The following is a 72,089-nucleotide window of genomic DNA, read 5'->3' as shown; positions in this document are numbered from 1 at the left end:
CACGGTCAAAAAAGTCTATTTCAAAAATGACAATTGCTAAATATAAAACGATATATATGTTTCAATTAATCTATTTTGAGATTGACAACTTTTTTTAAAACAGTTTAATGAAAAAGTATTATAAAAAATTAATTATTTATATATCCATAATAATCAAATATTTTGAAACTAAAAAAACTGACATAATGATACTGTTGAGTTTATACGTCCAGAAACGATTTATCTAACACAATAATTTTTGTTCAATTCTTTTTGTATAAATTTTTTTGGATGAAGAACAAAATTTGGTTCTTGTTTTTTTTTTTTTGCTAGCCATACGCTTAATATTCTGAACCTATTCTTACACCTAAACCTCTTAGCAGGTAGTGTGGGGCGTTCAATATTATTTGGCTGTGTGGTGCAAGTTTATCAAAGAAATAATTAATATTCAAAACAATCTAGTTACACTAAGGTTGGATTTCAACTCTTTGTTAAGCCTAGCTAGCTAGCTAGCTAGCTATATACTATATTTCTTCACTACTATCCCCCCAACAACAAGGGAGGGAGAGGTTAGACTATTTTCGTTAACCTAATTTCGCGTTGAATAATGACGTACGTTTCTCCACTATATATATGGTCCTCCCACCTTGCTAATTAGCTACCACATAGCTAGTGCCAATATTATTGATAGTACTGCCATGGTTGCAAATTGCAATGCTCACTCACACATGCAGCGCAGAAGGGCACAGGATCAGGACCACGCTAGCTACCATTACCATGCCGTTACCCATATGCAAACTTTGGCACACAACCCTATAACGCTAGCTATAAGAGGCCAATATCACGCTTGACGCTAACTTGTTTATATATGCGCCAATAATATATATGTATGGTGGAACTGAAACCAAGCTGACTATGTCTCATTACACTACACTATAGCATTTTAATTCATTATAACTCTAAATAGTGAATCCGTAGCAGTATTCATTGTTTTTTTCTGCCCCAAAACTAGGGTGCATTAGTTGCTCAATATGATGATACACCTATGTGGGGTTCCCCATATTGGATTGTTCTATATACCTACACACAACATGCACATCAACATATACGGTCACTCTTCAACCATGGAGTTACTGCTTTCAGTCAAATTCACTGTTGCATTGCAGGGTGTTCCATGTAAATTTGTGCTTTAGCTTCTCTAATACATAACATTATTACCTAAAGCTTTGTGCATCCAGGGTGTTGAACCCCCCTAAAATCGGGGATTTTGGTTTGGTCATACAAAGTTACAAAATCTCCAACTCACAACAATGCGGATGGTCCATTGTTAATATAGCTAGGTGTAGTTGATCGAAAATTTAATTAGCTAAGCAGTTTTTTATTTTGTTAACGTGTGAGAAAAAAAAGATAACTATTAAATGACATTTGCCTAGTATAAAAAATTAACTTGTTCCAAAAATAAAAAGTACTAAGAAATTTACATCTAGTCTTTAAACAAAAAAGAAATTTACATCTTATAATTTCTAGAACTTTAAAGAGGCGAATGTTTCTTTTATCATTTTAGGAACAAGTGTAAATACTCAGTTTTGTTTGAGTATGTAAAGATATTCGAATTAAAGAATGGAGATAAAATGGAAAACTTTTGAAAAAAAAATGAAGTTAATGAGCTTATTTTCCTTTTATGTTAGGACAACATGAAGAGATAATGTCTTATCTTGAACTATATTTATTGAAACGAGATACTATTAATATTGTTGGAAAGCTAAGAAAAAGATTGATCGACAACTCATAATTCAAATATTTAACAAAAATTGGCCGCTATCTTTATAAAAAAATTGGCTCAAAAGTAGACTATATGGACATGGTAGAAGTTCCTTAAACCTCATTGAGAAATACCATATTGGGCAAAATGAGTTCCTTGCACTCACTCTCTTGCTCCAGTTAATAAGGGGGAAGTATTTTTTATCATAAGCACAAGGTTTATAGTTTATACTCATTTTTTTATTCTTTAAGCTTGAACTTAAATATATTATTTTAACTAAAAAGGTTAATTAGATGTGATATCTTAATCTTTAATTTTTTTAGAGAAGAAGTTGTGACAATTTGATCTCCTAGGACTCTTAAGATTAAAATTAAAATATTTTATAACTAATGATATACTTAATAGAGAATGTTAATTAGATATGAGATCTTCTTAATCCTAGAGTTTAGAGATGAAAGTTGTGATAATTTCATTAATTTGTTCTCTTAAACTTGTCTATAAAAAATATAAACAAAAATTAAATTGCTCCAAATGATAGACATGAACCACAACAACTCAGAGATCCTAACAAACTTACTAATAATGACCAAGAATGAAATATAAATATAAGTATTTGAATAAATGAAACTCTCATATTATATATTTTGTAATAGTTTTTCAATTATTTTGGAGTGAGATAAAAAATTTAAAAATCATTAGTGATTTGTTTAATTAGTCAAGGATAACCGTTTTTTAACAAATATTATAAGGTGCTAATACTTTCTTTAAACTTTTGAATCTAAATTTGGTTGTGAAAAAACCTTTTTTAATGAGTTTTTCAATGTTTTTCTAATAAAAAAATAGTGACAGTTTAACCTTTTTGTTTCAAAAGTCATTATTTTAATTTTTTAATATTTATCATTCCATTGTGATCCGACTTGGACAATTAGCTACCAAGACAATAAATTTAAGAATTAAGGGGAGAGAGGGGGTCTAAAATCTAAACCCGTTTTCTAATACTCATAAATTTTATCTTTATATACTATAATTATTATTGAAGAATTTAGAAAGGATAATTTCTAATTGATAGATATCTTATTATCGTGTGCAAATTAAACTCTTTTTTTTCATTTTTAATGTTAATTAAAAAAAGTTTTATCTGTATCTTGAATACATTTTTTTATGCATGTTTGAAAATTGGATCCATGTATGCATAGAGAGGTGTCAAATTTGACGAGAAAATTTATAAATTAGTTAATAATAATATGATTTAATTTTATAAAATTATTATTTATTTATTTATTGTTTTTTATTTATAAAATAACTTAAGACGATAATTGTTTTGGGAGGGAAAGAGTAATAAAGAATGAATCAACTAGTTTTTAAATTATATAAAATTTTGTAAATTAAAATTTGTTTTATTTGATCCATTTCATAAGATTTTTTAAAATAATAGTTGGATTGATAAAATTTATAAAAGTACTAAAGGCATATTCTTTAACAAGTTAATTAGAGTATCTTCAATGCAATTACTTATGCAAGTTACTAAAAAATAAAATGCATTGCTTAAACAAAAATTGTCATTAAATCATTTTGAAGTGGCATTTCTTATAATATAAGTATTGTTGCTTATATAAATAACATTACTTAACTATTTTCTATAAATAAATAAAAATACTTTCCAAGTCAAGAATCAACAATAATTAAAGAAAAATCAGTTAAGCACTTACTTTTACTATAGTAACTTCAGTAGTAAATTTTTCTGTAGAGTTCTTTTATATATATATATATATATATATATATATATATATATATATATATATATATATATATGGGATAATAGCACTCACAAATTTAAGATAAAACAATCCATTTAAACATTCATGAATTATAGATGATGATCTTAGATGGATTATAGATACTTTGGATGAGCACACAAATTTAAGATAAATAATTTGTTTAAAAATCTTTGATTTTTTAAAATTGAAATAATTAAGTATATTTGAAATATAAAGTATTTTTATTGTTGTAACCAAACAAATGGACAAGAAACCAACAACGGTTGACATGAGCGGTAGTGACTCATATCTTTTAATCAAATGATTCGGGAATCGAATATTGGTTTACCTTTGGGTACTTAATAAATTGAGTTGGAAGAAGAATATCCACTTTGTGTGTAATCATTGTCTACAACGAAAATTAATGACCGTTTTTTAATATAACAATTTCATACCAATACGATGATGAGAAAAAAAATAAACAAAAAGCTTATAATTAAGACTTCTCTTAGAATAGTAAACATATTAAGTCTGTTAAAAGTATTTTTTGATCTTGTAAGTTTTTCTTACTTTAGACTCAAGCACCTAGGAATGATAATGAGTAAGATCGGGCATGGATAAGGGTTATTCTCTACCTATTTAGTAGAAAAAATCTATGTATGTTACCTATGTATTACCCACTAGATATTTATTTAAAAAATACTCGTAAATATTTTTAATACCCGTAAATATCCATGGATACATATTTTAAAAAAATGTAATTTTCAACATCAAGTAAAACTAGGGAATTAAAAACTAAGAATAAAAAAAAAAATTAATACAATAGAATTAAACATGAAATAAGTATCTCTTAAAAATAAATAAACATAAATCCAAATTACAATATCTCAAAGTATAAGTTCAACAAATATATTGAAAATACATATTATATATATATATATATATATATATATATATATATATATATATATGGATGAGCGTGTGAGCATGAGGGTATAATAATATCAAAATAAGATTTAGAAACTATGATTATTTCCTTTGATAAAATGATATTTTTATAACTTCACGGGTAGAATACTATCATACTTGTATCTTATAACGGGTAAAAAAATATTTTCGTACTCTTCCATAACATATTTCCATTTAAAGTATCCATTATTTATGACAAATTTTATCCACTAATGTCTATAGGTACAGATTTTTTTATCATCCCTAGGAGCACCATTCTCTTTTCATGAATTTCTTTTTTCACACAAAAAAAAAATCTACTTCTTTATATAAATTTTCTAAAAGAATATTTACTGTTTGGTTATTGATATTTTTAGTTATTGATGATTTTCTAAAATTTGTTTTTTTCCCCAACTTTAATCAATAATATTCGTCACTATATTTTTTTAAATGCTCCAACTTTAGTCTCTGAAGCTAATATTTTTTTCTTATACAATAATGAAAATCTAGCTATTAAAAAAATATAGGAATTAAAGTCGATGTTTTAAAATTGGGAACAAAAATATTTTTTTTTCAAGAACTAAAACACCGATAATCCTTTTTTTTTTTTTATATATAAAGTTCTAACAAACTTATCCAATATTTAATATCATCGTTTAAACATAAAGTTATTGCCTTCATTATTAATATGAGAATCCATACATGATTTAAGGTTAAGAATACTCTATATATACATTTCGTACAGTAATAGACAATTCATATGTTACTGTATGATAATGGCAAAACAACTTTTTGTTCTCCATGCAATTATTATGGTCGACCGCGCCAATGTTATTTCTTGTAAAAAAAAAAAAAACAAACAGTAGTGGTGATGTCTTATGATAGAGTTACAATTACTTTTAATTTACTAAAGTGAGTGAAAAATAAAGGAGAGGAGAATTATAATTAAATAATACATATCTCAAAACTTTATACACGCATCTTAATCAACTGATCCCACCCATAAGGAAAAGAAATCAAATCCTTAGATCCTCAATTTGTGGCAGCAACTTCACAAAGTGCAATAATACTAAAGAATGAGAAGAAATTGAGGAAATGGGTTTGAATTTGGAGACAGGTCAAGGGCTTTTGGGGCCCAAATGCATGGCCTACCCACAGTCAATCTCTCCTCCAAAGCATACAACTTTTGATGTAAAAATGATATCGTTTTAATTGAGATTATAGTCTAATTGCTCCACAAGAGATTTTGAGACTAGTCTAATTAATTTTGGCACAAGATATAATGCACAGAACTTTCATCCTACAAAGTAATTATTATAGAAAGGATGCTGTACGATTTTTTTTCTTACTAAAAAAAAATCATTTATTTAACTTACTTTTATGATTTTCCCCTTATTTCTTGAAAGAAACATCTAGTCTATTTTTCTTTTGTCAGCTTATGTCTTCTATATAAAGTTTGTGTAGTCCAAGAGGGAGACATTTGAACTACACATTTCATATTTGAAGACAATCTGTACACTCTTAATGTCAAAAAATTCTTCATCCTCAACCTTGGACCCATCCTTGTGTACAATTTCAATTCAATGTCATTTCATTATAATTTTGAATTACATGCACCTCTATAATTTAAGGAAAGGCTACCGTAAAACCACACATGCTCTAGCTTCTAGAACAGATATTGTTCCAGACTTTTCAGTTTTTATTGATTTTTTTCTAACAATATTGATATTTAAATATCACATTGAATATTCAATTAATTTAGGTGGGTGACAAAAATTTTCCTCTAAATTTTTTTTATTGCTGTACAGGTTTATTAATGAAGGTCATGTTTAACATTTTCTACTATTTTGTTGTTTTTTTAGAAGTATCAAATGAGAAATGGGATTATCTGTTATCACAAAAAGTGATCGTACGAAATATTAACCATTCAAAATAAATTTTATATATATATATATATATATATATATATATGTTTTAATACACTCTTAATTAACATATTTTCTTATTAGTTAAAATTCATTCAAAACTACAAAATCATGAAAGAAATTCATTAAATAAAATATGAAACCTATAAAATTTTATCATTTCTAATAAATTTTTTTAAAAAATATACTAGACTATATTATTAGTCAGCATTTCTCTATATCAAATGGCTTGTTGCTAGTACCTACTAGTGTGCATGTCTTATTTGTGAGGTACTAACATTAATTTAATCATTTTTTTTGCTACATATTAAACATTTATCATTGGTTACAGGTTTTATCATATATTTTTTTTCTTCATTAAATTATTATAACAATTGAGGGGAGAAATTAAAATGGGCATCAAAGTATAATGTAATTGTCAACTTCTTTAATTACGTATGGTATATTGAATGTAATTTATGCTTCACTTGCTTACGGACTTTGTGGAAACAAAAATAAACTGTTACAGTAATTGTAATAGCCAAATACAGAAAATTTTGTTTTCCTTGAAAATTTCCATTGTTTGAACTTATACCAGTTGGTGGAAGGCTATCAATAGCCATAGGCCATGATTAATTAATAGAAAGAGAGGAAACCAAGCATTTTTTTTATACATACCAAGGAAACATTTTGAAACCACATTAAAGGTTCTACTCAACTTTATTAATGATGACATTTCAATGTTTGCTAAGGAGATGGTTCCTCTTTGTAGCATATGCGCGTGCTTGTATTAGTTTACTTTGAAAAAAAAAATATTTTAAAAAAAAATGAAAATGATCTTTTTAGCATATGCATTAAGCTGAACTGAAAAAATATAACAACTTCTTTTTTTATAACATTTTTAGCTTAGAAATAAATCATATAAAGGTGCTGATACAGCTGCATCGATCTAAGTTCAAGGAGACCCCACTTAAGCCTCTTTTTTTATTTTTTTCAATCAAACCCAATATGTTTACATCAGCAATTGAGCTCATTTTGGGTCATATAAATTCTGTAAATAACATTTCATAGTAAAAATAAGAAGAAATAAATGCACTGAGTGACAAACGATAGTGTAAATGACTTTTATATTAATATTATAATTTAATATCAAATTATCATATATAACAACTTTATTAACTTTTACTATAACTACTTTCAAAATCCTTTTTAACAATACCTTCTTATTATTTAAAAATATAATGTAAATTTTTTCATACCTATATAAAAATTAAACTCTAAAAATAAGTTAAATATATGAGATGATGGTTCATGATGTAGCAAGTGGGAGTGGGAAAGCCCTTCATTGTTGCCTTTCCCTACATTAATATATTAGTCTAAAAATCTTTTGCCATTTTGAGGAAGCTGATAGAGATTTAACGATTCATTTTTTTACAGAAATGAAGAAAAAAAGTATATAATAAAAGGACGAAGAAGAGATATAAAGAGAGTCAGGAAGGTTGGAGCCATGTGATTAAAGGGATAATGAAGAATATATATAGGTGGGTTTATCCTAGCAAGAACGTTGGGTTCATGTGCCAACATACAATAAGGAGAAAGAAAAATACTCCCTTTTATTTGAAAAACAATTACAACATTTGTAATTAAGACTTTTTAATTTTTAATTCTTAAGCTCTCAGCACATGTATCAGTGACGGTTTGAACTTTGACCACACGATGTGAGGCCCAAATTAAAGTTACAAAGTGTAATTGACTTCTAATGCCTTGGATCCTAATTAAAGTCCATAAAAGCAAGAGATTTTAGAGTATAATTGACTCAGGGCCACCACTACGCTGTGCCACTGCGTGACCATGAAGACTATTAATTCCAACATTAATTTACATCTAGCAATGAGAAGAATATATATCATCTCAACACAAAACAACTCAAGTGTGTGACCAGAAAACCATAAGTTAACTGTTATATATACCCAAAAGATTTGTTTTCAATGAAAACCAAATAAATAAATAAAAAAAGACACTTTATCAAAAGGTGAAATCAAGTTGTTGGACATAAGCAATGATCAAAAGCTTCCAAAAGGGGGTAGATATGATTTTTACCAAGCAAAAATGCATAGAATCATTTCCTTCTCATCAATCATTTGGTACTACTGTTTTATTCGTAGTACTAATTGCTAACTAGCTTGCTCCCACTTTGTTATTGTACTTAATCATGATTTCTATTTTGGCAACAGTGGCACCCTCTAATTGTAAAAGCCAGAATATGCGCATCTGTAGCACTTGCAGGAGATTATAATTTTCTTTCTCCCATTCTAATTAATAATATAATTACCCGTAAAAGATACGGTGCTGATTGATTAAAAATATCAAGCAAGTAAAATAATACTTGCAATGGATGAAGAAGGGTTATTTATTCTTCTTTAAGATATTTTCCCAAAAGTTATTTTTCAATCCATATATACCGCACTACTCAAAGGTGCATACAGAAACATCCAATGGTTCCTAAATCTTAACGCATAAACTGCAATAGGGTATCCCGATATGTACTTCACCTAGTAAAAAGCTGGCATGTATAACTTGTAATTTTAAGCGTATATATTATATTTCAGAGAGTGACCTCACTCTGAAATATATCTTACTAACTATATACATATGACAATCACAAACACACTGAGCCACTGACACATAACTAACATTCTTGGAAAACTATATACATCGGTAAGATTAATATACAGCATAACAGCGACTACTAGATGAAGGAAAAAAAGAAAAGAGAGAGAGAGAGAGAGACAAACGAACCCGAGAATGAGAAAAAAAAAATTCTTCCAAAAATAACTTCCCTCTACCTCAAGGGTCGGATCTAGTGCCTCCCTGGCTATGTGAAGTGAGTCTATGGGAATTTCATAAAAGGGATATGAATTCAACAAAGCCTATGAACGCGAAATAATGCAAGACCTGTTTTTACGAATAATATACTTTTTTTTATCAATTAATAATCTTTTTATTCTTTTTTAACTACCTAACTAATTTTATATCTCTTTTATGATCGAATAATATACTTAATACTCCTGGATAGATTCTTATCATAGAAAAACTATTTGCTTCTGTGAAATTGTTAATTTCTAAGATTGAGAAAGAACATAAGATATATAGAGCTAAGGAAATAGCCAAGGCAAGTGTGTAAGAGCTAAAAGGGTTTCAATTAAAAGGAAAAGAATATGGACTTACAGAAATGAGTTATGTGATTCTCCTTCAGCCACATAATGCATGAGTAGTATAGTAGTGTTAATTGAGAGGCGTATATGGAAGTGTTTGTGTTGTGGTGCAGCTAGCAAGCAGAATCCATGAGAGCCATCATTATAGAAGCCACTAAAGGAGAAATCCAAAGGGATAGCATGATCCCAAATAAAATTAATATTTTGAGTGGGAAAGAGAGAAAAATATTGAAGCTTGGATTTGGGATCAATGCGATCCCTTTGGATGCCTCCTCCAGTTGCAGTGGAATAACCAAAACCTCTCCTTCTTCTGATGAAGGAATTGGTTCAGAACCCTCTCTCTCTCTCTCTCTGTTGAGGGTGTTGAATATTTGTTGATATGTGAGGGAAAGTGGGTAGGTTTGAGTTTGAGGCCTTTTAGTGTAAAGAGAAACAAACTAGTAGTGCTTATATTAATAAAGACTACTGTTTCCATTATCATTTTGTTTGTATAAATTAATTTATTTATACTTGTCAATGTAGATTTGCTAAATGAATCATCCGAGAAGACTAAGATATTTTTTATTGAATGTAGACCCCATTCCCTATCAATTCAAACACACGGAAATAAATTTTACCCTGTAGTGGGCCAGCTATCCATTATTGGAAATTCCCAACTAGTTGCCTAGCAATTACTATGTGCTATTGAAATTATATTCTTCGCATTGTTTATCATTAAACGTGGAGATGAATCTCCCGAGGAGGAATTTTATATATTTTTTCTATATTTTATAAAAAAATTATATATATTTGATGTCTTGTAAAAATTTATACTATTTAATACTAGTACTTATTATACTAGTAAATAGGAAACTCAATAAGTGGACATTATAGGAAGATTTGAGTTTTTTTTTTTAAAAAAAAAAAACAGAATTGCTCTAGCTTGTCTAAAAGTTTTAAGTTCGAATGAATACAATTGCGTTAAAAATTTAGAACAATTTTATTTATAGAACTTGTTTCAAACTAATTAAAGGTCCAATATAATGTTCACATGTTGGTAGGGTGAAGGGTCGTATTTAGAAATTTAGAAACATTATGGATTGCAATTTTGTTAATTAGGTTTAATAATAAAGTAATTTCAATATATGTCACACTCTACATTAATTTATTCTATCTTACAATATATTTATCTCAAATTTAATATGAAAAATTTTAATTTTGTAAAACATTTATTGACAATGAAAATAATTATAATTAAGTACTATTAATAATATTATATAAACATATTAAAAAGGATTTTTTAAAAAAAATTTAGTTTAGTATTTTTAATAGAACATTATAATTTCTTTTGTTACTAGTACTTCCTGTACTTTTGCTTTAGGAAGAAAGAAAGTCAAGACCACTATTATTATTAGATCAATTCTCACTAAAACTTCAATTTGTTTCAAGATTAATACAATATTTTCTATGCATTCTCTTTTAAATTTTTAACTATTGGAATTCAAATAAAAAGTAAAATGTAATTTCAAATTTTAAAATTTCTTCAAATAAGTAGTGAATAAAAGAAAATAACTTGACTTGATTTGTGTACTAAATAATCAAAACTAAAATAATTAATTTACTCCCTTTACCCAAAAACTCAAACGTTGTTAGAATAAATACTTTGAAAGAAAACAAAAACACAAGTGTTCGGATGTTTAATAATAAAAAAGTAAATATAAAATGGGTTGTCATATAAACAACTCGTAATCTATTAGTGACATAGCAAAGCCTCTAACGGTGTTTGAGTAAAATGTCTAAAATAAACTTTTTTTTTTAATTTGAGTGACTAAAAAAATTAAAAAATATTTAAGTTTAAATAGTATTTAGAATACCAAAATAAACTTATCCAAATTTAAATTTAGAATACCAAAATAAACTTATCCAAAATTTTAAAAATTAAAAACATATTTAAGCTTAAATAGCATTTAAAAATACTATAATTATCCTTTGTCACACATTAAATACATGTGCATTGCTTAGGTCAACATTATACAATAATAATGAAACAAATAGGCAGTTCCGGTCTGGTCCTGCGAGCCAAAATGTATAAAGCAAGTTGGTCAATCCGAATTTCTTAGTACTATATTTTGTTGGCTCGACCTGGCCAATACAATGTCAAGTCAAATTGACTCATTTTTTAGTCTTAATTTATATGAATTTTAAAATTAATATTTAAAAAAAAAATACCAGACGAAATTAAACAAGCTCATTTGTTTTTGAGCTTCTAATTTGATAGCTTTGCCTGGTCCAATATATCAAGCCATTATACCGACCTATGGAGCCAAGCCAATTTTGATAGTTCTAAAAACATGAAACAAAATGAATTAAATTTAATTAAAAATTATCTATTAACCTTTTTTGTTCTAGAGGTAATCTTATTAGCTAATCAAGTTGAGACAAATGCAAAATAATATTAATAAAACTCATTATGTGTTTGATATATATCTTCTTTTTACTTATGGCAGTAGTAGGGTTTAAATCTAAAACTTTATATAAACTATCAAGCCTCTCTCACTAGCTAGTCCGATCTTATTGAGTATGTGACTGAATTAAACATTATTTTCTTTTATTCTTTAAAATCGAATTTCTTATTTTAAAAAGGTAAAATCCTACAAAGATTTATAAAATTGTACATTTTTTTCCCTTTAGCATGCATTTTTTCCATTCTCATGTTTACATGATCATTTACATAACAAAAATTTCCACATAAAAAAAAATAAAATATATATATATATATATAACCTCCCTCAAACTAACAGGCTATGTGAAATATTGCATGTGAGTTCTCTTACTTAATTAGAAGTGTTTCCAATCCTTTTGAAAATTAGGATTTATTTTGTATTTAAAAATATATAACAATAATAAAAAGAGATAAATAGATTCATACACCTGGATGCGCATTCTTGAGACAATAAAAATTTTCTTCAATAGTATGAAGACTTTATGTGTATCTTCGATGAGTAAAACTCTAAAGACCAAACTCTCTTACTATTTCTTAGTATGATTGAACTTGTACACACTACTCTCTAGGTTAAATGCTTCTATATGTAACGTTAAAGACATATGAATTTGGATCCTTTTCAAAAAGAAGAGATTTTATTTCAAATAATTTCATATCTCTTTATCTTTATATTTAAAAATAAAAAAATTATCTCATATCTTTTTATCGTAAGAAGCATCATAGTAAGAGACAAAGATAATTCTCTCAAATAATCACATGACTAATTACGATATAACTAATAACATGACCTGATCCTGATATGTAGTAATAGAATCGGGCAATTTACACATTTATAAAATAATACTCTTTTTTATATTAATTATATCCTTGGTGCTGGCAAAGAATATAATAATATTTCACTAAAATATTTATTTGATTGAATTAAATATTATAATTTAATTATCAAATTATTTTCTTTTGCAAAGATGAAATACTCGTTTATGTATAACCCCATAGGTTCAATACTAAATTGATAATAAATGAATTAATTATAATTAATTTACTAATTAAGATAGACATCTTGCAACACTCTTAACATCTTGATAACATGTAGTAACATCTTTTACCTTGAAGAATTAATAGAAGAATAATACAATATTTCCTTCTATCATTTAGAGCTCAAGGTTAACTATAGAGTATAGTATTACAGTCAAACTCTAATAGATTAACACATTATAGTTAATCAATGAATGACTTAAAGAAACTTTTTTCTTATTTATTCAATTGTTCTGATAAATTTTTTTATTATAGAGCTCAAACTCATTATCTAGAATTGATGGATTTCTTCTTGATTAATTATTAATTCTACAAGTATTTAATTATATCTAATATTAATTCAACTAGTGCACTAAGACATTAGGTATCCGAAATTAAAATATAATAAATAGCTTTGTAATTACTATGATAATATCAGGTCAAAAGAAACTATTATATTTCTTCATGAAAATTTCTTATTGATATATCAAGGTAATATTAATTAGTAAGAATTCTCAATTAAATCAGTTAAATAATGACATTTACATATATATATATATATATATATATAATTTAATAAATGAGATATATTAATCTTTATCCAATAAAGACTCATACATATATATTGATCTATCTGTATTATTGATGTTTTATTCACAATAATCCTATAATTAAAAACAATTTAGATTAAAATCATAAAAAACTCGTTATTTATTATTATAATCTCTATCATGATAATAAGTCTCTCATTTTAATCAAAAACTTGTTAAATTAATAATTTAATGAAATAATAAATATGATAATAAAAAATAATTCTTTACTAAAATTAATACCATAATAAATTAGATCTTATACATACACATTTATTTCCAACAATTTTTACACCTATAATGATCAATTTACATCGAAGGCAACAAGAATCATCAGTACCGGGGAATGAGAGAAGGTGTATAGTAGTGCTGGAATACGAGAGGAAAACAGTAGTCTCCAAAAGCTAATAGATGTTCCATGCGTAAAGACTTCTCGTAGTCGTCATAAGTGATCTTATGCTTCCATTAATCTGCAGTTGACGGCTCCAGATTATGATAGATGGTGCTAGATCTTGTCCACACTAATGACCAAAAAATGACTATTGACCAATTACCACATTGAATTGGGTCAAATAAAAACATTACGATGCTTTGTTAGACCCTACCACTATATGAACATTTTATAATGCTCTATGCGATCTCACGTATACACACACACAAAATTAGGACGATACTGTCTCATGTGATTTGAAAGTGGAAGAGTTTTTAGCTCATCTGCGTGACCTCTGAGGGAGAATACATTATGTATATGTGTCTGTTATTTGAAGGACACAAATGTTTGTTCCACCTATATGCCTTTGTGAATTGTGTGCTATCGAGTGGTACACATTTCGCTTTCATACATGCACCCATATTTCATTGTTGCCCCTCATTTTTCTCTCTTAAATTTTTTTTGTGTCCATCTTCCACTAACATACAATTTTCGCTCAGTGCCAACTTCCATTCACAGTTCAATCTTTTTCTTTGTATGTCTTCCACTTTGAGGGTTCAATTAGGATTGGGGTATGACAAAGTTTTATGGTACGTACCCATCACTTCCGGTAACAGACGATGTTTTTCCATTATATTTAAAAAGAGGACAGCAAAAAATAGCACAAATTAATGACATCTAGAATTGGGAATTGGCTTTCAATTATCACTGAATTGAATTTCAGGTTTTCCACCTTCCTCTTTTTTCTGTACCAGCTCCTGATAGTGAACCTCCTTTTGTAAATAAAAATAAATCAATAGATGAAAGTAAGTTAAAATCTGGCTTCATCAAGTTGTAAATTAAAATCCGCTTTTCTTTATGCCTTACATTATTGCCGTTTAACAACACCTCAATGAATAGTTGCTGTAATATATTTGTCTTCCCATCAGTCTCAGATGGTAAAAAGAAAATGATGACTAATTAATTGTGTATCATGAAATAATGCTAACAATTTGACATGACATGATAAGTTTGAAAACTTTAGTACCTATATTACAAAAATACGTGGCCACATATAATTTATGGTCCGTTTGGGTGGTTTTAATTGTAATTTTTGAAAATTATAATCAGATTTTAGTTTATTGTTTTAGTTTTAATTTTTTTAAAAAAAATTGTTATTAATTTTATAATTTTTAAAACATATATTATTGATAATAATACTATTAATTTCACAAATAATGTATTTTTTATTTCTACATCAACAGTGATTTTTGGTATTGTGGGTGATAATTTGTGTTTGTATTGAAGGAGTCATGTAATGGTCTATAGTGAGAATTAGCTCAGAATAATTGTTTTTTAGGATATATATAGAGAGAGGTGTTGGATTTACAGCAAAAAGAGGAACTGTCTATAAAGTTAGGTGTTTCCACGCGGGAGAGGGAGTTGTAAGTGGTGTGGTAAAAGCAAGTGGCAAGGGTAGAGTTGCAAGATGGTGAAATCGCCAGTAGAAGGAGGAGATTTAGGGGTGAAGTCAAAGATTGAATTGAGACAGGTAAAATCGAATAAGAAGCAAAAAACAACAGACAAAGAGGTGGAGGAAAGTATTAAAAAGGACCGTATAACTTCTAAAAATTTAAAATTAAAAGTAGAAAACTTTTTTCTTCTTCCAAAAATGAGTTTAAAATTTAAAGACTATTAACTTCAATCCCTTTTTATTCAAACAAGTTTTTCTTTTAAATTTAATTATGAAAATATCACTACCACAAAAATGATATTCTACGACGCAAGTTTTACGACGGTTGTATAAAAATTGATGTCATAAGTAAAGCGGTAACACTTTTATAAATAATTAAAAATTTTAAAGACGATTTTGATAAACCCATCTTTGAAAATGTATTATGACATCGGTTCTTGTAGAACCGACGTAGAATGCGAGAGGGAATGTGAACTGCCTCTCTCAGTCCCACCCTTATTTTAATAATCACTCTCCTTTAGTCTAAATTAAAACCCTAAATTTTCCATCGCTCTCTTTGTCCTGCGTCGCGAAGAGGAAGTTGAAGAGGTGGCCACTGATCTCGGCTACTTCGATGGTTACTTGTCCATGCCATCGCCTTGGAAGTCGCTGATGCGGAAGCCGCCTTCAGCGCCAGCGTCACGAAAGGAGTCGAGCCAACATCGCCGTCGGTTCTCCTCGACGGCCGCACCGACTTCGTAGAGGTGCGCCTCTACGGTGACGTGATGCTCCGCTATGTCAGCTACAAGAACGCTGGGCTGCAGGCGCCACACGTAGATCCAACGGTACTTCACATAACCTTCTTCTCCACCACCACCTCCTCCTCCTTCGTTCCTTCCTCATACCCTCTCTCTTAGCCACTTCATGGTCTCTCTCTTTAATTTTCCCTTCTATTGAATATATATATTATGAAAGGTTATTAACTTTTCCAACTAATTGAATCATATTAATCTTTTTTATGGCTGACTTGTCAATGTTGTGACTTATTATGCAATTCATTTTTTTATGTTTTATTTTTTACTTATTGTTTTACATGTATTGTATATTTTTTTCCCATGCTGAACAGGGACCATATTATTGTGGTACTGGTGCTAATAAGGCTTTCGGGTGTGATATTGTTGGAATTAGTCAGAAATAGATTCAAAAGTGTAATTTATTTATCTTTCGCTTTGAACTTATTGAAAGTGGTAAAAGTTAGATTAACAATTTGACAGTGTTTGCGTGTTGAGGGTGGTTATTATTAACTTGTTGGAGATATGCTTGCTTAATTTACTTGATTGTGAGTGAAATTAATGGGGCACCATTTGAGTAGGTACATTTTTTTTATAAAAAAAAAACATATTCTAAGATGGTTTTTTGAAAAACCGTCTTAAAATGAAAAAATCGTTTTAGAATCCTCAATATATTTTAATTTTTTTAAAAAAAAATTACATTCGAAAACGATTCTTCAGAAATTTGTCTTAAAAAGTATATCATTCTAACACGATTTTTAGTTAAGAACCGTCTTAGAATAATATCTTTTTTTAAGATGGTTCTTTATAAAATCGTCGTAGACTTTCTACGATAATTAATAATCGATGTAACATGCGTATATTAACTGACGTAGAAAGTACTTTTTGTAATAGTGTATAAAAAAATAAAAAACTTATCACCAACCCAGCAACCCCAAACTGTAGACATAAGGAATTCTAATAAGTTATAATGTGTTGAGCCAATACTAAACCTTCGAAGATAAATTCAAAAACAAAAATCTAAACCTCTATTTAATCATCAAATTCTAAATAGTAGTATATATTATAGCTCATACTTATATTTGTTTATGGATCACGTTCAATTCTTCCGCAATTTTCAGCACAATCGCGTTTATCTCACGTTTACTGATCATTCTTTTGCATTTTTTCCAGCTATCGTCTTTAGCACATGGGGTCCATCGATGGCTAACCACCCCCTTTTAAACATCTTTATAAAATGTTTGAAGCCATGCATGGACCACAGTTATGCGTGTGCGCTTAATTTGAAATGTAGTATGAAATTTCAGTCATTTTCTTTTTTACTAAATAGAACAGTGTTATGTTAATAATCAGTTACTGATTCAATAGCTGTAAAGTTTCACATCCCTTTTGAAGCCACAGACACTTTTTACAAAGATAAAATCGAAACCGTGAGTACTAAACAATATCTCAAATATGAAGATCATGTCCGCAGATTTGAGGTAAAATTATGCATTGATTAAAAAACTAAAAGAATATTTTTTTATTAAAATACGTAAAATTATCTTGTCCAATTCTCTTATAATCTCTTAATCCATACCCTAAGAACACAACAGGACCCGAAACATGAGGGGATTCATATAAAAAATCGATTACGTTTTGGCACTGGCTGGAGCAGTTGTCATTAGAAAGTGTTTCACTGAGCCTCCATTTGTACAGTGCCCTAGTCACGTCAATGAGATATTGTTTTGTACAACCAAATTTCAATCCCTGAATTAATATATGCACCATATGTAAAAATGAGATCAGGTGGTGTAGCTAGTGGCACTTGTTTTTGCGTTGAAAAGGGAAGAAAGAAAGACTCACTCTGCTGGTGCACCCACCTACTGTCAGAGAGGTTGCAATTTAATTTGCAAATTCAGTAGATAGGGTCCATGCACTACAGTTTGTTTCAATTGGTAAAGAAGCTATTTTGTTTTTGAAAGCATGTCATCTTACGCCTTCATTGACGGTAATGATCCAAAACAACTTTTTTTATTTTCCTTTTAACTAATCCTCTTTATTTACTTTTTAGATGAAAAAAAATGTTCTTTTTAAAAAAAAAATGTTTATATACAAGGAAAGAAAAATAAATTGATGAGATGGTTATGTTCGGTTGGGGCCTAATATGGCTATGCCATGTGGGATAGTAAGGGGGACCGCCTGAACACGTACGAAGAGTGTAGAGAGAAAGTGAAGACACTTGAAAAAAGACAGCATCTATCATAAGTTGGTTATTGAATTCGAATATTGTAATAGAAAATACGTGATTAGGAAGGAAAATTATATTCGTTAACAATAACAATGAATATTTCGATCACACTAGCATGATAAAATGAAAAAAGAAAAAAAAGACAACATCATGTGATCTGATAGCTTCAATCCCTGATAACTCAATGCATATATTCGTATTCTGTCTTAGTGTCTGTCTGAAACATGCATTTGAAAGGAACACATAATTGAGTTGCGAACCCCCTTTTTCTTACATATTAAAAAACATATTAAATACTTTGAGTACAAGTGATACTCAGTATCCCAATATAAATTATTCTAAATTCTACTACTTCTGACAATTTTTAAGATCCAAGCCTTGTGATCTTTTTTCCAACAGAAGAAAACGTAATGCAGAAAACGAATATAAATCACAGGATTATGATGAGTCTCTTATTATTCTTAATTTTCGGCTTAATTCTGAGCATGTAGCTCTATATCTTTAAGTAGTAGTCACACGAAAATCAAATGATTTCAATTCATTAATTAATGTGACATAATGAAAAATCAGAAACAACTTTATGTTACTTTGTCCTTAACGTGTAAAATTTGAATTGATTTTGACAACAGTGAAACCAAACTAAACATGCTAGAGATCAAACTTCTTTTGTCTTTTTCTGATTTACTGTTTTCTAATTGATAGGATATATTCCTTTCATCCATCTGTATAACACATTTTTAATTAATTCATACCCTTAAGAAAATTAATTAAATGTTAATTACATTAAATTCACTTAATTGATTCTCATTTAATTAATTAATGTGACTTCTTTTGTTTTTCATTCCTAATAAAAGAGAGTTTAATTAATTAAGGATATATTATAAGAAAAAAAATAATTAACACATCAAATAATTAAATATATATATATAAGAACAGAGAAATTACAAAGAAACATACAAAGGAACGACAAAGCTGGATTCCCAAACTTACCCCATATAATGCAATTTGTTCATTACTGTATCTAATTAGTGTTCGCCAAGTACACGAAAATATAACTCGTTTCCAAAAGAAATCGATTACTATAATACATTGGTAAATGATAATCATTAGTGTCTTTAGAATGATTAAGAAATTAAAAGAGTTTTTTTAATTGAAATATACAAATTTTTTTGTTATATTCTCTTATTATTTTTATAAATATTTTTTTTTCTTTTACTTTCTTAACCAACATCCTAAAAAACACTAATTACCAACACACCAATGCATTAAATGTTTCCATCAATCTTCCACTAAGGTATGTACAATGATACAATGAATGAATATTTGCTCAACAAATGATTGGATCTTAAAATGAATGCGCATTAACTTCTTTGAAACAAACTTTTGATTATTTGTAGACTTTTGAAGTTTAGAATTGGAGGAAAACTTGTTTTAATAATGAGATCTTTAATTTAAATGGCAATGATCATTAACTACAACATTTATTGCTCTCGTTGTGCTTAATACTGGTAAAAATGCTTTGCACCATTTTTGTACTTTTGACTGCGCGATAGATGGAGTTTTATTTTCTCTGATTGATGAGCTGACATTCTAGAAAATATATTTTGTTCTAAGTCTAACCTATTTTTGTGATACTCACACTACTTGAAACTATTTTTCTCTTTCTGAGCTTAATGAAAGATTCTTTTTATTTCTTAACATGAAAGACTCTATTATGGTATGAGAATAATTACTTGATCTCAATATATTTCGAAATATAGGACGAAGTTAATATCTTCCATCATATGATGAGGCTAGGTAAGACGAATTTTCAGTCTTTAGAGTATTGATATGAATATTTCAGCATGGAAAAAAAATGAAGGATGTAGAAGAGAAAAAATAACTCGAAATGGAAAAATTTAATCATTTCTGTTTGGTCCACGAGCATTGACCAACACATTCGAGTCTCTCGCTCTGTTTTTTTTTTTTAATTCTTTTGGTTTAAAAGCTAAAAATTGAGCTCTAAATGTGAAGTCCAGTTCGACAAAATAAAAACACAGTTGCTATATCCACTCCCATAATTACTTATACACTACCGCTTCTTATTTTATTCTCCCAAATTACCCTCCTAAACCTAAACACACTCCCCTTCATCTCTTTCCCCCACTCGTATATCTCTCACAGTAGATCCCCCACCTCCCCAACCCAAATACACTCGCATATCTCTAACCTTCAATTTTCAAACATAAATGCGCTTTCTTCTTGATCAGGGTCAGAGTTTTAGATATCATCTTCATTTGTCCCTTTTGGATGCTTCAATTCGTTGGTGTTCCCAGGTTCCTCTTCCATTTTTTTTGCACAGCCAGGTTTGGTAGAAATCTTTATGGTTTGGGCTGTGCCTGTTTCAAGTCTTAGGTGGAGAGATCTTTACGGTTTGGTAGAAAATTATTTTTTGGGACTTAAAGGATGTGATCAAGTTATTCATCAAAGTTTTTGTTACTAGTCACTATAATGATCAAAGAGTATAGAGTGAATGATTAATAGCTGGGGAGAAAAGAAAAAGGAGTCATGGCAGTGTTTGTTTTCCTTTTCAATAGATGAGGGGGTTAGTTAATCAATCAAGCCTTTGACTGTACAATGTACATTAAGGTGGGCAACAGTGACAGGGTGTGTTTTTTTTCTAAAGAGAAAGAAGACAGGGAGCGTGTTAAGGGGTAATTTAGAGAAGAGGAAACATAAAGAGGGAGCGTATAAGCAAATAGGGGAGTGTAAATAGTAACTACCAATAAGAAAAATATGATATTCCCCAGCGAAGGCCCAAAGCCCAGGTTTGTACCGTAAAACCGTAATTCAAATGCAAATTCCTTTCAAAATTCACATTCCAAAGACGACTGCACAGGGGTAATGCTGAAAATAACAATTATTTAAGTAGTAGGTGAATTGTCTTTTAAGAATACAATATGATATTTCAATTTTTTTAAAACCAATTATGTATATCTTATTTGAAATATTTTATCTCTAGTTACAAAAAAACCTTATTTAAATTTTTATTTTTTATATTCAACTAAAATTAAATGTCTATTTTTCTAATTTAAATTTTTATTTAAAATAACAGAAATACAACTATTGTCATGTTTGTGTACACATTTTTATTTTGCTATCACATTTTATTATGTTAAATTTTATATATTATAACATCTTCTCTTATTGTGTATTAACGTATATTAATTTTAGTTTAATAATACATATTTTTATTATATGTATTGATGTGTATATTAATTTTTTGAATAAATTATTTTGTGTTTGATGAATATTTGTCTGTATTTTTTTGTTTTATATTACTTTTAGTTTATTAATTAATTTAATTACTTTCTCAATACATGTCTATCTCTATGCATTTCTCGTATTTTTATATTCTTAAATTCTTAAATTTATTTAAATATAAAAAAAAATTAGTAGGCACACACTATATAAAACATTTATACTATCAATAAAAAAAATATTATTAATATGACTCTTGAAATAGTTATTTTATTTACTATGAAGTTTTACTATCTGTGTTTGTAAAACCTGTGTAATGATCACTTTAGTTGAATTTCTGACAACTGTGTGGTTTTATATATCTGCATTTAGTAGATGGCCGGTTTGCCAAGAGCAATACTAGAATCTCAGACTTTATTGTGATCAATCTGTGTCAACTCTTCTAAACTTGAACAGTTATTATGCATTCATATTTTGGACCAACTTGTCTGAAGCATAATGAAATGAACAACTTCTTAAACAAGTTTAACTTGTTCAGAGATGCTCCCAATGCAGGGCCCTTTAATCCAAATTCCAACCATTCAAGGCAGAAATCGGAGCCTGCAAATTACTTGATGGTATTGGCTGTGAGTCCATGATTCCACTGCAAATTATTTGAGTAAAAACCATTCTCATGGTTCTATAGTGGGTCCTGAATTTGTTGACTATTTGGAGTCACCTTCATTTTTAAGTCATGAATTGCTTTCTATCCTCATTGATTGTTATCTTGAAATGCACCCGAAAAAAGTTTCATCTAAAACAATATGAAGCAAATTGCAACAATACTACTATTATATTGCATCTGTCATACTTTAGCTTCCAATAATTCAGTCTAATACAAAGTCTTAAAATTCAATGTCTATATATGTTTTAGTTAACTCAAGTTATTTTTAAAAAAACTTAAATCTAAATGTAATCAGTTTCGTTGAAATCCACTCCTATACGAATCCCTCCACTTTAGACATTGTTAATATTTTATCTTCTAAATTAGGATAAAGAACATTAAATGAGAACTAAAATCCATTAAAATGAGTGGTTTTGAATAAATTTCGGTCAATAATGAAAAAAAAGTTAAAAAGATAATGTTAAAAAAATATGGTTAGCACACTTCCATCAAATGGGTGATTTTCAATAATTATATTTTTTTTGTTTTTCATGATTTCTTTGGTATCAATTATCAAACACGCTGGTCCTTAAAAAGCGAGCTGCTACTGCCACACACACACACACACTAGAGTTGACGTGTGCTTAATGACTTAGACAGTGACACTTCACATCACTCTAGCTTACCTCTGCTTCTTTCTTTCGCATAAAACCTGCGACTTTTTTTCTTCAAACTTGTAACCTTTGCTGGCATCATCTTTGTCGGCTGGAGTCACGACATGAAGAACCTCAAAATGTCGGTTGCAGAGGATAAGTCTCAGTCTGAATATGAGATTATGGTGAAGAGGAATTGCAGGATTTGCTACCTCAGCATGGACATGGACATGACAAACCATAACAATGAATCAGCTGGGAATGCCATGACTCCCATTGAGCTGGGTTGTTCTTGTAAAGAGGATTTGGCTGCTGCTCACAAACACTGTGCTGAGGCTTGGTTCAAGGTCAAGGGTAACAAGTAAGCACTGTGCATTGCATTCTCAACAAAGCCTCCTAAATTGGAAATTCATGTGTATATATGATTGCATGCGGAGAACAACTGTAAAATTGTACTTATTCTAGTTTCAAATAATCCTTTTGGTGTCTTTTCAAGTTTTCATATTGTGAAAGAACTCTCGAGATTTTACTTAGTTAGGTACCTCCTGTGTGCCTTAGTTGTTTTTTTTAAGACACGGTTGTTCTGTCACTGTTTTAACTGACGAGGGAATAATATAAGAGAGAGAGGCTACCGAGTGGATCATATACTGTTATTTCTGATATTATATATATTCTAAGTTTCTGACTTTAGACTGCTTAATGTGAACATGGCATGTAAAGCATCTCGGAAACTCAAGCTGAAATGCTTGTTTTTAGGTAAAATATGGCTCAAAGATCAATGATTTTCTTTTAAAAGACGATTGCAGCACAATAAAGAAATGAAATTCATGATAAATACCGTGATTTTAAACAGTTCTTGCATGTGTTTATGATTGGTTAAGTCCAAAGGGATAAAAATGTTAATAGTGCTTGTCATATGATTAATGGTACTTTGATTTGTTTCTATTACCTTGGTAAAGTCCAAAAGTATCTCAATCTTACTTTTCTTTTTTGTTGATAAAAATGAACAGAGTTTGTGAAATCTGTGGATCCATTGCACGCAATGTAACTGTTGTAGCTGAAGTCCAAACGAATGAACAGTGGAATGAAGCAAATAATAATGCCTCAATGGTACCACCACCAACTGGACCTGCCCCCCAAGCAGAAACTAGACATCTCTGGCAGAGCCAACGGTTCCTGAATTTCATTCTTTCGTGTTTGGTCTTGGCTTTTGTCATATCCTGGCTTTTTCACTTCAATATGCCCTCATGAAATCTTGTATCTTCACAAATGAAGGGGGTAACTAAGATGAATGATTGCAGGTACCAAAATCAATTCCAGTGTCCCCATTCTTCATTGGAGCTTGTTCTTTGTTTACATGCACGATCTGTTCATGTAAATAAGTACAAGTATCACAAACGTTTATAAGTTAATTTGTTTCTTTACCTTGATCTGTCTCTTGTAGTATTCTTATCTTGGCTATCTCCATGTATAAATGTATGAATAGATAGACAAACAGGACAAATGGAGAAAAAAATATTAGAGACTGTATATTATTTTTATGTATTAAGAAAATAATCCAAGAATTTGGATTTTTCCCTTTTATTCTCTTTTTTTTTTCAATCTGAATCGAACGAGCATGTGAATATTTGCCAGTGGTAGGTTTATCTATAAGCAAGACAAAATGAAACCAAATAGAATTTATTAATTATATTACTATTTAGACATAAAATAAGGTACACTATGTATTTCATTATTTAAGTTAATGTTCAGATAACAAGACTAATTGATTGGTGTAACCTGATCAACCGTGAATCCAAATATTGTACTTAGTCCAATCTAACTTGTACATTTGGTAATTCAAGAACAACATTTTAAACCGGTGAAATTTGTCATGAACCATTATTAGAAGTGAGAATCGGACCCATTTTATTCGTAACTCATTATTCATGCCATTGCTAATTAAAAATGAGACAATCTTTTCCGAAAATCAAACCTATGTCCAGATATGCTTTTCATTATATATCTTTTTTTTATAAGCAGCAGTTAAAATTAATAGGAGTACAGGGTAATCTAACCCTTGTGTAAAAAGTATGACTAAGCCTCTACATCCATTAGAGAAGATTTAAAAGTTAATACATTCAATTGGACACGTACACCAATTGGATAGGAAAACATTAGAAATACCCCAGATTGTGCAATAAATCAGAACCAAGACTTGAACTCAAATCTATAGTATGAAGAAAACCAAAAGAGCAGTTACTAAAAAGGATCTTAATTGCATATGTAATGTGAAGCGGTGCGCAGAAAGAAAATGATGACCATTTTGATTTTGAATGTAAAATTATTTGGTATCACATTGGCGTTTTCATTTTTTTTACACAATTTTGGAGGTTTATTGTGCAACCAAGCATGTTGATTATTACACATCATTCACAAACTCTACTAAAAAATATTTATTGTGTATGTTCGATCTAGTGGTGCGGTGAAAGAAAATCGTGTCCATTTTGACTTTGAAGGTAAAGTTATCTAGTATTACATAAAGGTTTCCATGTTTTTATGCAATATTGGGAGGCTCATTGCAACCAAATATGTTGATTATTACACATTATCCACAAGCTCTACTAAAAATTATATTATTAATTGCATATGTTTGGTGTAGTGGTGCGGTGGAAGAAAGTGTCCAGTTTGTACAACCAAACATGTTGATTATTACACATCATCCATGAGCTTTAAACCATGAAATGTCACAAACATTTGCTAAGACATAATATAATGACCAACAATAGAAGATGGAAGGACTATAGATAAACTGAGCGGTGTTCAATGAAAACTTCAAACCTTGTGATAAATAGAAAAAGAGAAATGCTGGCAGTCACACTTTCAAGCACACTCTTGCAAATATATCTTCTATGATTAGTTATAATTTATTAAAAATTATAATAAATTATGGATCTCACATCTTATTAAATGATTCTCATGATTTTGTAACTTAAATAAATTTAAACCAATAATAGGATATGTGTTATGAAAAATGTGTTAAGGAATATGTTGTTAGCACTCTTCAATAAACAATTGTATTGTGGACTTCTCCAACACAAGATACTGAATTTAAATATGTGATGATCTTCCTAAAGAAAAGATTCAAACCTAGTAGGATGTTTAGCCAACACTAGATGCCAAGAAAATGCAAGGGCTTTGTAATTAAGAAGCACGATATCTCAATTTTTTTTCTTCTCAAGAGAGCTATATAGGAGCTATAACCATCTCACCCAAAGAGACGTGCTTAATATTGGACAATAAGGGCAACCTTGGAAAAAGCTCTTTAAAGCTTTTTTCACCCATCCACAAATCATGCTAAAGAAATGTTTGACTCGTCCCTCACCCTTTTAGATAACTTGTTCAAATAAGATGAATTAACATCATCAATAAGAAAATGATTTTTTTTTTTCGACACCACTTATCAACTTGACAAATAGAGTGTAAATTTACATAGCTGGACAATAATAAAGGAACGATCATCAATCAAATTTGATGTGTGGTGTGGCCCTAGTTCAGGATCGTTACAATCATGGATCGAATTTGATGGTTTTTAGGTCAAGCCCATTGGATTGAGCCTTCTAGGGGCCCAGTTCGGGACCTTCTAGATTTATCTTTAGTTGCTATTTTTTTTATTTGGCAAAATTAAAATTATACATTTGATTACCATTATTTTCACCATAATTTAATGGTTAAAATATTAATATGTGGAGTTTTTTTTTGTTTGGAGAGAATTAATATGTGAAGTTAATGAAATGATAAAGACAATACTAATTAATAAGTTAGTTCTGTGTAATATATTCTAAAATTTAAGAGAGAAAAATAATACTATTTAATTAAATAAAATATATTTAATTTAATTTAATTTAATTATATTAAACAGTTCAAATAATAGCAATTAATTTTATTTCATGCTAGCTATTCAAGCATACTTTAAGTTTTAAAAAATGAAATATTATAAGTATATACTTATGAGAAAAAATATTATGTACTGATATAGTCATTTAATCATTATTTATTATATATGATAAATTTATTAATTTTTAAAATAATTATCTTAAATTGATTTAAATAATAATTTATTATTAGATGATAAATGGAAGAATACTTAATGTTCTAATGTTCTGTAAAAAATAATACTTACATGTATCGTGTATGTAATATACATAATCTAAAAATTCACGTAGGTTTTAGATATTAGCGAAAATGGGAAATTATTGAGGGGACAACAAACAGAACTAGCCTCAAACTAGCCCAAAGGTCCATATATAGACGATTAAACGTGTTTACAATTAGACAAAGCATTAAGTAGGAATTTGTTTAGTTGAACATTGAGTAGGGCTTTTGTCTTCTGGTTTATGTCTCTTAATCATTCCCTTTTATATATTATCTCAATAATTTATAGTAATGACAATTAGAGTCTGTACATGTCGCATTAAAAAATGTTCATATTTTTTTCATAACTTTTCTCCCATTTTTTTCTCCTGCATGTTATTCAATCTCATCCATACAGACGTGATGGGCTGAAAGTTTATTGGAATGGTGTCATTTGTGGAAGTTCTGTAGCAGAAAAAATAGAGAATACTAAAAGTAATATAACTCATTTAAAGCAAAGTGCCAAAAAAGGAAGAAACGACAAGGAAACGTAAAAGACATTATGTGGACGATTCCCACGTGATAGGTCGGTCACCATGCTGCGTACGTCAAGTCATAAGTCTAAAGTTTAATTTCAATGGAAGAAAAAAAAATACTACTAACAAAGATGAACAAAAAAATACTCCATTTATAAGATTTAGGTTTAAATTGTTGGTTATGTATTTTTATAAAATTTAATTTATAATGTTTTTATATTAATTACTTTTAGACTAAAAATATTTGTTATTAAACAATATATATTGACAAACTATTTGAAAAAAAATTAATAATGACAAAGATGATTTTTAAAAATTTATAAATTTAAGATAAATTTATTACTATTAATTAAATTAATTACTTTTTTTTAATCTTATCAATAAGATAATTGAGTCTTATATAATATAATAAGAGAGAATAGTATAGTAGCGTTTTTGCACCCTAACTATTTTTTTTATTGGTCAAGGAGAAATGTAGTAAGTAAAATGAAATTAAACATAAAGAGTGTATAATAGGACAAAAGGGTATAAGTATGAAGTGAACAATTAGAATTCTATGATTAATAGCACCGAAAAAAGAATCATATGATTAATAATTAGTCGGAATGAATTGTAGATAGTGCACGGTTGCTGCCGCTAATCGGCGAAATTAGCGCTTGAGTCTCATGTGGACATCAAGTTAAACACATGGCACTGCAATCTATTTGTCACCAAGATTCCCCCACATTGATGCAGTTTATCTTAAATTTTTGTTCTAGTATGATTATGTTAACAAGTGCATCATTAAATGTTTGCATAAAACCTTTTTAATTTAATATTAATCTTATAAAATATTTATAGAATGTTTTAATTATCTTTAATGATTTCTTCTGATCCCATATGCATCTCGTTTTTTGAACATTTAGACTCTGATTTTGTCACCATATACGTAAATATAAGACGACGCAATTATAAGAGATATGTACGAAGCATTATTTAAAATTTTGTTGACAATTGACATGTTCATAAGGAAGTGAGATTCAATTCATTTTATTCTTCCACGGCAAGATTAATTGGAGGCGCCTTCTCTGATAATACTTTGTTTTGTTTTGGGTATTATAGTTGTATATTTCGTTTTGTTGAGGGGATGAGGCTGGGTATAAACTTATTTATCTTTAATTAAGTAATTATCAATTATTAATCTTGCTTGGTCGGTTGCTTAAAATTCTGAAGTATATGTTTTTTTTTCTTTTTGAAGTTATCTTAAGATATTCTGAATTACTGAGTGCAATGTTTGACGTATATGGAAAATTAATAATGCTTTATTCCAATCATAATATATACCTTTTTGGCTTTTTCGCTAAAGTCAAGTTTAGTTTTATAAGTATTTATGATGTGCCGTTAATATTTATGTTTGATTCTATGCAAATAAAACTTTGGGGAAAGCAAATTAATTAGAGACAAATTAATGATGGAATCTTTATTAATTAATGGATGGCATTCAAGTAGAACATGCTTAATTTTGATTAGAGGAGTGTCGCTAACATTTCTTGATTGATAAAATAAAATTTTAAATTTGAGATCAATTTTTTTATAAATAAAACTTGTGATATGTTTGATAAAATAATTGACAATACAACCTCACTTAAATAATTTGAATATTTATCAACTGTATCTAACTTTTTTTTTTTTTTTACAATAGTGGGTTACTGGATTAGAAGCCTAAACTAGAATCCGTGAAAGAAAGAAACAACAGACACATGTTTAAGTGACGAGGAGTCTGAAAGATAGACACTCCTTCGGATATACTCATACCATGTTTAACAAGTCTATCTACTACTTAATTAGTCTCCTTTGATATATGAGAGCAACTGACTTGATGGGCATTCACTATGTACCTCTCAATTTATAACTTTTTTTAATTATGATTAACAAGTAATGATAAAGTTCATTATATAAAATTTCACAAAGAATTTTATAATTATTACGTGAAGCAAATACGTAAATAAATTTTTAAGTTATTTATAAATATTTAAATTTACCATGGTCAAATTGAACCCAAATTAACTTTATCATATATGCAACTTAATATTAAAAGCACATAAATATCTTCCGCATGCATGTATACAAAGTACAAACATACACAAAATTACAATTTTATACAAGAAATGATTTAAATAATAGTAATATTTTATCTATTGTATTACTCAATGAATTTATTTTAACTAGATAATTATAATTTTATTTATAACTATTACCACATATGTAACTCTAATTTTTTTTATAAAGGTCTCGTTTTTTTTTTATACTTTGGAAAATAAAGGTCTCTTGTTTAATCTCAAAATATTTATTAAGTATTAAATCAATAAATTTAAAAATAATTTCATGAAAATTTTAATGAATAAATTATTTTTTAATGAATTATAAAAATTAAGTTCAATATTCATATTTGAAGCAATTCAAGTATAAATTTTAGTTTAATTTGTTTAAGTAAACTATCCAAATTTGAATAGTCTCGATTAATTTCACAAGTTAATCCTAAAGTGCAAGTACTCAACCTTAATGGGAAATGTTTAAATTCAACTGCAACTAAAAAAATAGTTATAATTAATACCATAATTTATACTTTTGTTTAATTTTAATTAAATGATTATATATGATAATTTAAGTAAAAAAATTGTAACCAAATCAAAAAGAATATTTTCTTTGATGATAATTTAAGGAATATACATTTATATATAATATAATATATTTGGTTCGTGTGTTGAGCTATTGTGCAATCTACGGAGATTTCAGAGGGGACATGATAACCTTAAGAAAATAATGTATGTAATACTATTAAAGAATACATTATTTTGTTTATATATAAGAAATAAATAAAATTCTACTATATAATTTTCTACTAGTTGTGACGGGAAGATTGTTACGTCGTCGCAAGACCCAACAGACAATAAAGATTTGTAACAGAACGTGCATGGCATGATTGGAAACGACAACAACTTAATTTGTCGGTTAATACATCCTCGTCAGCTAAACCGGTTTCTTCTCAAATGGATTGGACCACTTTATTCGATCAATTTGATGGGAAATAGGATTAGGGCACACCTCACATGCTCGTGTTCCCTACCCATTGGAGTCGACATGGATTGCTAGATTCACTTGCTCCTAACCAGTTTCTCATCCTAGGTCATCAATTACAATTTTGAATGTTGCTGCCATTTATTTACCAATCTTGTGTGGTTCTTGGACATGCGTCTCATTGGTGTGCGTGTGTGTATCATTTTCTTTTGCTTGTAGTAGTGTACGTGGATAACCATGATCTTATCTAATTTATTATACTATATAATTTGGGGGGATGCATGTTTGTGGAAGATACATACCAATCTAGTCTCTTTGTAAGTACTCATCTTTTTTTTAGTTCGTTTTATTTTTCCCCACACTTTGGATGTAGGTTGTTTACATGTTAATGAAACACACTTACATTAAATTAAAGAATTGTTTACACGTTAATCAAACTAATAACTCACTTAGGAAAATCCAAATCCTTATAAAAAAATCATCTCAAATTTTATTTTCTTAACCCTATTTCCTCCTTTGATTTCATCAAGACTATTTAGGGGCTTTCGATCTTCTGTCACCTTCAGAAGTCCTGAGCCATTCAAAAATAAATTATTTGTGCATAAATTTGTCTAAAGAGAAAGTATCTCAATTAGTGGTGAACCAATTTAGTGTATATTTTACCCTCTCACAATACAGGAAATTAATTAATATTGTCAATTTGTATATAGTTACTATCTTACATAGTTATGTGAAAAAGACTGGATACCACCTTGTTACTATCTTACACATATTTATTTATGGTTCTAGTACTTCTCAAATTGTCCTATGATTTAATACTCAGCAATTATTTGGAATAAGAGGTTGAAATCGAGCCCATCTGATTGAGTAATATTTAAGAAGACTCGCAAGAATCACTCAAACTTTATGAAGTCCTCGTTACTCTCAAGTTATCAACTTGAAAGTGGAATGGATCAATAGCCTATTCTACCCAGAATCAGATATTTGATCCTACTTGGTTACCCAATAGTCAATGAAATAATAACAGATTTGACCAATTGACTCTCCCTTTTCTGGAGATACAAATTTTGAACCGAAAATTAACATGAACAATTAATCAGGGTAAGTAGAAACATTGATGTGAAAGACTACCAACTTACCAAACTAAGTGTATGAATTAGAGGAGTTTCATTTTTTCTCCAGCTAGAAAATTAATGAAGATATCATCAGCACAAAGACAGTGACAGTATATCTAAAAGGTAACATAAAACAGTAACTTAGCAGTTCAAAAATCGACAACCTAACTTAACATGCTCCCTTTATTTAAAAAAAAGACTAACATGAAATTAATGAAACTATACATACATGTCACCATCAACAACAATATTAAATTAAAAGTTAACAAATAAGCTTAATTAATGAGACCTCTATTTAAGTTAGTATGAAGTGCATGTAGTGAATAATAGAAGCGTGCAAACACGACATAGACATAGCGGACCACGTTACATATTAAGGGTGGACCCTCCATTGGTTTGGTTGGCAATCTTTTCCAAAGTTTCATACTCAATACTACTCTTCATACTACAACTAGCATTCATTCTTCTATCTTTCTATTCAAGACTTGCTTTCCTTGCCTCTCTCGTTACTTTAATTTCTCATATATCCTTAGCTATCTAATTAGTCTTTATTATCTCCAAAGTATCTCACTCTTGGGTCCGGAATCAGAAGTACTTAACTAATCCTTTGCTATGAAGAAGCTGTGTCCCAATCTTGATCGTGAGGATGGGCTCGAAACCGTGCTTGAGGTCCCTATCCCAGAGGAGATTCTCACACACAAGAGTGGAACCACCAAAGCTTGGCACAACATGAAGAACTGGATGAAGCCACACGCTGAATCGAGATCAAATTCAGCATCCATGGCAGCAGTTTTTGGAGGGAAAAACACAGAGATTCAGCTTTTGTTAGGTGTTGTTGGAGCGCCATTAATCCCTTCACCTATCGCCTCTGACAACCAACCCATCACTCGCAGCATTAAAGACCAACACATTGTCAGTGATCTTTTCTTTAATTTCACTTTTTTTTTTTCAATAGACAATGATTCAAGGACAAAATTTATATACAATTCTTTAAGTGTTGTTTGTACGGTTCTTCAATCTGGAGTTTCATTTTGATAATCTACATGCAAACATTTTTTAGGTAAATTAACCAAATGAAACTCCAATTCTGATTAGAGAACAATATACAAACAACACCTATAGAACTAGAACTGTACCAAAGTTTTATTAGAAAAAAGTAGAGACCATTTCGTTTTATTAGAAAAATTAAAATTAGTGACAGAAGCAGAACATGCAATTTTTTAACACTCCATCACTAAAATTGTTGTGGAGCTAGAATATTTGGCGAGGGAAAATAATATTTCCGTCGCTAAATTTGGTTACTAATTTTGTTATGTTCACTGATTGTGTTTGTGTGTTGTGTATGCTTGTGCAGGAGGTTTCAATGGCTAAATACATAGTGAAGCAGTACGTGGCGGCGGTGGGAGGAGAGCGTGCTTTGAATAGTGTGGACAGCATGTATGCTATGGGGCAGGTGAAGATGGCAACATCAGAGTTTTCAGCAGGGGAAGGGAGTGTGAATAGTAAGAAGGTGAAGAACTTGCAGATGAAGGGAGAGGTGGGGGGTTTCGTGGTGTGGCAGAAGAGGCCAGAGTTGTGGTGCCTAGAGCTTGTGGTTTCTGGCTACAAGATCAGTGCCGGGAGTGATGGTAAAGTGGCATGGAGGCAAACCCCTTGGCATCATTCTCATGCTTCTAGAGGCCCACCAAGACCTCTCAGACGTTTCTTACAGGTAATCATAAGTTCTTCATAGTTCTAATCATTTTTTTTAAAAAAAGGGTGGATTAATTTTTTGTATGGAACTTAAAGGAGCATGCTTAATTATGATGCATGTCATGATAAAATTGATGATATGTGATTGTTTGTTTGTATAGGGCAGAATAGAGCATGCTTGATTATGATTAGTATATGGGTGGGGTAAAAAATGGAATCATTCTACTAGAGGACGTTATTCTTCACTGATTTTCATGGTAATTGGAGAATTGCCTCTAGAGACTTGCTATGCCTAGTATGCGTGAAGTGGGTTCCTTTGATAAATATGAATAGTCTAAAGGATCATTGAAGTCCAACCTTGCTTATGGCTTAAGGGATATAATGTTTATTAAGTAGTTAAGAAAGAAGAAAAAGTAACATATCCGATTCTTTCTATTAACAAAAAATTAACAATTAATATTTACCTGATAAAAAAATCATGCTTAAGAGTTACTTTAGTTTTTTCTCTTTATACTTTCTTTAGTGTTTTGCTTTGTTTCTTATGTGCTGCTTTCCCACTTCAAGTACTCTCTTTCAAACTCCTCAAATAGTCTTTGCTCCACTTAGCATATGAGAAGAAAAGTGGGGTTGGTTGTTGTCAACCTCCGAAACCAACACATGCCAGCAAGGAAGGAAAAAAGTCCGCGTAACAAAGTGCTTCCCATTTTCTAAAGGAATTAGCAAACGATAAAAAAAATTAAAAAAAAAAAAGCTTATTTTCTTTGTTGTTGCTTTCCCATTGAAATTTATGTCCCTAATTATCCCCTCCCAGAACCATAAGGTCTTAAATATTAAATTTTAATAAAAGGTCAACATTCTGAGAAGGGAACACGGGGAAAATCTCCCTTTAAAAGTCAAATAGGGAATTTTTCCTAGTTATTAGTAGTTGCGATTAAGACAAGTCAACAATAATATCTGAACCTTTCCTCCGTGTGTGACAACCTGTTCTCATCCATTGCGAAGCTGCTTTATTCTTTTGCCTGGACCCCCCCAGTCTTGAACCAATTGGATTTGTTATTTACTTGCCGTTCGGTAAGATATAAAATTTGACCTTCACGTGTGACCTCCACCAATGTAAAAGTTAGTAAATGTTAACAATATAAATTTTATTTTAACTTCTAAATATTTTGTTTATAGAAATTTTAACTTCTAAATGTTAAAATCTCAATTCCATGATATATTCAGTTGAGCTCTCATATCATGTTAAAACGTAAAGTAAGAGTCTAATAGGAGAATGTATATGTATATTAAGTATATAGAAGGTGTATTGTCCAAACAATCCAAACCAATTGGCAGGACCCAATCCTTGGATGCTTATATACACTTTTAATTATCTTTAACTATTTCATGAGAGACTTTTGACTATATTTGATAAATCTAGCTAAAAGCTAACCGAAAACTGAAAAATTAACTAATAGCGGGAAGCTGAAATTAAACCCTTTTATACAAGGTGGTAATATGAGAAAGTATGGGTTTTCAAGAGCTTTAAGTATAATATACCAAAAAAAGAAGAAAGAAAAAAATGTACACTGCTAAGACACAATAACTAGAATTTGCCTATAGTAAAACACATTATTATATGCATGTTTAGTTTGTAGTTAGAAATGTTGCACCGCAAGTTCCAAAATGTAAGTATCCTGATCTATTGACAAAATGACTTTTGTCTCAAACATAATTTTGTAACAGATTTTCAAACATTATGTATGTGCACCATGGATTCTTACATTAGATGTCAGAAACTCTATAACAGCGAATTCACGTTTTGATTATGATATATAGGCAAATGATCTAATACTTTTTTTTTTTAACAGGGTCTTGATCCAAGGTCCACTGCTAATCTGTTCAGCAATTCTATATGCATTGGAGAGAAGACAGTGAACAACGAAGACTGCTTCATACTGAAACTCGAAGCGGAGTCATCGACACTGCGAGCAAGGAGCAACAGCAACGTGGAGATAGTTCGCCACACGGTGTGGGGCTACTTCAGCCAAAGAACAGGTTTATTAGTTCAACTAGAAGACTCACATTTGCTCAAACTTAAGTCTCACGAAAGCGAGAGCATATACTGGGAAACCAACATGGAGTCCCTGATCCAAGACTACAGAACCGTGGATGGAATCCAAGTAGCACACGCTGGGAAGACATGGGTGTCCTTGTTCAGGTTCGGTGGCGGCCCCGAGACACATTCGAGGACGAGAATGGAAGAGGTTTGGCAAGTTGAGGAAGTGGACTTTAACGTTAAAGGGTTGTCCATAGATTGCTTTTTGCCACCTAGTGATTTGAAGAGAGAGGAAGAAGAGAATGATCAAGAATGTGGTGGTGGTGGGGTTGCAATAAGCAATAATAATGCCAAGTTGCCCTACAAGATTCGTTCGGCTTCTTTTAGGATTAGTGCTTCTAAAGTAGCTGCTGTGAACTTGGATGATTCTTCGTGTACCAGCAGCGAGAGTGATGAAGATTTGTGAATTAATCTTTCTTTGCGTTCCTTGCATCGTTTCGTAAATAGGTCGGTACATGCATGGTCCTCGAGTTTGTAGTTGAGCTATAATATATATATTAGCTTAACTCCTTCTCTTCTCCCCATAAACTGTTAAGTATAGAACGAGAAACAATTTTCAATACTCAATAGAAACCTCTACTTCTACCTTTTTCTTTTTGCCATCCAAATCCAATGGAGTCGTGAACATTAGGAATAAAAACCAAAGGGCAATTTAATCTGCAATGTGAATAACTTACACACACATTCCAACCATGAATCAAAGGGCTTCATTTCCCAGTACCCTCTATTCTAGTTTCTAGATGCCTCGCATTTGTCATGCAAATAGGCTCATTTATAAGCTGGCAAAATAGTATATATCAGCAAAGGTAACTGCAGAAAAGGTCTAAACAAGAACTAAAGCTGTGAAACTGGACAAGAAAACAATGTGATTGGACTCTGACAGTGACTGTACATATTAGCCTTTTATTTTATTTTTTTCATAATTATTGTTTTGGTTGAGGAAAATCAAGAAAGCATAATAAGTTTTTTTACTTTCAAATGGTGCTTTGCCTGAACAAACGACAGATGGTAGATAACATAAGACTTTCTGATATAGGGAAACAATAGGTGCAGAACAACTTGAGCTTTCCTTCAACAAACAAATGGTAGGATAATTTAAGAAGTTTAACATGAGATTGATATATATAGGTGGGCATTTACGTTGTGCCTCAACTGAAATATTATTTGCTTTAATATGACAATGAAGCACACACTATTTTTTACTAGCTAGTCAATTGCATGCATAGTAGTCTTATTCTATATCCTACCTAGGTGGAGTTTGCATCAAAATGGCTCACGTCTAGCCAAGTTTGATATGAATGCAAGCATAAGATTGGAAGGCATGACATAGAAGAAAGAGGGAAGAGACTCTAATAGATAGAAATCGACTAGCTATATATCCATTATCCACCTAAAAATAAAAAATCAAAGGCAATATGTATGAGTTATACAGTATAAACCTAATCTTTAATGTTAGGAAATAAACCTAGTGGAATAAACAACAAACAATAAAAGCCTTATCCCACTACAGATAAACCTAGAGGAGTATAAGCAAAAAATTGTAGACTAATAAAAGTACAAGTAAACTGTAGACAAGGTAAGAGGAATTGGTAGCTGATATTATGTGCTATATCAGCATTTGATTGAATTACAATTTGATGACAGCTATTTCCTTCAGTCTATTTTGTTGATTCATAAATTGAATTGCTTTTTGCAATACATGTGGCCGGTTGATTGTTAGTAAAGATATCAGTGAACTCTAGATGTAGCAGATTTCAGTGACAATATGTCACTAACCAATCTATCAAGGAAACAGTAAGACGAACCACCTTGTTTCAAGGAAACATTTACCTTTTCCTTCAAATTTAAGGCATTCTCTCTAATCTCGTTCCCTTCATCCCCAACCATGAGTGTTTTAATGGTCTTCTCTACCTCTCCTCTATCTAGCTTATTCTGTAATTGCACCCCAACCCTCCAAACACTGCTTGCATATTTGGCATTGACCTTTTGGTCTGCAAAACATGGCATACAAATCATTGGAACCCCTTCACATATGCTCTCTAGAGTTGAGTTCCAACCATTATGAGTCCAAAATGCTCCCACTGCAGGATGGCTAAGCACTTGTTCTTGAGGAGCCCATTTGACAATGTAGCCTCTTCCTCCCAAATTCTCTAGGAACCCACTTGGCAATGGTTCAAACCATTCTGAACCATGGATTAGCCCAGGTCGAATCACCCACAAGAACGGCTGCTTGCTGTTGGCTAACCCCCAAGCAATCTCCAAGAACTCAGCCTCACTTATTGCTGCAATACTCCCAAAACTCACATAAACAACACTGTTACGATCTTGTTGGTCTAACCAAGACATACAACTTCTGTCTGGGGTCAACAAGCTAGTAGAAGACGCAGAGCCTGTAAGCAAGTGTTTGTGAAAAGGGCCTATAGGGTATATTGGTATGGAAAAATCTTGGCGCAATTTTGTCAAAGCAGATGATTCCAACTCTTCAAAGGTGTTCCAAATAACCCCTGAAGATGCCTTGCATTCCTCAACAAAGCGACAAACTAGTTTATAGAATGCCTCAGGATCCTGCGACTGAAACTTTGGAAGATCTTTCACCTTGAGTGGTGGGAGATCCACCACAGGCTCATCCAATCTAGATTCTGAATTTTCAACAAGTAAAGATGAAAATTTTAGGCCCTTTCATCTCAAGGCATGTTGCTTCAATTTGCACTTCAAAAAGAAAATAAATCATAAAAGCAAAATGACATATTTTTATTATAATATCTATAAAAATGCATAAAATAAAAGTTTAATTGCATTTTTAGTCCCTTGGATATAGTGATTGAATGATTTTGGTTCCTCGAGTTCCAATTGCATCAATTGAGTCTCTCAAATTTTCTCTCATTCACAGTCCCCCCCTCCCCCCATCTTAATTTTCTCTCATTCACAATTCCTTGATATTGCTTTTGTTGTTCTTTGTTTACTCTCATAAAAACAATAAATTTACCCACACAAGCATTGCTAACACAGACTTAAGTCAATATTTTGTGCTTATCAACTGGTACACCGTATTACTCATTGTCATGTCATGTCCAAGTTAGCATGTTAGCTAGTTTGTTAAATACTTGATGAAATAAAGAATCAAGGAATGTGATGGAAGAAAACCCAAGTGATCCAATGGGGGCAATTGGAGGGAAGGGGACTAAAATCGAACAATTGTGGGACTAAAAATGCAATCAAATCTAAAACAAAAAAATAAAAACTTTATCATCATCTTCTATTTTACTAAAAAAATCCATAACTTAGACATTCCTAATTACCATGAAGAATGAAGTAAGCCTAAACTAGTCCTGAAAAATAAGGAATCCCCCGGGACCAGTTTGGCATCCCCAGTATATAAAATGGAAACCAATCAATGAAACAAACACATATCATTTTGGAATTTGAAACCAATCACGTTTGACAAAAGGGTATAAGAAAAAAACTGAAGAAGAACGAAACCTTGTACGGGGAGGTAACCCTTTTCTCTAAGAAGTGGAAAAGAGGCAAAAACAAGAAAAGACGAGGCTCCACCAGTTCTGAGCACAAGGCGCGGGAGCTTCAACTCGTCACAAACAGGTTGAGTGAAGTGAAGTGCAGCATCGGAAATGAAGCAAGAAACAGGTTCCTGATGAGACAGCACCGAAGAAGCCAACCATTCCTTCAAAGGGTGCTTGCATCTGATGTTGATGAGGTCGGTGAGGAGCACGGCGTCGAGTGTTGAAGCTTCTGTTTCTGATAAGCCGTCGGGGATGGCGTGGAAGGTGAAGTGAGGGTAGGAAGAAGGGTTTGGGGAGTTGAAGATGGTGTGGAGAATGGTGATGGAGAAGCCCTTTGAGAAGAGGATGTCACCGAGGTGGAGAAATGGTGTTATGTGGCCTTGTAATGGTGATGGCATCAGCAATAGTCTGTGCCCTTTGCCTCTCTGTTTCTCCTCCTCCATTTACAGGGTAGACCAAAAGAACAAAGGGTGAATGTGAATGATCTAACTAACCGGTAATTAAGATGACTGATGACAATATAGCATGATTGATGATCTGAGTGAGTTGGAGTTGGATTGAAATTGTTATCTTTGAGAGTGTTTTAGATCGCAACGTCTCTTCTCTAGATTCTAGTATTAGGAATACTATCACTGTGCGAGTCTTCATGCTTATCTCTTCGTTGACTCCCATAAAATGCGCGGTGAAGATACACATAAGAATGATTTAATTCTAAATTTTACAATTAAACTTTTATTATTTTTATAAATTTTGTTACTCAACTTTTTTTTTTACAAATTGTACCACTCAATTTTTATAATTTTGTGAATTTTATTACCACTCAATTTTTTTTTCAGAAATTTTATCATCTAGTTTTTAATATTTCAAAAAATTTATCATCCAATTTTTTTATTTTTATATAATTTATCATCACATGAATAACAAAATAATGTTGTTGGTCCCCGGAAGTGTGAGGTGGTAAGAAAGTTATTTGAAATATGGAAAATTTGAATTTAATTTCCAAATGCTTAAAAACCAATTTGATAATAAATTATATTTTTTAAGATCAATTTAATATTAAATTATAAAATTTAATGATCAATTTGTTATTAAATTATTTGTAAGACTAATCCATCACACTTTTTACACATTTGTGGACTAAATTTTTTATTCTTTATGGACCATATTGTCACCACCTCACACTTCATAAACTAAAATGGGTTTTTATCCCTTTTTTGTGACACATCAATTATGTTAAAATGCGCAAAAATAAAAAACTTGAGCAGTAAAATTCACAAAAATATAACTTAAGTGATAAAATTTGTAAAATAATAAAAGTTGAGTGATAAAATTTACAAGTAAACCAATAATAATAATAATGTACACATATATTATAGGTAGGGATGACAAAACGAGTCGAACTATGTGGGTCGGCCTAGTCCGCTATCAATTTAGCAGGTTGGGGTGAAGATCTGGGTCCACCAGGTTGTGGCCTGTCCCACCTAACCTGCTAGCCTACCGAGCTAGAGGTGGGGGCGGGCGAGTTGGCTTGACAGCTCGTAATATTAATTTTTTTATAAGTAATAATTATATTAATATAAGACTATGAAAAAAATAAAAATAAAAAGGTATGAAGGGTCTTTTAGTTTGATTTATGTTTAATTACTTTGTGTTGTGATTTAACTACATGGTAGACTTATTGTTATTAATTATTATTGAAGACTATTAATATTTTGTATGGTTTAAATACTTTGTGTGATTTCAAATTTTAAGACTACTTTGTTATTTTAAATACTTTGTATTGTCATTATTTTTAAGAGTTTCTATTTTTTTTAAAGGATAGAGTGGCTCAGCATATTCAACTTGTCAAGTCTGAGCGGGTTAGCCCGTCCCACCTCATTTTTGGTGAGCCAATGACGGAAAAGGCTAGCCCATTTTGTCATTCCTAATTATAGATGACAAAATTGACTACCTGATCTTACCTTAGGTTACAAGTTACAATGAATCAGATTACAAAAGTTCAGTTTTAATTTGGGTCTAAAAATTGAAATCTAAATTCTTTAAAAGCTCAATTATTGCATGCTTAGCCCACTTTGAATCAACATTTGATTAGATTAAAATACCAAATTAAAAATTTTAAATCCAAACCCTACATTTCATCGAACATGTTTGGACTGATCCTATTAGTCCGACCCATTTTATTACTCTGGTGTGTATGCTATGGTTCACTGTACTGTTTGGATTAGTATACTATTGTTTGGAAGAGCTAAGCCAGCAAGGTGCCCTACTAAACAAATTTGGAATTGGATTCCTGCCGTTTACAGAGACTATAACAAGTCCTTAGAGTTAATTGCTTTCATATATTAAAAATTAATAAAAATATAAGCTGAAAAAATGGATTTGGTTCCTTGCAGTTACAAAACAAAATGTAAGAATAATCCTACCATTATTTTTTTTCATACATTAAAAAGCTAAAATAAAATGTAGGTAAATAATTTGTCATTTCCGTCAATAAAACAATAATTTGTGTCATTTGATTATTATAAAGATAGTGCATATAATCAAATAATGAATACGGAGAGCTTTGATTGTCTAATAAATGTATATATCGCTTAGTATTTTTAGTCTTTTCTCTCAAGGTATACAAGATTTTTTGAGAGTTTTGTATTTTTTCAAGAATTTACATAAAGCTTTACAAGAAAGAATGAAAGAATAATTCACGTAAATAATTCATGTCGTGTTTCTTCAAAGCTTGTGTGTGTGTACGTGCGCGTGCATGTCTGCGTGTGCGTGTGTGTGTTGTGTGTGTGTGTGATAACGTGCCTTATACTTCAATAGAAAAAGTTATTTCTTTCTTCATAGCAAGTCTGCAACAACAGAACGTGCTTTTTGATGAGGATCAATGTCTTTCAAATTGTGGACTTCATTTATTCCTCACAAGACTTTAACAAATCTTAGGAGAATGTTTTAAGCATGAAAGAATCTCAGATATAAAGTATTGAATGAAAGTCTTAAATACACTACTTAAATGTTATATTAGATTGTCTTATGAGTGTATGGTCTAAAAACTTTTAACACAAATACATACAAATATATCATGATTTGATAGCATACATAAAAATATATCATGATTTGATAATATATCAAACACAGTTTTTATCATTTTTATTTATTTGCATCTAATCAAAATAATTAAAAGTCGTTATTTGTGTTTAAGACATAAATATCTTTTGACTTACCAACAACAAACTTAAGTAATCAACAACAATAACAAATTTTGATTCCCACTAAGTGATATATTTGCTATATAGATCACACAACATAGTTTGAACATAAATAAAATTAATTATAATTAAATAAAAATCCAGTGATATCAACTTAGTTAACCCCTAAAAATAACACCATTGGTTCCTCCTCTTCCATATCACCTATACCATCTCAAAAACCCTTGCTGTAAAATTCTGATCATTCAAAGCCATCACCTCACTAACCCACGCTACAAAGTTCAAATGTTTGGTGGTGGGCAAGGGCCTATATCAGAAGCAAACCAAACGTGTGGGACACCTTCCCTTAAATAATTAAATATAAAATACATCATGTTAGGAAAAAAAATATTTATATGTATACTTAAAGTTTCCACATAATTTAATAAGGAATCATTTTTAACAATAAACAATTTATATTAATATTATGATAATTAAAAAAATACATTCTTTAATTTAATATCATTTAGTACTAATAGTGATTTCTAATGAGCTTATTTGATGAGTTATCATATGATAGTAATTCATTACTTGATAAATAAGTAATGTAAAAATCACTATAAATGCAATACTAAATCATTACTAAATGAAATTAATTTTATTATTTTAATCTACCTTAAGTTATCCGTTGGTGCAGTTGGTAGGGACGGATTCAATGGAAACAACAGTGTTTGTTTCTTCCGTAAAATCCTTTCTGTATGTATAAGAAGAAAAATTAAAATTAGAAAAATATATATATGAAAAATAATTTTTTTTGAATTTTATTGGAAAATGTAACACAAAAGCCACACAATATCATTCAAGATAATACCTTTTATATTCTTACAGGAGAAAAATTACTCATTTTAATAAATATTTTTTTGTTAATTTATTATAGTAATTAGTTTTCCTTTTTAAAAGATTTTGGTGAAAATGTGTTACATCTCTGTCAAAGGCCAAGAGAGAGGAAGCAACCAATAATGATGCAAAGAAATGGGCGCAGGTTATTGCTTTTCCCTTTGCCATCCAAGGCCACATAAACCCAATGCTCCAACTCGCACAGATCCTTCACTCAAAGGGTTTTTCCATCACCATCATCCACACAACTTTTAACTCCCCCAACCCTTCAAACTACCCTCACTTCAGCTTCTCTTGCATCCAAGACAACTTGTCCGAAACCGAGACCTCGGCCTCGGATCTCTTGAATTTCATCGTTGCACTCAACGTTAAGTGTCTGGTGCCTTTCAAAGAGTGCGTGAAAAAGCTACTAAGTGATGTGTCCAAGGAAGCTGTTGTTTCGTGCTTCATCTCAGATGCTTTGTGTTACTTCACTCAAGCGGTTGCCGACAACCTTCAGCTGCCCAGGATTGTGTTGAGAACTGGTGGAGTTTCTTCCTTTGTTGCTTTCGCCGCTTTTCCAATACTTAGACAAAAAGGTTACCTACCCATACAAGGTTACTTACTTTCTAATTCTCTATTCAATTTTCGGGCTTGTGAACATTTGCTTTCATTACTAATTTTGCCAACTGAAAATTATACAGAAGAACGTTAGTATATACTACTCTGTTAGACTCAAAGTACATTCACTATACTATGGCAATATTGCTTGAGTTATTATTATTATATACTATTTATTTTATTTTCATCTTATTATTACCTCTTCATTTTTTCTTGATATAACCAATCCATCACATCTATCATTGATTATATTGACAATTTAATTTGTAAACTTTTAGGCTAATATAGATGAAAATGTCTAAACGATTAAATAATTATACTAATATTTTGTTTTATTTAAAATTAGATTTGATATATATTTTTAAAAATATCGATTCTCTCCTTTAATTTAATATTTATATTTGTATATTCTATTATAATTTTGTATTATCACTATGACTTTTTATTGGGAGGGGGTTCGGAAGTACAAAATCACGAGAAGTTAACAAACCCAATAGGCTGACCCAAAACGAAAAACAAAAGTGAACGCAACCCAAGGAAACCAATGGAATGGGATTCTTACAGTCGAAAGAAACACGTGCACAAAATCATAATCCTTAAACAAAAATTTCCTTTCATGCTACTAATATTTAACAGTTAGTAATGTAAAATATGAAAAAATATAAATCATTCAATTTTGTCATATTTCGTGTCGGTGCAATATTTTACATGAAGACTGAAGTCATAATTTTCTTTAAGAGGGTGGGAACTTTGTAAATTGGTTTTGGACATCAAAATAATAACAACACCAAGTTAATATCTCTGACTGTTTTATAGTAATATTTTCCATGTCCTGTTACAATTATACTATCAATTATTTATCTATCTTTTCTCTCTGCTAGTGTTTTTTTTTTTTTTACACTCTGACAGTGTTAACACTTTATAGCAAGAGATATCTACCAATCCTAGTAAATTTAACAATTCTACTACTAGCTTCGCTTATTGTTCATTTTCTTTTCAAGTTATAGAAGTTTATTGTATCTTTATTTGGTCTAGAAACGAACTAAAATGCAAGAGTCATGGAGAATGTGTTAAAAACAAAGTGAAAAAATTACAATCTAACACTAGCAATACTGTATTCCTTTTTCTGCATGTTGCACTTAGAATGCAAATTGGAGGAGCCAGTGGAAGAGCTACCACCACTCAGAGTGAAAGACTTACCTATGATTAAGACAGAGGAGCCAGAAAAATACTATGAACTATTGCACATATTCGTCAAAGAGAGCAAAAGCTCCTTGGGAGTGATTTGGAACTCCTTTGAAGAGTTGGAATCATCTGCACTCACAACACTGAGCCAAGAATTTTCCATACCAATGTTTCCAATAGGACCATTTCACAAGTACTTTCCTTCTTCCTCCTCTTCTTGTAGCAGCTTAATATCACAAGACCGAAGTTGCATCTCATGGTTAGATAGTCACACACCCAACTCGGTGATGTATGTGAGTTTTGGAAGTGTTGCTGCAATAACTGAGACTAACTTCTTAGAGATAGCTTGGGGTTTAGTCAATAGTAGGCACCCATTTTTGTGGGTGGTTCGACCCGGGCTCATCGAGGGCTCGAAATGGCTCGAACCATTGCCAAGTGGGTTCATGGAGAATTTGGAAGGTAGAGGCCTAATAGTGAAATGGGCACCTCAACAAGAAGTGTTGGCTCATTCATCAATAGGTGCATTTTGGACTCATAATGGTTGGAATTCAACCTTGGAGGGTATTTGTGAAGGGGTTCCTATGCGATGCATGCCTTGTTTCACTGACCAAAAAGTGAATGCTAGGTATGTGAGTCACGTTTGAGGGTTGGATTGCAGCTAGAGAAGGGAGTGGACAGAAAGGAAATAGAGAAGACAATTAGAAGATTGATGGATGACAATTTTGAAGGGAAGGAGATTAGAGATAGAGCCTTGAAGTTGAAGGAAGAGGCAAAGGTTTGCTTGAAACAAGATGGTTCCTCTTGCTCTTCTTTGGAAGTTTTGGTTGCTTACATTTTGTCGTTGGAGTCATTTGCTTTTGAAGCCTCCTAATTGTGTTCCCACTTTAACCATTTGGGTTTGATGAAGGGTATTATTGAAAGGATTTTTCGTTGTTTCTCTGAAAACATATGGAACATTATAAAAAATAAAAATCCTTTAGGCAAGGACATTATATTTACAACTCTATGTTATGTCAAAACAAGGCCATCTACTCATTTACTTGACTAAGGATCCATTCTCTTTAAAGTGAATGGGTTAGGCCTAATATGCTCCTAAGCCACTTAAACTCGTGACTGATTAACGACTAACACAAAAGTATAGAACTCACGAATCACGACTGATTAATTCGCAAGGCCCATACATAGTTGGGCTAGAAACTCATAACACCGGAAACCACATTTGTGTTGTATACTCACATCAAGGGTATTAACTAATGCATCTCATTATTTATTTTGGTGTACTTCAAGAGTATTACGGATTGAAAAATATGTAATTGGTAATGCACTTTGGAATGTAACAAAATAATTAATGAGATGCATTAAATATTACCTCATATCTTTTGTGTTGACAAAATAAAAACAATTGCTGTGAGATTGACAGAATTAAACATGGATTCTGCTTCTGCTTCTGCCTCTCCCTTGTTTCTGCTTCTGCCCAATTCTCTTTCTTCTAAGAAATCTTGGGTACAGAATTGCATCTTATAGTGTGTATTCTATTCATTAATTTGGTGTGTTCTTTTCTCTCAAGGGATTAAAGTAATGTTATTTTGAGTGATTAAAGCAAGCACTATTGTAAAATCTATTACTTTATTATACGACACATTGTTAATTACTCTCATTGGGATGCAAGAAACAATACATTTTTTAAACAAGAAATGATGTCATTTCTGTTTTGAAAAAAAATCACGAAACAAATCTTCTAAAAAATTATGCCTTCTATTCCAGTCTCCTATATATTGTGATTTGAAAAAAATTACTCTCATATGAATCCTAATATTCCAAACGATCTATTATTGCTAATTAGGATAAGGACATGTCTTACACATTAAACCACCAATAAGATCTTTGGAGACACATGAATACTTTTATTAAGTTAAATAAAGAAAATAAAAATATAAGATTGATTCAATAGTTAAAAAAGAGTGAAGGAAAAAAAGAAAGATAAGACTGCTGGTTCAAATCCTATGACTAAAATTTCTAATCAAACTAACATTAGTCATAAAAAAAAAAGTTAAATGAAGAAGTTTTAACAAAAAGATTAGTGTCTAATACATAAAATTCTTAAAGATTACTCAGTCACTTTCTTTTTCAAATGCTAAATTAAGTTAATAATTTTTTTCAAATATCAAATTAGATGTTTCTTCAAAAAATATTTAACTATATTTAATCATACTCAGAATGATTTAAGTGCATTATATTTTAGCATTTTCTTGGACTTTCTTTTTAGCATATTCTTAGGATTAATAGTTACATGATGGCCCTCGTGTTTTCTCCGCAGTCTGCTGAATAAAATGCAAGATGCCCTCCTTTGGTTTGGAAATGACTCATGACAAGAAAAAAAGGTTTGGAAATGACAACTCTAAAGTTGATATATTCTGTATTCCTAATCAATGAAAGACTAATATCAAAAGAAATGTCTTAACGCTTAAAAAAAAACTAATAATATGTCGATAGAAAGCTTTATTTGCTTCAAGTTCCTTTTAAAGGTAAATATAAGGATTTAAGATTCAATAATGCACCATTAATCATCCCCAATTTTAAAGGATTTTTCATTTTTCATATTAACTCTTAAGACTACAAAAAAAAATTAAAAAAAAAATCTATTACTAAAGAACTTATACCAACTTTGTTTATCAACATGAAGGAGAGGAACGAAATAAACTAGATACCTTTAATCATGACATACAAGACATTATTATATATCTTTAATCAAAATCCTAAATAAAAACTGAAAATTAAGGCCATAAATTTTTTTACTTTTTTTGTATTTTTAAAACATTGTTAGTTGCAAATGATTTAAGTAAGTGCACGCCAGTTAGTGATAAGGTCAGTCCAACATGCATAATAATCGGCACTAACAAAAAAAAAACCCATATGTATGTATGAGGGTATGGTGTGGATCATTGGTTCAAAAAGCAGCAAGCTAAGACATCAAATCATTGAAAGGAGCTTCGTTTTGACAAATCGCACAGATCAATCATTAATTTGGGATCAAACTAGAATCATATTCAAGCACCGAATTATAAAATCAACCTTATAATAACGATACGCACATGGAGCACACATTCAGCTAATAGATACATTCCTCACCAAAAATAGATACATTTCGCTCAGCTACCTTCGTTATTGTTAATCTAGTGTAATCCAAAGCATGAATATATACAAGATATGGTAGTAATCCTTTTTAATCTATTTTAAGGAATGGACACTTCAAGGAAGTTTTAGATAAAAGTATGAGTCTAATCTATTTGTATAAATCAGGTTGGATTTAATCAATGTTATCATAATTGAACCGGTGATTCAATCGGTAAAATAATTACTGATTCAAGATTCTCTGATTCAATGGGGTTGAATAATTTTTAATAAAATATTTTTTAAAAATTTATATAATATATTAAGCAATATTAAAACAAAAATATAATATTAAAAATTAAACTTTAAGTGTGGTAAGTCATAATATATAACAAAAATGTATATGAAAGTAAATCTAATACATCATAATATTTTAAGTTTTTTTTTAACTTTTTTTCTGTAAAAATTAAACACGATACCAAAATATTTATGATACTCACACATCTTGTTTCATCAATTAAGTTAAGTTCAACAATAACAAATAAAATTTATTAGTAACTACCTATTTAAGTTCAACAATAACAAATAAAATCAATAAATAAAAGAAAAAAAATTGTGATTTTCATCCAATAATCAAAATCAGTGAAACCATCATATTTTTCAATTGAACCGGTCCGTTCAGTATGATTCTAACAACCATGGATTTAATAGAAGGATTTGATCATCTTTAATGTGTCAAAATCAAAATTTTAATATTTGTTAAGAGTAGAGGTGAGAATAGACCAGGGCGGTCTACAGGGACTTACGACCTGACCTACATAAAGCTCTCAGACTTTTTTAAAAGTCTATTAAATTAAATAGATCAGGCTTAGACTTATAAGTCTGATAGACCGGTCTATATATATATATATTTTGGGTACCAATTTATACATATATTATTTTTTGGATACAATTAATTTTTTTTTAACTAGTAGACTTTGATTACACATTACTGCTCCATAACTTCCATTCCTATAATCAAGTAAGACTTTAATTACAATTTAGGTGTGAGTCATGTGCCCCTGTTAATGTTTCCTTTTCCTTTCTTTTAATTTTCCTATTACATTTTCTACTCCAGAGCACATGAATATTAAAGATTTTAGTGTGAAGAAGGTTTTTAAGAAGGTTGTCAGGCCATGCTAGACTTTTAAAAAGGCCAAAGCCGAACCAAAATAGCTAGACTCAGACCTAAAAAATTCATCATAGGTTAGGCTAAGGTCTTTTAAAGCCTGGTGTGGCCTGACGTATTCTCACCCTAGTTAAGAGAGACGTTTCTTGAATAAGATTATTTATAAAATAAAAAAATACAGTGCGGAACGCCAAATAAAAATTATGTGAGTTTCATTCCATTTCTTTAAGATAAAACATTTCACGTAGCTATATATTCAAAGTAACAAATAATTAAATTAAATAACAAACTCTTACCGTGCCTTAATTATAATTGTCCTTTTCCTCTAATTAGTATCTATTTGGTCTACAGGATGCAATCAGCTTAATTAAACTAACAATTATCTAAGTTACAATTATGTTAAACTCAATCTAATCTAATTTTACATCAAGCTAGTCTAACTCATTTGATTAAATAAAATAGGAATATTATAAGTTGATATCATATTCAATTCGTATAGATAAAAAAAACTTAATCCTATCGAATTTGAAAATATTTTGACCCTTGTGAAATTAATGATCAAATAGACCCAATTTAACAATTCTGTAAAAAATGTCAGAATGTTTTTATTGAACCATATCACTGTTCAGCTACTATACAAAATTGATTTCGCTCTACAAAATTGTAATGATATATATTATGAAAAAATAAAAGTAATTATTTGTTATTTTTCCCTCATCGTAAAAAGTTAATTAATTTTTTTCACCATAAAACTATTTCAGACACAATTTTGAATGTTTATCGTTTACAATTTTTCTCATAACTAAAGTTGAATGTTAATTATTGATGACAAAACATACGCAGCATATTTAATTCGTTTGTAGACTTGACCCCCCCAACCCCCCTCCCTGTTGGTGAGAGTGGTCGTTACTTTGTACTTAAACATAGAAGAAGCAAAAACGGCATAAAAATTCAATGGACCCATAAAAACGTGATTTACGGCTAGACATGGGCCACAAAATAAGTAGGTTTCAGCACTATCTATCCAATGGAAACCGATAATGTTACAAAGGCTCATAGCAACTACTTGTAACAGCATTCTGACTGGCCTCCACGTGTTAACATCCCATCTCTGGTGGCTTGTTACTTTACATCATTTGCAGGCCTTGCTTGGTATTTTGCCACTTGCTAGCAATGCCGAAGCCATATAGTGCGTGTTTGGTTATACATTTGAAACTAACTTACAAACCTGGATTAGGCAGACGCTATAAAGAATAACTTCTGCGTCTTCTACTTTTTTCTGACGTGGAAAACACGCTATACGTGAATACACACACAATGTCTTTACTCTCTTTAAGAATGCAATTCATCCATATGGACAGGAATTGAAACTTGTTGGAGTTGTGTTTGCTTTAATATTTGTTGGGTACTAAGCGACGATGAGAAAATTAATTTCTGAAAAGATAAATGGCTGGATGAACTTACAATGAACTCCTCAATATTTCCTTTAGTCATTAATTTGGGGCTCGGTGGGTTTAAGCTCAAATACTTGATAAAAACCTGATTTCTTTGTTGTCCCTTTTCAAGTTATTCTTGTATTTTGTCTTTAAAAGAAAGAGGAAAAAATTATAACTATTAGAGAATGTGTTGGAATATCGCTTAAAATTAATTTTCACTTCTAAAATCACCATTGAAAATTGAAAAAAATTGAAACAACTATTTGTTACTTTAACCTTAAACTTAATTTTTAAATTAATTTTGATAAAATTGAAAGTTAATCCAAACACACACTTAAAAATATAAAAATATGGCAGGGAGCTAAAGAAGAAAAGTTGAATTTCACCATGCTATCAATTAATTGGTTGGCTTCCTTCCCAGTATGGTGACACTGGAGTTATCTCCAAGGGCCATATAATTTTCTTTACTAGTGGGAATTCTAGAAGAGAAGAAACCTTCACATGCTATATGAACTGTCAAAATGGAGTAAGGTTACATGTGTGTGTGAATGAGGGTTAAACATAATTAATTTTTTATGTTTGAATATTTTATTATAAAATAAAATTATGAGTAAAATTTAATATAATATTTTAGATTTAGTATATAAATTATTTAAAGTTGTTTCAACTCATAATTAATTTTGAATTTATAGTTAATTTTTAATTTTTCTCCAAAGTAAAATTAAACATGTAAATATATATTTAAAATTAATCATCAACTCCGAATTAACTCTCAAAACTGGCAAACCAAACCTGTAATTTTTAGGCGTTGAAATCATATTCAGCCTCAAAAGTGCGTATTGGGAGAGATGCCAAAGCAACTACTCCTGCTTTCGCATGAACGTGGGTTGCGTTGGGTCCAACTACAAAACAAACAAACAAACAAACACTATATTTCTAAACGCATGATTCCAAGTTAAATGCAGTTCATGGTAAATCCACAATTCCACAATTCAGCAATGGTGATTGAACAAATCTCCCATTTTCATAGCAAAATCAAGCAAAAATTTACTTCTTACTGAAACATCAAGAGTTGACTTTCACCCCGTTGATTTTAGTTTGGAGTGTCATTCTTTTCCTCTAAATTTATGTACAATGGAAGAAAAAAAAAGTCAAAAACAAATTCAGAAAAAAATAGGTTATAAAATAAAATTACTTTTAAATTGTAAATATAAATGTTTTACAAAAAAAATGAAATATTTATTTCTATTGGGATTAACTCTATACACCGAAAAATTAATTTAACAAAAATAGCCAAAGCCAAGTAAATACTGTGCAAATCAATTGTCGTCACAACAATTGGAATTTTGAAATGAAGCAAACAAGCTACCATGTCATTTTCTAGTTAAAGGAGTGACAACCTAAATTCTTGAATATTCAACTTTTGCTGTGATGATAAAGATTCTGATTGCGTTCGACGTGACAATCAACATTCTAGTTGAAGCGGTAAAATAATTTATTTATTTTTGTCATTAATCTCATCAGTAAAACAAATCTTTGTTGTTATATCGTGACCCTAACTACATGTTAAGCTCAGGTTACAGTTTATATACCCGTGAAAGTATTAAAATCCCGTTTATTTTAAAATTGAGCCGAATTAATTTTGAATCGTTAGAATATGATTAAATTAAAATGTAATTTTTGTTTTTTTATTTTTTTAAATTTATAATTTTAGTCTTTTTATTTTTTAATTGAGATATTTTATTTTTTATTTCTAAAAGGTTCATAATTTTAGTCTTTTATTTTTTAATAAATATATTTTATTTCTTATATTTAAAAAATTCACAATTTTAATCTTTGTAATTAATTTTAAATATTAATATATATATTAAGTCAACTGACATATATTTATTTATTATTCACGTAATAAATACTTTTTTAAAATTATTTAATTACTAACAAGTTTAATTTATTAAAAAAAATTAAAAAAAAATACAAAGTTAAAAAAGAAGACTATAATCAGATTTTTTAAGTAAACATCAACTGACACGTAACACATACTTTTTTAATATATGTATTAAGTAAACATCAACTGACACGTAACAAATATTTTTTTTAAAATTATTTAATTATTAACAAGTTTAATTTATTAAAAAAAGAATTAAAAAAAATACAAAGTTAAGTTTAAAATTGAAAAAGGAGAATACAATCAGATTTTTTTTTTTTAAGTGAAAGACAAAATATTTAAATTAAAAAATAAAAAAAATTAAAACTATGAATTTTTAAAAAATGAAAGAAAAGATATCTTAATTAAAAAATGGGAGGCGAAAATGTTGGATTTTAAAAAATAGGACAACTATTAGCCATTAAATTATAAACTTACATTAAAGTGAATTTATTTTATTTAAAAAATGTGTGAACTATTTTTTTTTTTTTGCTCAACCATGGTATCCCTAGCTAAGAAATAGACAAGTTTTTCCAAGTATTCGGATCTATTATTTGAAGGACTAATACAAATACTTAGGGAATATTTGTGATTTTTATTGCTTGACCATTATATCGACCTAATAGATAACAAAATAGTAAACTAATTAAAAAATATAGTTAATATCTATAAAAAAAATTAAATACATTTAATTATTTTAACAAGTAAGAACATTTAATTCACTGTGAATTTTATTGTTTGACCATTATATCGACCCAATAGATAAGAAAAATACTAGTAATAAATAATAGTAAATTCAAGGAAGTTCTCAATTTTAAGCCCGCGATCTAAAAAATCCAAAAATATAGTTAAGATCTAAAAACACAAAATACATTTAATTAGTTTAAAAAGTAAGAACATATAATTCACGGTGAATTTTATTGTTTGACCATCATATCGTCAACCCAATAGATAACAAAAATAGTAGTAATAAATAATAGTAAATTAATTCAAAAATATAGATAAGATCTAAACAGCATAAAAATACACTTAATTCATTTAACAAGTAAGAACATTAATTCCTTTAAAAATAGTAGTCTATCTTTTAATAAAAACCGAATGCAACACACGGTAAAACTTTAAAAAAAAAAAATCCCGTGGCATAAAGTTGCCCACGCCGTACCGGTAGTTACACCCATAAAATAATGGAATAGCCAGGAAGAGGAGGGAGAAGAGGACACAACACAGCACATGTACCCAAAACAATTTGAAATTAAAAATAAAAAAAAAAAGTTATGGAGAAAAGGATAATACCAATAATTTATAGATAGTACTATAGTAGTAGCATAGTTACTATAGTTAGATGGGGAAGTTTGACCAAGTCAAAATCAAGAAATGCCTCCAAGGCGAAATCAAAATATGTGTTGGTTAGTTGCTAGTTTAAGGAAAAAAATAAAAGCGGGAGAAGCAGATGGAAGAGGGCAGTAACAGATATAGGAGAAGGACCCTACCAACTGGGTTCAGAATTCAGACAATGAATGGACCCAACTCACCCATCAAAATCCAACCAGATAACGTACGTATTAATCCATCCCCACCAATGCCTACCTAGGTTCACAATCTGTATCTATCCTTTCCCCAAAATTCTCCCGCTCTAGTTTTTCAATATAAACCATTATATTATTTGATCGATAAATTCATAATTCTATTTGTACAAGAAAATAACATTGGATGGATAAGATAAAAAATATATGTATCTAATCTAAACTGCAGAGTAGACACATAAAATTAATTTCCCCTCCTTTTTTATTCAAAATTAGCACTTCAGTCCCGGTAACCATTCTGTTCCACAGACCATGATTTTTGGTTCACAGCCATAAAAATCAAAACCCAATACAAGTTTTCAAATTTGCATTATCTACAGGAGAATAGTAGTAGTAAAAGTGAGAGTAACACACTAGCACTGATAGAAGAGCTAATTTTATTACATTGTAAGTATAACTTATTACAAACTATATACCATAATAATGAGCAGGGATTTTCAGTAAAGGCACACATGGGTAATCGACCAATTTTCAACACTTGGACTTGAAACTTGGCCAACGTTGAACCATACCATACCTTGCGCTTTAGCCCCATCAGTGTCATCACCATAACCATAAGGCAAATGAAAACGACCCGCTTATCCTATCTTCTTACAACAACTTATAATATTACTATAAAAAGGGTAAAAAAAGGAAAAAGAAGCCTTGCCTAAAACTACTATCCTCTCACTATTTCCTTATACTAAAACCAGGTCCCAAAAGCTGCAATGCAACCTTTTTTTCTCCCTAGAAAAACTAGATGTTTTATTTGAACCTAAACACTAGCCCAAACACATTCTTCAATTTCATCTTCTGTCAAAACAACCAAAATAGACTATTCCAAATTTCTTCAAATTCTTTAGGAGAAATTTGTGCCTTCTTTTGTCAGTAAGTCCACTCTTGAGGAAGGCGAATTTCATAGTTGGCTGCCTCTTCTCGCCGAACACTTATTAACCTCTGCTGCTGCTGCTGCTGCTGCTGCTCCTGCATGAGAAGCGCGTTTCTCCTCGCTAAAATCGCTTCTACAAGCAAACAAAACACAAAAGAAAAGTGAGTTTCACCCTCATGACTCATGCCAAGAACTGTTACTCAAAAGACCTAACTAACCCCACTCACCATAATCCGTAGCAAAAGCATTCGAGAAACGCGGTTGGGTAGTCCCATTCAAGTCATCAATATTCAAGTTCAAAGCATGAACCACCTTTGCTGGTAACAAAACAGACGCACAACCTGACCACAAGAAAAAAAAAAAGACAAATTTGAGAAATAGTAAAAAAAAATGAATAAGAAAAAAAAAGAGAAAAAGAAAATAAGTTTCTGAATAAGGTAAAATGAGAAACTAGTTAACTTCTCTAAAAAGATGAAACAATTAACTAAAAAAAAAAAGTCATTTTCTTTTTTTTATTTTCTTTCTCCTAGAAGTATTTGTAAAGAAGTTTATCCAAACACGACCTTACGAGTAGTTTTAATTTGCACTTACCAGTTTTCTGGCGACGTGGCTCAGAAGGGGTTTCATAATGGCGAGGCAAGAACACCCCAGTTCCACCACACCCCCTTTTCACAGAAGATCCACCAACCCTAGACCCGGATCCGCCAAACTGTACCCGGTTGTTTTGCTGCTGAACTTGCGAAGGGGGCCACGCAGATGGACGAGTGCATTTCGCATTCACACTCTCGTGCCCAAACTCACGCGCTCTACTCTGAACCTTAACCTGTTGCTGCTGAACCAAATAGTTATTAGGCTTGGTTGGCCTTCCCCAATCCGAACCACACTGTTGCTTCGCTCTCACGACCTACAGAAGCAACAAACAAAAATTGTTAGGAATCCCACATCGACTAGTGATAAAATCAAAATAGAGTATATAAGTTGAATTTCAGAATCCTTTACTAGGATAACCTGATTGAAACTCCGGTTAGGGCAATGATGAGTGAGTAACCTTCTATTATTGTGAAAATCATACTGTGCTGGAACTTGGTTGTTGTTGTTCATCTTCATCCTTGCGATTTGAACTGCGGCTGCGTAAATCACTTCCCAGGGGTCGTTGTTTTCGTCAAACGGCGTCGTCGAGGGCGAAGGGACACGCGAGTACCCGTTGGGGCTTCCGTCGCCGGAAACGGCGCTCCGACCGGACCAGCTTCCTATTCCGGCGAGCGTGGACTGAGGGGAACCGACCAAACCCTGAGTTTTCCTTGGAATCTCCGAAACAGTGGATGAGAGTTGCTTGCGAGTTTCGTGAAGCGAGGTCTGACCGAGTCGGCGACTGAGGCCGGCGAAGAAGTCCTCTTCGCCGTCGTCGCTGCTCTCCGGAGAAGACAATCCGAACTCGTAGGGGAACTCGGAAGGGAAGCTGAAATCGGAGTTCGAAAGGGTTGTGTCAGGGTCTCCGGCGAGGAACTGCGGCGGAAGCCAGAGGCCGGCGTGGCTCATGGTTAAGGAAGCGTTGGGAAGTGTGAGGGTGGTTATTTTTAATAATGTGAGTGACCCAACAGAGAAAGAGGGAGAGAGAGAGAAGGGTAATACTGGTAGTAGGGAGTTGGAGCATGGAATGTCGAAGACAATCTGCTTTTATTAAGGTTTCAGGGTCCTTTTGAGGCACTCCCTATTTTAAAATTCAAAAAATAAAATAAAAATAATAATAATGGAAGAAAATGGAAGAATGGCCCAGTAGTTTTTGTTTGCACAACCCCACTTGCCATTTGTCCACCCTAATTCAACTCACCATAACCCTTTCATGCATATCATTACCATACCACATGCCATCATTCAAGGAGAAAGGACTTTTTTTTTTCTCTACTCTTTCTACTTACCATCTTAGAAATCGAATTTCAATTTGTTTGGAGATGCTCACTAATAGAAAATTTAGTAGGATACATTTAAATTATTATTATGTACCTCGATATTTTCTTGCACGCTTCTTACAAGATTAAGATTAATTGAGTGGTTAAAAAAATATAAATAAAAACTTTGGATTTGATCTTCTAACAAAATCCAATGTTCTACAATAAATTGAACTCAAAAGAAAGGGTGAAATATTTTTTTGCAAAATTTCATTTTGTCACCAGCTTTCATCTATAACGGACTCAAATATATATATATATATATATATATATATATATATATATATATATATATATATATATAATTATTCCAGTTTAACAAAATGATCTTGAATTTAAATTTGAAATTTAATTTCATTTTTTTATTCATAAAAGTTGAACACTCAACCAACTCCTGATACATATAATATATTACATAAAAAAAATCATTTATAATTAACTTCAACTGAGTTATCTTTCATAAAAAAAAAACACTACTTGTAATATGAAAAAAGTCGGAATTTATTTATAAGTTTGACGGTAAAATTCATTAAAACACATTTAAAATGTTTTTTTTTAAAAAAATCATTAAAGTAACTTTAAAAACGTATAAGTAATTTTAAAAAAAATCAAATATTGGCTTGATGAATTAATATTGTATTAATGTATGAAGCCCGCTCTCCAGTATCGTTTGTTTTTCTTTTTCTTGTCTAGTTGCTTTTGTGTATAAATTGATTAAATTGTGGAGTTTGGCAATATTCACTATCAGGTTTACACTTTTAGACCTCCGACTCATATTTTGAATTATTCTTGGTGTTATTTTTTTGAACAGTGGTAGATCTGCCGCCGATGCTGGCTTTTATTTCAAGTTTAATGTAAATTCAAAAGATAGGTGGGGTCGTTATTATATATAAATGGTGATTTGGACAATATTCGAATTAAACCAAGATTTGTTTGCTGGGAAAATTGGAAAAACAGGCTAATGCATATGCACGTTGATACGATATGATTCAATTTGGACCTTTGTTAATTATTTTTAAAATGGCTATAATGATTCTTGATGATGGCTTTCTCAGCGTAGTGTGTAATATATTCACTTGAATAGGCAATTCTCCACGATTATGTGATATGAAATATAATGAATGAGTATATTTTTCGCTTGTGACACATTGATCCTTTGACCTTGTGCTTTTTATTTGCTTGTGAAACTAGCAAATTGCTTATTATTTGGAGCACAAGGGATAAGAATGAGCATCATACATCATTAGAAAGAATCATATCCGATTCAAAATGCTATCACAGAGCTGTTTCTCTTTTCCCACTCCTCTACGTTCTAAGCAACCGTTCCAAAAAAAATTGCTGCTATTATATTCTCATCCTTCGTGGAAAACTAAATGGAGAAAGATTTTCTGGATTGGGCAAATAATTACATATCTATCAGCATGTGTAACGTTACATTGAGTATAAATTAAGTGTATATTGAAGGATACTATTATTAGATATGCAATTTCTGAAGAAAAAATAATAGAAACGATCTATTATCATTAATTTGAAAATGAGTTTAAATTTTACCAAATACTGGTGAAAAAAGTTTTTTCCTATTATCATTATGTGGTGTAATATAAAACATGAGTAGAAGTATGTTTAACTCCTACAGTTCTAAAATTTTGATTTTAATGTCTTGAAAATTGATTTTAATTAATTTTATACTTGTTTTTAGGTGACTATATTATTGATGGATAGTTGTTTTACTTAGACGGATTCATTAAACTGGATATGGAGCCAAAAAAATTATGCTTTTTTAATAAATTTCAACCAATAAAAAATGATCAAAATAATATATTTCTAATATTTCTCTTAAATAAATTTTAAACCACTTATTATTAATTAGGAGAGCACAAGTAACAAAGCAAGCTCATCCTATACCTCATCTTCCTTTCGTGGTGACCAAATTGTACTAAAATGTGTAATATGATATCTTAAAATTTAGAGTACGTGTTTGAGAATGAGTACAGCTTTTACTAACTAATGATAAATCTATCACAAAACATGTCTCTATGTTTTTGTGAGTGAATGAATAGCAACTTACATAATTAAAATAAAACTATAAAAAGAAAAGGAAATTAGATATAATGAAGTCAAGACTTTTGTGTGAATGCATATATTTCAATTTTTCTAACACTATACTCAAATATCAATATCAAACCAGTATTAAATCAAAATGAGGTCTAACTTGATTGATCGAGTACAATATATGTAAGTTCTATAAATATATTGGTACGGTATTCCTAATTTGAAAGGTGTTGAGCATGTGAAACTGAAATGAATGGCTTAACACTGTTTTAAGAGTAAAGTTGGATAATTGAAGTTTTTAAAATATAAAGATTATGCTAAGCAATTTAAATTCAAATTTTAAAATATTCAACGATGTAAATATAAAATTGATCCTAATTCAATTTTCTTAACAATTTCTGATAATTACAATTAAGTCAAAATTAATTTATCATTCTATATTAAATTTAGAATATTAGAATATTTTTTAATTTGATAAGTTTCAAATTTTCAATTCATTATTGTGATACCTCTATGCAACCTATCTTGAAAAATATTAAGGAAATTGAAATAAAACCTTTTTCTTACCCACAAACGGAATAGCACATGAAAAAATAATTAAAAAAATGTAAAACAACATATAAAACAAAATTTCCTAAAAAGATAAATAAAATAAATTGAAATCTAAACAATATTAATGAGTAAAATATAATATGTACAGATCTAGATCCACACACCACATAAAACATAATAATTTTTTAAAAGAAAAATCTTATCTAATAGATCCAATAATTTTTAAAACATATATAAATAAAAGAAAAATAATCAATATGTTACTAACGAGTGATTGACTCTAATATAAACTCATTGATCATTTGCAATTCGTATGTTTGATCATGTCAAGAAATAAAAGAAAAATAATTAATGAAAAAATTAAAATGAATAAAAAATAAACTAATTTTGTGTATGCATTTGAGCATTATCTGCAAGGGATGCTTATTACATAATAAAAGAAAAAAAAAACTAAAAAAGAAAATGTTCTTCTATTTAATCATTTCTATAGGTGGTTGCCTCTGAAATCTGTCAAACATCAGAGCATCTTCTTTTCCATCCTTAAACAAAACAACTCTTGCCATAGTCAATTTTACAAAATTGTCTTTATCATCAATCAAAGATGAAGGCATAAAACTCTGTCTATTTAAAAATTAACCACAAATGATCAAAATTCTTCCCATAGATTTGAACCAAATTACCATAAGTCAAATTTGAAAGGATATGTATATCTTTCACCATTTATATAATGTGTATTCACAAAAAGATCATAATGTTTTACCTCTTGTGCTCCTTTGGTGGTTATTTCTCAAAGAAGAAACCATCACAATTAATCAATTTGACAACTAAAAATACAAAATCACACTTATTGGGCATGAGAAATTTAAGAAAAAAAGAAGAAAGATGAGGGAAGAAGAAAAATTCATCGTCATGGTGACTAACAAGGGGGACAACAAATTTCTAACTTTGCTTTCAATTGACTGAAAAAATAAAAGTCGAAAATATAATACAAAAGTATGTGATCATTATAATCACTAAGTGTGAAATCGAAAAAAATATATAGAAATAATGTGAGAAAAAAAAGACAATCGCAAGGCTTTGTTCCCTATCCTTATCACATTCCCACTACAAGGACGAGGCAAGGAATTTTGAATCTTTCTCCCACTTTGAACGTCCTTATCACCTCCTCTTCCATTTCTATCTATTGTAATGAATAATTTACACCAAAACTCAATGAACATAGCATTGGTAGGTATCATCCTATAAAAAACCAACAACAAACTCAATTAGCGTTATGCTAAATGTAGGTGTCACGTGTTTAAATAGAATGAGAATATAATATAACATATAATTATAATTTATTATTCTGGCTATTCAATTTCTGAATGAATTAAGAATGCATTAAATATATCTTGTAAATCAAAATTGCTAATTTTATTATTGATTAAAATCGCTTATTAATACATCATTAATGTGAATAATTAAGGTCTCTATTAATGTTAAATTACTCTCCTTTAAAATAAAAATATGTTGATTATTTTTTCATACAATTACTAATTTGATTCCCATCTAAATTCCATTCGCTTTCCTATATATATAAAAATAAAGATTCATAATGTGAGTATTGAAAAATAATTTTTTTAATTATAAAGACTATCCTAACATAAACAAGTTTAATTATTTATTCGTTTATCTTGTCAGGATTTTTTTTCTACAAGTGATATTCAGAGATCACTCTAAAGTCTAAACCATATATATATATATATATGAGCGTCCATGTCCGGGTGTGGGATTCTTATATTATTTTCCTTTTGGGACATAAATCACAAATGGAACCCACATGTGAATATCATGTTGTTGGGTGTTGGGATTGTGTTGGTGACCCCATGAATTGGGATCTTTAATTGTTGCTTTAATTAGCATACTATGTGTCACTAATAAAAGCAAAGAACACAATCATTAGGGCATTTGACCCAGAACGTTGTATTATTACTACTACTACTTGTTAGCGTTGGTCTCTTGCTTTTCCTCCTGTCTAGTCCCTGGCAAGCCATGGTAAAAATGTTCAAAAGAATTTTAAAATACCCCATTTGTTTGTGTGTTCCTTTGCTGACATTTGAAGCTTCATAAGTTGATTTTCATTTGCCTCATGATAAGCGATAACATAAAGGCTCCCTTCACAATTCTCACACTAATTTATTTAGTATATTTTTTATTCTTAAATATATTTTTCGTTTATATAATTTAATATTTTTTATATTTTGGTAACTATTTTTTTTTAGTTTTTATAAAATATATTTATTTTATTTTTCATCCTTAAACACCTTAGATAATGTTTTAAATAATAAAAAATATTTTAAATAGTAAAAAAATATTATTTAAAGTATTTTAAAGATGAAAAATAATTAAACATATTTTATAAGGACTAGAATAAATTTATTTTACAATGATAAAAAAAAATAATTTACAAGGATGAAAAATATTTTTAAATCTTTTTTTTAATTATGTTATTGATACGAAGTATTCATCGATTTTGCATATGATTTCATCTGAGGTGACTACCACCTTTAATAGGAAATTTCTTACTCCAATCATAATTTTTTATTCATAATATTTAAATTCAAGATTTTATTTAAATAAGAAAATCAATTATAATATCACCCAAAATAATTAAAGAGTTAGTATTTATTTAATATATGCTATTGTAGAAGGCATGCTCATGAACATGCCAATCAAATGGGCACGCCGCAAAGATGTACAAGTGGTGGAATACTCTTTTTAACCCCACATTTCTACATTTTAAGGGGTAAGGCATGCTTAATTGGTTTCCTTCATAATTCCTGCTTTGTATAACACATGATGGAAGACATTATTTTTAATTAGATGAAAGTCAAAGGAGGTTACAAATTATCACTATTGTGTGTCTGTGTGTCCTCCTTGTCACGAGTTATTGAATTGGTGATTTTTTCTTTTCTTTTTGGCTGTAAGGAAATGTAAAGCAGGAAGGTGAATGGAAATCAGGGCCCTCTTGTATCTCTATAATAATAGAATTTGTCTGCACTCAAAAACTGGATCGTATGTCACATTGTTTTTCTTCCTCAATTGTTATGTAATGATCATATATCAATTAACGATTTGAGATTTAAGAAGATTTTGGCTGCACACAAGAATGGTCAGAAAAGATCTAATTTCAATGGACTGAGGCCCGGATTTTTCTTAAAGATTTCCATACTACTGTTGACTGTTGTAATTAATTTCACATCATCTTTCTCTTCTTGTAAATTAATTTCAAAGAGTCAAAATTTTTAGGTAGAGATATTAAATGGTAGTGAAAAAACTTTCAAATTAAACAATTAGCTCTAATCTAGATTTAACACAATCAAAGTGGTACGTAAAGAGTGGAATGAAGAGGGATAAATGAAAGGAAAAGTTATTTCATTGTTTAAATTGTAAAAATAGGAGTGGAACATAATAGAAGATAGATCATGATTAATTTCATTCCATTGCTTAATCCCATTTTCTTTCCTTCCAATTTGAGTGCACTTGATGGAACAGATTTTTTAGATTATAAATTGACTCTTTTATCTTTGTAAATTTTATTATAATCATTAGCCTCCTGAGAATAATATATTTAAATAAAGATAATATAAAAATTAAAATGTTATAACTCGTTTTAATTTGTTCTATTTTTTGTAAACAATGCAATAAAGTTATTGTCCTTTTTCATTGTAACATGTCCAAATAATGGAATGATATTTTTATTACATTCCATCCCATCTCTAAAGTGATTGAACTTGCCAAAATAAATACAGTATTTTTTTAAAAAATAAAACATATATATATATATATATATATATATAAAATAGTTCTTCAGATATACTAATTCAGAAAAAAACTATATATACTATTGTCATAGTACAAATATGATTAAAACATCTCATACATAAAATAGAAATGGACATGTTAATCAACATACAAGTGGCAAAGACATGCAAATCTAATGTTGTGAAAATAATTATATACTATATTGTGATTAAAAATTCTCATAAGATAGAGAAAAACATGTTAACAAAATATAAGTGGCAATGAACTATAAATCTAATGTCAGGAGGTTTTCGATTTGATATAATATCAAATTGATTAATGAAGTTTACTCGTAATCCATTAAGGGAGATCTTTATGATGATCTATTCATTGCATCTATTTTATTTTACAATAATTATATCTCTTTATATATAAAATAAAATAGTTATATTGAATGAAAGAATTTTTAGAAATTATTCTTTAACAATATAATCTTAAAAGAGTTTTTCTTCAATCAAAATGTTTACAATATTTTTTTTAATTACTTATGTATTTCAATCTACTTCTTTATATTTTTTTCTAAATTAAATTTTTAAAATTTTGATAATAAATTATAATATTTAAAGTAACCTTCTATCTCAATATAAATTATCATAAATATAAAATATAATTTTTTTATTCAAAATATTTATTTATTATTAATTTTAACTACAATACATTTCTGTATTAAAAAAATTAATTATATAAAATAAACATTTATTTCTACATTATACGGTCTAAAATAATAGTTTTTTATACAAAGAAATAATATATATATATATATATATATATTTATATTTATTTATTTATTTTTTGTTAGTTTATAAAAAATTATCCAGTCAACCAATTAAATATCAATTTTAGTATTTCCTGTGAACTCAATTGCAAGCAACACAAAAAAGAAATACTCAAATATAAAAAAATTAAATACTTTATTTTATTTAATGAAATTATCTAAAAAAATATTTTTCAATTAGTTGAGATTTTATTTGTAATGTCTCTAATTTATTTTTTATGTCAAATGAAGGATATTTTAAAAAATATCAATGTATTTAATATAATTAAATATTAATCAATTTTTTAAATTAACATAAGTTTTAGTTAAATTTATTTATATTTGAGTGAATACATGCATTATAGTAATAAGATTTAATTGCAAATTTTATTATTAAATTTTTATTATTTTATGAATTTCACTACTCAAATTTTATTTTTATGAATTTTATCATCCAACTTTTATAATTTTGCAAATTTTATGAAATTTTTTTTTCACAAATTTTATCATCTATATTTTACTGTCACATTAGTAACAAAATGATATGAAAAATTATTTTTCTGGATCCGAAAGATCCCCTTAAAAACCAGTTCATAAGGGAATGACCTACCCAGCTACATAAGCATTTATTATGTTCATGAATTACCCGACGTGGGAGTATTCTTAACACCAATCACAATGATATGGATAAAAAAAATAAAAGTGAACAAGCTTGAGGAAGTAGAATTGTGTTAATTGGTCATGTGATTGAAGATGGGAAAAGGAAATATTGCTGCTGAGACAACTTTCTTTGACTCCCTATTTTCAGTGGCAGTAGTGATGAATCACTGAACGAAGATTTGGTTCCGAAATCAATGGCATTCCCCTTTCCCCTTTCACATTCAACCAACTCGCTATTTCTGACTTGTTTTCTCACAAGAATCACTATGCTATGCCACGGTGATCACTAACCATTCATGCAGATACTAGTTGTTTTAATGGAATGACTATTGTTGGATAATGAGAGAATATTATCATTATCATCATGAGTACAATTTTATGATATATACTTGTGTAACAATTCAAGTAATATTCTTATAACAAGTCAGTTGATTACCTCATTAATTTTTTTTATTAATGTACAATTATATACCCATGCATGTGATATATTTGATATCTCGTGTCATCAATTGTAAGATGCAATCATCCGTTTGCTCACCTTTTTTATTATCAAAACTACTATATTTAATTAGGGACAAAGTTATAAACACGCTTTATAACAATTAATAAAATCTCACTATCTAATCTAGTATCTTGCAACATCAACCACATTGTTTTAAAGATTTTATTACATTAATGTAAATATTAAATAAATTAATAACATAGTAAAAAGTATTTTATCAGGGCTTTAATAAGTCTTCCTCAGCACAAAAAAAGTATTTTATTAATTAATTAGACAATGTAATGTGTACCATACGTGTCCTAAACTTGAACAGATAAGCAACACGAAGGCCTACCATGCATGTCAGCAATGGACACCTCTACAGTTAACAGTGAAAGGATCGTTACCAAGTTGGTAATAATAACTTCCTCATCTTCTTCATATACTCAGCCAAAGGGAGTAACAGGTATGTCTGGTAACAAAATATTTTTTTTCATTTTTATTTTAATCTTTTCATTCTTCCTCAGAAGAAATCTTTGGCTAATTTTAAATTCGACTGAAAAGAAAATAAAATTTTATTAATAATTATTTTTATCAAATATTGAAATTAAGTAATATCTGAATGATTTAATTTTAATTTTAGTTTGTTAATCACTTATATTTAATCAGTTGATTATTAACAAAATATTTAATTAAGCATGTTTTATGTAAATCTCGTTATTTTATTTTTATTCGTCTATACTTTTTCTCAATCAAACAAAAAAAAAAGTGTTATTATTCTTATTTCTCTTTACCTTTTTTTTCTTCTCATTTTCTTAGAAACAAATAAAAGGAAAAATACTTTGGACCCATTAGAACGGTACGTAGGATGCAGTAGGAAATAGGAATGTACAATTTTCATTTGATTTATCGCCAAGTTATTTTTATTTAAAGATGAAAAATGATTTGGTGGGTAACAACAAAGAACAAGATGTTGCATTTAATGCAGCAAATTCGATCTGTCCAAGTATTCGCAAAAATCCCGTGAGTGGGTAAAGAAGCATCAGCTGTAATCCAGGAACATACACATTATTCATTGCACCAGAATATGACTTATTAAATGCTATTCAGGCTTTGTTCCAGGCAATTAAACGGTAATTTTTTTTGGTACAAGGGGAATGAAAGGATAAATAAAACGTTATAAAAAAATAAAGGATATATAAAATCATAAAAAGAAAGTTGTCACTTATATTGCTATATACACATAATTTTATTTGTAAAATTATAAAATTATCATATTACTCGTATTTTATATAAACACATACTTGTGAAACTATTACATTAATTCATAACCATATTTTTCATATCCTTAAAATCTTAATTAGTCCTATTATTCTAAATAATGATCATATTCTCGATTGATTAACTGTTGTTCGTAGATAATAACTTTATAACCGATTTAGCAACTGATTAATGAAGTTGAAAATAATTTGATCACTAAAGTCGTTGTTTAAATGATATTTTTTTAGTCAAATTTATTGACCTCTTAGCGACTGTTATGGATACTTTTTTTATTCTTATTTTTTTTAGCGGTGGTTCGCTAATCGCATCATTTAAGAAAAAAAATACCTTAAGAACATTATAAATATAAAATAACATATAATGTTTGAAAATATCATGATGATATCATAATTTGTGAGATAACCATCATAATTTTAAAAGGTATTCAAATATGTTATTAAATTATTGATAATACAAGGGTGTGCACGTGATTCCATAAAGTTCAATTCCCGCCAATTTTGAGTTGAATGAAAAGAAAAAGAAAACAAGATGTGGTAATGGCGGGAAATAACCACACTTCGGACGGATATAGCTTTCTGAACACAAACTCTTCTTCTTTAATGAATTCTGTGTAGTAATACACGAAAAATGTTATCTGTATATTAAATTTTACATTACAATCCTTTCTTTATAAAGTGTAGTTATAGTCCTTTATTATTAGAAAAGTTGGAAATTTAGATTTAATTTGAAATTATATACAAAATTTATTTAATGTGTCATTAATTTAATAAAGTAATTTATATAAAAATTAATAACTACTTTTAAAATGTTGCTTATAGTGTCGTATATAAAGAAATAGCTTTAAAATTTAATTTTTTTTTATATACTGATATCTTATTAAAGTTGTTTTGAAATTTATGTACGATGAATTACAGTCATTTATATGATTTTTTTTTTTATAACTTTGCATCCTTCGAGCCGTTGGAACTTGACCCGAAGTTTCCTTTTTTAAAAAAATTAAAAAAATCATATATTGATGAACTTTATCTACAAGTAACAACTAGCATGGCTACAAATACAATATAACCTATGGTTTAAATAAAGTGAAGAAGAATTGGCGCCAAAAATTTTATGAGTTTGGCGCCTAAAAAGAATATGACATAGGAGTATTAAGTAATTTCCTAAGCTTTTCAAGACTTATGATAGGACAAGACAACCACAACCAGCCTTTGAGTTTGGTATATGAGCTTTGAAATTTTGAATACGTTTGAATTGTGAGTTTTTTTTAGCTCAGTTTGCTTCATCCACAGGTTAAATAAGTTTTATCCAACGGCTCTTACGGCTTCCCACGGAGTTTTATAATTTAGTATAAGCAAATATAATACCAATAAATAATTGGTGAAAACTAATAACATAATTTTTATTTTAAGTTAGATAAAAAAATATATTTTTTATATCATATTTAGTTAATTTATAATTTTATATTACATCAAGAGATTATATCATTATTCATCAATTATTAAATCATATAAAAAATAATTATTTTTATTAAAAAATTCATAATTAATTTTTAAAATAGGCCAATTCTTATAGTTTAAAATTTAATTTTCTATTTTTTTAAAATATTAGTCTGCCCACTAAACCTGCATGCTATGCTAGGCGAGCACATATTTGTTAAAAACGAGTGCATTTGGAATGCGAGCCGTCTTACCCACATCCTGAGTTCTAACTCCAACCAATAACGTGAGATATTTTAGAGCTTGTTTGGCTGTGGGGAATAAATTTTAAAAAAATAGTATGTGTTTCACACTTTTATTTTTCTCTACTTTAATTAAATATATGTTTTTACTTTTAATTCCTTCCACTTCTACACAATCAAATCTATGGTGTGTGTTTGTTTGTTGAGAAAAAGAGTAAAAAAAGAGTGAAATAAATAGTAAAATGATGTGAGATCTATATTTTTAGACTGTATTTTAATTCAGAACTTTCATATCAATTTAGGGGTATATTGAATTAGAGTTTTAAAAGATTATTTTGATATAAAAAAATTCTATAAATTTTAAAAAACTTTGTATGAATATAATATTTTTAAAGATTTTTTTAAAAAAAATTTATAATTAAAATAATTTAATAAATTTATAAAATATGAATTCATAAAATTTGAAAGAACATTATAAATTTTTAAGATTTTAATGGACTTTATTAATTTTTATAAATATTCAAAATTAATGATAAAAAATCATAAATTTTATTCACCTAAGACTTTAAATAAAACTTATTTTATACAAAGAATCTTAAACCTGTTACATAATAAATCAATTTTTTCTAGTATATTTACATGCACAATATGTTCATTTCTCTTTAATCATCAATCATGTTAATTGTATAAAAATCATATATCACAATGTGTGCGAGTAGTATGAATACTTGTCGTCATTTTTATAATAACAATCCCACCAAATAAAAAACATACACAACAATTGTTTCAAATCTCATTTATATATTTATTCATTTATACATAAGTCAATTTTTCACATTCATCAAAATTATATATTTTTCATGTACATATATATTTATGTTCATTTATATATAAGCATGTAATCAAAATGTCCTTCAAATTCAAAGAATAGGAAAAATCTTTCATATCGCATAATCTAGGGCATGTTGACTATTGGTTAAAAAAGTAAAAAAATCATAAATGTCTACCACTTTCAACAAAGAGATAGAGAATTATGTGTGAGAAAAAGAAAAATAGGTCAATTTGAAGGAAAAAAAAGAAAAACAATCTCATAAAATCTCAAGGATTTGTGTAATATTGTTTAATGTGTATTTTTTTATGAAATTCATCCTAAGAAAGAATCTATCGAAATTTGTATATTTTTAAATATCAAATAATTTTTTTTATGTTATCTTAATTAAATACCAACAGACTTTATTGAATTTATTAAAAAATTCCAACAATCTTAATTGAATAACACAAAATTAAATAACACAAAACTTATTTCTATTATTTAAAAATATTGATTGAATGCCTCAAAACTTTATTAGAATTTTTTTTAAAAAAAATTCTAATTGAATACACCTCCTTATTTTCTTTCCATTTCTTTCCACTTTATTTCCATTTAAGGAAAATAGTAATCGTCTAACTTGGGAGAATTTGTGTGCTAAAAAAAAGAGAAATAAAAATACATAATTAATATAATAAAAATAAAGCATAAATCAAATATAAATTAGATGGAGAAGGAAGTAAATATATGCTTATAATAACTCATATTTTAAAAAAATAAGTAAAATAAACATATTTATTAATAAAATAATTTGTAATTGTATAACAAAAAAATAAACATGAAGAAAAAATATAAATAAAATATTACTGTGATGCGGAACAAGAACAAATTATTAAAGTATTGTATAAATAAGTGATATGCGAGGAAAAGAAGAAAAAAGTGTAGAAAATGCTATAGTTAAAAATTAAAAAAAACCACCGAATGCACATTTTTTAAAACAGAGAGAAATTATATATTTTTACGTGACATACTTCTTAATATAATATTTATGATTAATATTAATTTAAATCACATATACCAGTTTGTATAAAAAAAAATTACATAAAGATAATTTTGATCACTCTTTCAATAAAAATAATTTTATTCGAATTAGATAAGATATTGAAATAATTTTATTTGAATTGGATAAGATTATTATGAGCGTGAAAGTTTTTTCTCCAGGTATTTAATATAATTACGTAATTGCATAATAAAGATTCAAACAAAATTTGTTAATTAAGCTAGAATAGTTATATGCAAATTGATCACTGACTTGATGCTAATATTTAATAATTTTATAACCAATGTCATTAGATGACTAATAATAGGAGACAAAATTTAATACTACAGAGGAAGGAGAGATACCTCTTTAGACCGTCGTTTTCATTCCAATTTGGTTATGGCAGGAACGAATAGGACACAACCATAACATGCAGAGCAGAATCATAGATCCGCCGAATAATGGATGCGCTGAATTTGGCTTTATTGTTCAACACACTCTCACATTCATATTCAGCTTCTCTCCCACACACATTTGATTTTAGTTTAAGCCATACAAAGACTGGGGAAAAAAACAGTACAAAGTCACAGGCAACAAAGAAACAACCAAACAGATCAGAAACAGTCATTATGACTTGCCAATATCAAATACAGTATTTGGATCTTCTATATTATAATATAATCTTTATACTCTGTATTTTTTTCCTTTTGGATTTGGACCACCACTATGTAATGTAAAAAGATCACAGCTTATTCTGCTATGCGATTAAAGAAAGATTAAAACAAAATTGTAGTCTTATTTTTAGTTTTAGTTTCATCTGTAATGTTTATTAAGTTTTGCTTGATAGAATGAATTGCTGTTAAATCAAATCAAATGGGTCATTCCATTAATTTATTACATTAATTAATTTAGTTAATTTGATGATACAATAATTAATCTGACGTTAAATAGACCTTTGTCACATCGATTAATATTGATACTGTTTTTGTTAAGATGACTTAATACTTACAATGTTAATATTAAAGACTGATGAAACGACTAATTTCATCTAACAGAAAAATCTTAAAAGAACAAAATAAAACCTTTTAAATTTAAACAATCAAGTTTAAAAGAATATATAAATGAGACATCAAAATTACATTATATTTTAGCATTAAACAAATGGGTTACCATTTCCGGCAAGAGGACAATGATTCGTGTTAGAAAGATGGTGAGATGTCTTGGTCCAAAACTTTCTGTAACATGGGCTAGTGTGATCTGCCTTTTACTTTTTCAGTGAAATATAGTCCTCTCTGTGCATGCAGTCATGGGCTGCACCTATGCCTGTACATGCCTCCACTTTCATTATCCATTTCACTTCATTCTTATTATATTAGTCATTGCTAGCTAGCATTACTAATTCAGTTACTTTTGGTGCACATTAACATTGTTTTTCGGGTCTTTGAGAGGAATGGACTTTTTGCTGGAAACAATACTCCAATAATGTGCACAGCTACAAATATTCTCCTCATTGGAATGGTAGTACTTGGTACCAATTCATAAATTATCACCTGGTTAGTATTTCTTTTTATTACAAGATTTTTTAAATATTTTTCTGGATATAATACTGGTCTTTACTCTTAGTATTCAAAAAGAACATGTGCCTTATGTGAGGTGGCTAGCAGTTTCTGGATATAATACTGGTCAATACTCCAATATGAATTCTATCTTATTTTACTGTTATTTTTTTTCCATTCTTTTTTAACTGGAACGAACGAATCCTAAAAGCATGAAATGCCTTATGTGAGGTGGCTAGCAGTTGCTGTCAGAAAGAACATGTGCTTGTGCTTTTAGTGGTTT

General features: G+C 29.6%; 4 protein-coding genes and 1 pseudogene across 4 annotated transcripts; 3 read left to right on the top strand and 2 right to left on the bottom strand.

Moving 5' to 3' along the window:
• Window positions 1-23,055: 23,055 nt before the first annotated feature.
• On the top strand, window positions 23,056-24,607 carry LOC114380831. The gene is made up of 2 exons (XM_028339900.1): window positions 23,056-23,431; window positions 24,081-24,607. Exons 1-2 carry the CDS (start codon window positions 23,196-23,198, stop codon window positions 24,319-24,321), a joined length of 477 nt encoding a protein of 158 aa, XP_028195701.1. The 5' UTR covers window positions 23,056-23,195; the 3' UTR covers window positions 24,322-24,607.
• Window positions 24,608-32,224: 7,617 nt separating this feature from the next.
• Window positions 32,225-36,283, top strand: LOC114381394. The gene is made up of 3 exons (XM_028340636.1): window positions 32,225-32,803; window positions 33,246-33,602; window positions 35,434-36,283. Exons 1-3 carry the CDS (start codon window positions 32,504-32,506, stop codon window positions 36,085-36,087), a joined length of 1,311 nt encoding a protein of 436 aa, XP_028196437.1. The 5' UTR covers window positions 32,225-32,503; the 3' UTR covers window positions 36,088-36,283.
• Window positions 36,284-37,034: 751 nt separating this feature from the next.
• On the bottom strand, window positions 37,035-39,829 carry LOC114381393 (UDP-glycosyltransferase 76B1-like). The gene is made up of 2 exons (XM_028340635.1): window positions 39,162-39,829; window positions 37,035-38,320 (listed from the first exon to the last, which is right to left on the bottom strand). Exons 1-2 carry the CDS (start codon window positions 39,640-39,642, stop codon window positions 37,410-37,412), a joined length of 1,392 nt encoding a protein of 463 aa, XP_028196436.1. The 5' UTR covers window positions 39,643-39,829; the 3' UTR covers window positions 37,035-37,409.
• Window positions 39,830-43,354: 3,525 nt separating this feature from the next.
• On the top strand, window positions 43,355-46,064 carry LOC114381762 (annotated as a pseudogene).
• Window positions 46,065-54,645: 8,581 nt separating this feature from the next.
• On the bottom strand, window positions 54,646-56,818 carry LOC114382721. The gene is made up of 4 exons (XM_028342304.1): window positions 56,162-56,818; window positions 55,745-56,057; window positions 55,381-55,494; window positions 54,646-55,286 (listed from the first exon to the last, which is right to left on the bottom strand). The coding sequence occupies exons 1-4, from the start codon at window positions 56,690-56,692 to the stop codon at window positions 55,150-55,152; spliced, it is 1,095 nt and encodes a 364-aa protein (XP_028198105.1). The 5' UTR covers window positions 56,693-56,818; the 3' UTR covers window positions 54,646-55,149.
• Between the last annotated feature and the right edge of the window lie 15,271 nt (window positions 56,819-72,089).

Source organism: Glycine soja, chromosome 13 (assembly GCF_004193775.1).
Source record: "Glycine soja cultivar W05 chromosome 13, ASM419377v2, whole genome shotgun sequence".
NCBI classification, from domain to species: domain Eukaryota; kingdom Viridiplantae; phylum Streptophyta; class Magnoliopsida; order Fabales; family Fabaceae; genus Glycine; species Glycine soja.
Note: the sequence above shows the minus strand (reverse complement) of the source record. Positions and strands in the feature narration are given on the sequence as shown.

Bases quoted from the DNA above. Each gene is read 5' to 3' on its own strand.
- LOC114382721 (XM_028342304.1), bottom strand. From the start codon at position 56,692: ATGAGCCACGCCGGCCTCTGGCTTCCGCCGCAGTTCCTCGCCGGAGAC. The intron at 56,058-56,161 runs GTTATCCTAGTA...TTGCTTCTGTAG, and splicing joins CTAACCGGAGTTTCAATCAG to GTCGTGAGAGCGAAGCAACA. The intron at 55,495-55,744 runs GTAAGTGCAAAT...TCTTGTGGTCAG, and splicing joins GCCACGTCGCCAGAAAACTG to GTTGTGCGTCTGTTTTGTTA.
- LOC114381394 (XM_028340636.1), top strand. From the start codon at position 32,504: ATGAAGAAGCTGTGTCCCAATCTTGATCGTGAGGATGGGCTCGAAACC. The intron at 32,804-33,245 runs GTCAGTGATCTT...ATGCTTGTGCAG, and splicing joins GCATTAAAGACCAACACATT to GAGGTTTCAATGGCTAAATA. The intron at 33,603-35,433 runs GTAATCATAAGT...TTTTTTTAACAG, and splicing joins CTCTCAGACGTTTCTTACAG to GGTCTTGATCCAAGGTCCAC.
- LOC114381393 (XM_028340635.1), bottom strand. From the start codon at position 39,642: ATGGAGGAGGAGAAACAGAGAGGCAAAGGGCACAGACTATTGCTGATG. The intron at 38,321-39,161 runs GTTTCGTTCTTC...TTGAAAATTCAG, and splicing joins GGGTTACCTCCCCGTACAAG to AATCTAGATTGGATGAGCCT.
- LOC114380831 (XM_028339900.1), top strand. From the start codon at position 23,196: ATGAAGAACCTCAAAATGTCGGTTGCAGAGGATAAGTCTCAGTCTGAA. The intron at 23,432-24,080 runs GTAAGCACTGTG...AAAAATGAACAG, and splicing joins TTCAAGGTCAAGGGTAACAA to AGTTTGTGAAATCTGTGGAT.